General features: G+C 46.6%; 3 protein-coding genes across 4 annotated transcripts; all 3 read left to right on the forward strand.

Annotated features, from left to right (window-relative positions):
* The first annotated feature begins 19,735 nt into the window (after positions 1 to 19,735).
* Positions 19,736 to 40,838, forward strand: LOC142184842 (phosphatidylinositol-3,5-bisphosphate 3-phosphatase MTMR8-like). Of its 2 annotated transcripts, none has more exons than XM_075259946.1 (14): positions 19,736 to 19,826; positions 21,550 to 21,672; positions 22,651 to 22,813; positions 23,039 to 23,196; positions 24,897 to 25,025; positions 26,673 to 26,807; positions 27,460 to 27,592; positions 29,033 to 29,142; positions 30,914 to 31,039; positions 32,600 to 32,649; positions 34,353 to 34,553; positions 34,784 to 34,909; positions 35,703 to 35,829; positions 39,869 to 40,838. In XM_075259946.1, the coding sequence occupies exons 1-14, from the start codon at positions 19,764 to 19,766 to the stop codon at positions 40,154 to 40,156; spliced, it is 1,932 nt and encodes a 643-aa protein (XP_075116047.1). In that variant the 5' UTR covers positions 19,736 to 19,763; the 3' UTR covers positions 40,157 to 40,838. The 2 variants fall into 2 exon arrangements, with proteins under 2 accessions (XP_075116047.1, XP_075116048.1); XM_075259947.1 differs by having other exon boundaries at positions 39,872 to 40,838.
* A 7,065-nt stretch (positions 40,839 to 47,903) lies between these two features.
* On the forward strand, positions 47,904 to 52,819 carry LOC142185396 (ankyrin repeat and SOCS box protein 12-like). The gene is made up of 3 exons (XM_075260821.1): positions 47,904 to 48,022; positions 49,214 to 50,061; positions 52,335 to 52,819. Exons 2-3 carry the CDS (start codon positions 49,245 to 49,247, stop codon positions 52,466 to 52,468), a joined length of 951 nt encoding a protein of 316 aa, XP_075116922.1. The 5' UTR covers positions 47,904 to 48,022; positions 49,214 to 49,244; the 3' UTR covers positions 52,469 to 52,819.
* Positions 52,820 to 52,921: 102 nt separating this feature from the next.
* On the forward strand, positions 52,922 to 60,507 carry LOC142185397 (ankyrin repeat and SOCS box protein 12-like). Its single transcript, XM_075260822.1, has 2 exons — positions 52,922 to 57,374; positions 59,048 to 60,507. Exons 1-2 carry the CDS (start codon positions 56,762 to 56,764, stop codon positions 59,221 to 59,223), a joined length of 789 nt encoding a protein of 262 aa, XP_075116923.1. The 5' UTR covers positions 52,922 to 56,761; the 3' UTR covers positions 59,224 to 60,507.
* Positions 60,508 to 69,729: the final 9,222 nt, after the last annotated feature.

Genomic DNA, 69,729 nt, shown 5'->3' on the forward strand with positions numbered 1-69,729 from the left:
TATAGATGATCTATGCTAAGGACAGTAAATAGGCAGTAAAGGCTAGCACCAGCTACACACACACTGCATATTCAGAAGCCAACAAAAAAGAAATGCATCACAAACAAGAAAATCTCCAAAAATATATAAACCAAGAGCAATTTTTCCAAAAAAACAACAAAAACAACATAGAGCTCACAATGTTTTTTTTTCCCCCTATCAGTATGTCTTTTTGGAATATGGGATGGAAATCCATGCAAACACGGGGAGAACATACAAACTCCTTGCAGATGGATTTTTGCCCTTGGCGGGATTTGAACACCAGGACTCCAGCGCTGCAAGGCTGCAGTGCTAACCACTGAGCCACCGTGTGGCCCCTATGAGGAGTTTTTTTAGGCTTTTTTTGTAAAAAAAACGCTAGCTGTTTTTCCGTCTCCCATTGACTTGTATTGATTTCCTGAGGCAAAATCCCCCTGAAGAATGGACATGTTCATTCTTTTTACTGCTAGCGGATTTTTTCTGCTAATGGAAAATCTGCTAGCAAAAGAAAAAAAAAAAAAAGATTATATAGGACTGTATGGTGAGGCATTTTTTGGTCAGGATTTTGAGGCAGATTCCTGACCAAAAAACTCAGTGTGAATGCACACTAAGGGTAAGTTCACACAAGGTTTTTTGGATTGGAACCTGAGACGACCTCCGCGACTGAAAGCCAGTACACTGCATACAGCCGCGCACTCCGCTCCAGATTAGGCCCAATGAATGAGCCTAGTCCGGAGGAGGGAGTGTCCTCAGGCTGAATCACGAGGCGACTCGGCCTGAAGAATGAGCACCTCGCTTCTTTTTTCCGGGAGCCGTTTCTTCCCGCTCCCAGAAAAAAAAGCTGACCAGCTCCCATTCATTTCAATGGAAGCCATCTTTTTGGTCAGGGTTTTGGGGTGGATACGGCCTCAAAACCCTGACCAAAAAACTCTGTGTGAACTTACCCTAAAAGGCCTCATGTAAGCCACCCTGGAACAAGTGAATATCGGCCCTGGTTTTTTGCATAAAGTCCTGTCCCTGTATGGCGATGCCTCGGCACAGGTTCGTGCTAATGGCTTATTGTCCGTTCCTTCCCTGTGCGCAATGGTACGAGACAGGGTTGCCCTTTATCCCCTTTGCTCTATGCCCTTGTTATGGAGCATCTGGCGGTTGCTCTTCGGTCTCGCGCGGGTATATCGGGCCTCTCGGTGGGTCAGTCCCAGGTTCGTTTAGCTCTCTACGCTGACGACCTACTATTGTATGTTGCCCAGCCGCATGATTCTTTCCCTGCGATCCTTGAGGAATTCCAGCGCTATAGCAAAGCCTCTAATTTCAAGGTTAACCTCTCCAAAAGCGAGGCCCTAAATATTTCCCTTGCACAGTCGGAGGTCCTCCGGTTGGCCGCCAGTTTCCCCTTTAAGTGGCAACCCAGCTCTATTAAATATCTGGGTGTCCAGATCCCTACCAATCCTGCTGACCTGGTTAACTTGAACTACCTTCCCCTGCTCGAGAGAACAGTTGTAGACTTGCGGGCGTATGGGTCACTTGGATTATCTTGGTTTGGTCGTATCAATGCTTTAAAGATGGACGTCGTGCCCAGGTTTCTTTACCTCTTTCAGGCCCTTCCGGTCCCCGTACCCAGGCGATTTTTTAAAACCCTCCAATCAATGTTCAGTAAATTTGTCTGGGGCTCCTCTCGTAGTAGGATTAAATTCCGAACCCTTACTCGCCGTAAGATTTGTGGGGGGCGGGGCTTCCTGACCCGTTTTTGTATTATCGCTCGGCGGTGTTGCTACGACTTTTCGATTGGCGTTTTCGGGCCTCGGGTAAACAATGGGTTTCCATTGAGGCTGCGCTTCTCTCTGCCCATCTCGCCTCTCTTCCATGGATCCCCCCTCATTTTCGACCGGCCCTGCCACGCGCCTCACTTCTTTCTTCTCACTTTCTGTCTACCTGGGATTCTGTCCGCTCTTCTCTTTCCCTGGCCGCGGTCCCGGGCCGTCTGACTCCCCTATTTCGGAATGACATGTTTCCTCCCGGTCGGTCTGCCCGCCGATTTCTTTGTTGGTCTGTTAGCGACGATGTCAGATTGGGGTCTATTGTAGGTTCCCCCTCCTTGCCCTCTCTTAGTTTACTACAGGCATCTTTTCCGGACCTTACTCTTTCCTGGCTTGAATATAACCAGCTCGCTGCGTTTCTTCACCGGTTTTCTCTACAACCCATTCTCTCCGCTGCCCCGACTGCCTTGGAGACAGAGTTTCTTCGCCCCGTGGCGCCATCCCGTGTCCTCTCCTTGTTATACGATATCCTTCTTCAGGCCTCTGCCCCGGGACTCCCTCCTTTTACTAGGGCCTGGGACTCTGACCTGTGCTCTCGTTTATCTGCTGCTGACTGGGAACGCTCCTTTTTGTTGACTCACAAACTGCCTATGCCCTGTAATGCGCAGGAGAAAAATTATAAGATCTTGTCTCGCTGGTACCGTTGCCCGACCCTTTTGCACCGTATCTTTTCCTCTGTGTCGGCTGACTGTTGGCGCTGTGGATCCGCGGCGGGTTCTCTCCTTCATATTTGGTGGGACTGCGCGAAGATTCAGGAGTTTTGGTCGTCTGTTTTCTCTCTGTACACTAAGGTCAGTGGTCGTGCTGTATCCCCCTCCCCCCAATTGGCCCTCCTCTCCGTTATTCCTGGAAAGATTTCTAAAGTAAAGGGTGACTTGTTACGCCACTTTCTTACAGCTGCTAGAACAGTCATTCCACGCCATTGGTGCAGCACTGTGGTTCCCTCCATGTCAGAGTGGCTTCATGAACTCCTACTAATTAGGAGGATGGAAGCTTTGGTCGCGGAAGACCTTGTTGACTCCTCTAAATTTGAGACCCTCTGGCGGCCGTGGATCATATTTCAGGATTCGGCTGAGTTCTCTTCTCTTTTTCCTTAAACTCTTTTCAGCTTGTCCCTTTTGGGGGTCTTTCTTTCTTTCACTCTTTTTCTTTGTTTTATGTCGTTTGTCTTTTTACGTCCATGTCTCTTGATGTTGTCTGTCTTCCCTTTTGTATCCTGTCTATGTGGCGTATTGTCCTACCTCGGCCCTTGTGTCTTGTTGGTCCCGCTATTGGGGCCGTGTTGAGTCTGTGGATGCGCCTCTTGTGTTGCCTGGGGTTGTTTGCTCTTGGTGCATGTCCGTCCTATTTGACCCACTTCAGGTGCTGTTCTGTTGTTTCCAGAATATTGGACGTGCCCGTAGTTGGCTTTCTTTTGATGTTATTGTAATACCCTGTATTTTTCTTTGTTTGATCGTTTGTCCCTTGTTATTTTTCTCTTTCTTTTGAAAATTCAATAAAAATTCAGTTTACACATAAAAGGCCTCATGTACAGGAACGGTTCCCAAAAAATATCAATCTTAGCTTAATTAAATGATGTCCTTGGATGCAGAAGGAATGGAGGCACAAAACCTATACTGCCATAACACTTCCAACACATGCTTACAGTACATGGGAAGACGTGTGAGAGGCAATAAGGTGTAAGATACTAGCAGTACAATAACGTCTCCCTCTACCCACCATGGACTCCCTCTTCGCAGCATTTTGTATATTTTTTTTCTACAATATGTGGATGGTATTAACTGGAATCCCATCTACTTTGCAAATACTGTAATACGCATAAAGGGCAATCGCCCTGAATTTGATATTGCTGTAGCTCTGCTGATTTTGGAAGGTAGTGCGGTAAAAACAAAACATAAAATGGTCACATTGGTCAATTGGGCAAAAGTATACCGTTGTTTAGCATTGCATGAGACGTGTGCACAGAATATAGAACAGAATAGTCACAGACAATGCTTTAATTGGAAATCCCGTTTTTCACAAATGAGGCGTATAATGAGGATTTCTCTATAACAATGCATCTATTGTACTGGTTTAAGGGGAACTATAGGAAGCCTGTACTTACACCTTAAAGCCCCTAAGGGTAATTGTGTGTGGGATTGGCATGGGCTGCAAGGCTTCATGTTTCTTGAAGAAGTTTCATTGTGTATAAGAGGCACCCTGTGGTGTGGTAACCAGGGGCAACGGGCAATGTAGTGTTGTCACGTTTGGGCAGAGTGGGGTCCCGGTGTATCCCTGATTATCCACAACCCTTTCCACTCTTCCATTCACCCAGGTGCGATGTGCAGGATAACAGTCAACCACACAGGGTTAGGGTGAACAGGTTAACTTTACTGAAGAAACCGACAGTCTTACAGCGCTTTGCAGCAGCAGGTTCACAGTGCAATGTGACAGAGTCCAGTACAGGCACTGAAGAGTTAAGTGAAGCACCAATCACCAATCCTTATGTCCCTTAGCAGTAGTTGGGAGGACGGTTGCTATTAGCAATGTGAAGGTGTTCCAAGACAGTAGGAAGGTAGATGATAGGACAGGCCGGCCCTTGGGGGAGACAACGGTAACTGCGGCTTCGTAACTTGGCTCGTTACGGATAAAGACTCACGTTTGGTGATGTCGGGGTGCAGTGGCTCGGGGACCGATGAAAGGCCACTAGCAAGGCAGGAGGGTCCTTGAAGTAGTTGCCCCTCCTGGCAAACAGTATGCACAATACTTTAGGGAGGTAGGAGACCTTGAAGAGTTTCCGCAGCTCGCGGGGCTCTGTCCGGAGAGGTAGAAGGTGCAGGAGTTGATTTCAGGGGTGCAGGCACTTCAGCCCAGCTGTACCGGCGGGCTATATCTTCCAGACCCGGATTTCAGCTTGTCAGGAGTCTCGGCTGAGACCTGCAGTCTCACTGCAACTTCAGAGAAAACAAGTGTGTATAGACCTCAGGCTTGAGGCCTACACAGGAGCTAAGAGCTGGTGGCAGGTGTCTGCCTTCCCTAGACTCTAGGTCTAGACTGCAGGCCTGAGAGGAAGGAAGCTCCTCCCAGGGAGAGGACTGGATAGGGATTGGTGCTCACAACTCACATGTTTAGCAGACACAGGAAACTTAAAGTGACAGTACATAACAATACATTTATAATGCAGAGTACATCAGAACCTATATAAAAGAGAGATACATCTGCCTAAATACTGACAGGGGTGCCACAGAGGTGCTGGGGAGCAGTGCCCAGGAGTAAGCTACTGGCCACAGGCGCACAAGGGCCCTAACTCACTATCAGTGGCCGCTCTGGGTCACTGCACACCCCCGGGCTTTGACAAAAGCCGGCCTCGGCGCAGGGCTCGAGGGCGACTGGTGGACAGTCTAGTCCCCAAACTAGAAGGCAGGGGTTCTGGGTCACCTCGGCTCAGGATTTACTGCAACCATCAGGCCCCTAGGGGTCCTGCAGGCTAGGCCTAAGAGAACCTGAGGAGGGAAGAAGTTAGGCACTCCAATACATGTAAACAGTTGTAGTGCAAACAAGGTATACATCTTTAAATATCAAAAATATACATATTGGCATAGATGTGTAAACAGTAGAAAAATACATAAAAGCATAAAAATCAAAGTGCTAATCCAAGGGGGCTCATAGTCTTTAGAGCCCGTGTAAAAGGGGGCAAGGTAAGTAAATTTATAACGTTCATGGCAGAGCCAGGCACACAGCTTAAACGTTGCATAACAAAGAAACAGTCCATAACAAGTGCAAGTCTTTGCAGGCTCAGATGCATTAGAGTCCATGCAGGAGATAAAGAATTTAATCCTTGTAGCGGGCAGGAGGCACACCTCTTGTGCTTCTCTCAGACCTCCTGAGAGCAATCTCCGCAGCAGGGGGAAGTCCGTGAGGTTCTGCAGCAGGCAGAAGTGGCTGTGTAGCCGGCAAGGTTGGTGCAGCCGGAGGCATGGCTGCAGGCTGTAGAGCAGATGGGTAGTACCCTGTCAGGAGAAAAGGGGTTTCCTGACACAGTTCACTGATGGGAATGATAGTTCTGAAGGCGGTAGAAGGAGGATGAGGAGGAGGTACCTCTGGAGCAGGAAGAGGGTACCTGATAGGAGCTTCACTCGGTGGCAGCACCGGTGCAATGTACAGTTCTTCCCTGTGACAGGGCTTTAGCCGGTTTCGGTGAACGACTTGGGGAGCTCTTCCTTCTTTAAAGATCTCACATACATCAGGGTAAGGCACAGCTGTGAGGATATATGGTTCTGGTTCCCACAGAGGTTCTAGCTTGTGGCTACGGTGCTCCTTCTTCAGCCAGACCTTGTCTCCAATCTGGAGGGGAACAGCATACGCTCGCTGGTTGAAATCTTCCTCCTGACGTCGGCGAGCTTCTTCCATTCGGAGATTAACAATTTCTTGTGCCTCTGTTATTCTCCTCTGATGTTCCGTAACCCAGTCATCCCTTGGCAGGGGATTTGTAGAGTCGGGTATCTGTATCCCAAGAGCTCGGTCTTTTGGGAGTTGTCCTTGTCGCCCGAACATCAGGTAGAAGGGTGTGAAGCCAGTGGAACAGTGGATGGTGTTGTTATAGATTTCCACCAGCTCAGCAAGGAGATTAGGCCACTCTTGTTGTTTCGCCACTGAGGCAGTGCGCAGCATGTTGATGAACACCTGGTTAACCTTTTCGCACAGCCCATTGCCTTGGGGATGGTAGGCAGTTGTCCGCAACTTCTTGCACTCATGGTACTGGCATAACTCCTGGAACAGCTGGGATTCGAAGGCAGAACCACGATCTGTCAGGACTTTCTCCGGGCAGCCATAGTGCTTCACGTACTCATGGTAGAAGACAGCAGCTGTTGTGCGGGCGGTAAGGTCTTTGACAGGGACAACTGCAGTCCATTTGGAGAAGTGGTCTACCATTGTGAGAGCGTAGGAGTAGCCAGACCTAGTAGGGGCCAATTTTACATGGTCCAGGGCAACAAGTTCATTAGGCCTTTGAGTCTGGATGGGGTGAAGTGGTGCACGCTGGTCTCTTCTTCCTGCCTTGGTCAAGTTGCAGGCGGTGCACTCCTGGCACCACTTCTCGATGTCGAATCTCATCCCAATCCAATAGAATCGGCGGCGGATTGTAGCTTCGGTCTTATAGACCCCGAAGTGACCAGACTGGTCATGGTAGGCATCCAGCACCATGTTGGCGTCTCTCCTGGGGATAATAATTTGATGAAGTCGTTGGTTGGATACTGGATCTAGGGTGTTTCGGAGGATCAGCCCCTTTTGGAGGAAGAGACGCTTTCTTTGCCGCCACAAACGAAGGAGTTCGAGGTCTGGACAAGATTGACGTAGGCGGACAGGAGTTCTTCCGGTGAGTAGGTAGTCGTGTATCTCACCTAGGCTGCGGCTCTCTTGCTGCAACAGCAGCCACTTGGAAGGTTCCTGTAGAGGATCAATTGAGTTAGATGGTGACGTTTCTGCTTCTACAGCAGCGGTAATGACGTTTTGCTGGGCAAATCTGTTATAGAAAGGCGGCATCTCGACTTCTTCCCATTCATCTGGGACAGCAGACTCTTCTCCATTTTGGAGTCATGACAGGGCATCTGCGTTTGTGTTCGTCTTTCCGCTTCTATATTTTATAGTGAAGGAGTAGTTCGCCAGCCTAGAGGCCCATCTTTGTTCAAGTGCACCCAGCCGTGCGGTGTTCAGGTGCGCCAGGGGATTGTTGTCAGTGTAGACTACGAAGGACGATGCAGCAAGATAGTCCTTGAATTTTTCAGTGATAGCCCACACAAGAGCCAGGAGTTCGAGCTTGAAGGAGCTATAATTGTTATCGTTTTTCTCAGCTCCTCGGAGACTTCGACTGGCATAGCCGATCACCCTTTCACGGTTGTCTTGCACCTGAGACAGCACAGCACCAAGTCCTTGGAAACTAGCATCAGTATACAGCCGGAAGGGTTGACTGTAGTCCGGGTAAGCTAGGATAGGAGGCTGGGTGAGCAAGGCCTTCAGCGCCTGGAAGGCGGTTTCTTGTCTCTGGGACCACTCTACTGGCAGCTTTCTGTTGTAACTTTCTTTTGGGCACCCCCGAAGCAGTTCTGTCAGAGGCTCAGCAATCTGTGCGAAGTGGGGGATGAAGCGGCGATAATAGCCAGCGAAACCCAGAAAACTTCTGACTTCTTTGACAGTAGAGGGTGTCTTCCAATCCGTGACAGCGGAGACTTTGTCCGGGTCAGGTGATACGCCTTCTGCGCTGACGATATGGCCTAGGTAATTGACACGAGGTTTCAGGAGGTGACACTTGGAGGGTTTGATCTTGAGACCGTGCTCTGTGAGCACGTGGAACACTTCAGCAAGGTGGTGTAGATGGTCTTTGTAAGACTTGGAATAGATGATGACGTCATCCAAGTAGAGCAACACATGTTGGAAGTTCACATGCCCTAAGCATCTCTCCATCAGTCTCTGGAAGGTGGCTGGTGCGTTGCAAAGCCCGAATGGCATGCTATTAAACTCATACAGGCCCATGGGAGTAGTAAAGGCAGTCTTTTCGCGGTCCTCCGGAGCCATGGGGACCTGCCAGTAGCCACTTGTCAAGTCCAGAGTGGAAAAGTAAGCAGCAGAGCCCAGTGCAGTCAAGGATTCCTCTATACGTGGCAGAGGGTACGCATCTTTGTGGGTCACAGCATTCAATTTTCTATAGTCCACACAAAATCGGATAGTCCCATCCTTCTTTTTGACTAGCACAAGAGGAGCGGCCCAGGGGCTCTGACTTTCTCGGATGACATTGGCCTCTTTCATTTCCCGCAACAGCTGCTTGACAGGTTGGTACATTGCAGGAGGAACAGGCCGGTGCCTCTCTTTGATGGGAGGATGATCGCCAGTGATGATGCGATGCTGAATTAAGGAGGTCTTTCCATAATCAGAGGGGTGTTTGCTGAAAGCGTGGTGATGACGTTTGGCCAGGTTGATGACACCATTGATGTATTCTGGAGGTGTGTTAGCGTCCCCCACATTAAGCTCCATCCACCAGGGTGAAGGGCTGGTCCTATCTGTGTAAGGTGTGGTGGTAGCAGCCCGTTGTTTTGCCGTAGCTGTGTCAGCAAGGATATCTGCAGGGCACAGCTGGTGCAATTGGCCAACCGGTGTGAATTTGTAAAGGCTCACAGGTGTGTCACTCATGTTGATGAGGCGTACTGGAATCTTACCGTTGGTGACAGTCACAAGACTGCGTGCAGCTTTAACCAGAGGTTGAGTCTCCAGCTGGATGGGTTCCAGAAGAGCCTGATAATCTTCGTTCTTTACACCAGGGCGTGCGTGGCACCAGACGATCGTCTCAGAGTTGGCAGACAGAGTCACAGGGTGAGTGTCCCGGATCCGGACACGGCAGATCTCTCCGTTGCGGTTAGCGAACCGTTGATGTGCCACCAGCACCTTGACATGGTGTTGTATGGCTTTCCTGTGGGAAGAAGCAGCAGTGGAGAGAGACACGTGCAAGGCACTGATTATTTCATCAAGACAGTTCTTAAGGACATTCATGCCTAGCACTAAAGCAGCGGAGCCCTCTTCTTCTACCCCTGTGACAATGACACCTTGTTGAGGGAGACGGCAGTCGCCAATCTGGATGGTGGGTTCCCAATAACCCACTTGAGGAATAGACTGACCGTTACTTGCTAAGAGATCAAATCCTTGGCTGCCAATGTCTTTGGATAGGTCTCTGAGGTCCCAGTGTTGAACATAAGCAAACTTCTTTAGGGTAGTGACTTGAGAGCCAGTGTCTATAAGGGCCTCGAATGGGACTCCATTGATTCGGACAGTGATGTACGGACAGGGCGCAATGAATTTGGGCGCCTTGGAGGGACCTCTGTATATTCCTCCCGAGGGTTGGTCCTCTGCCTCGGGGGCATCCCGTTTAACTGAAAGCATTGGTTGCGATGGTGGCCAAATTTCTTACAATAAGAGCAAACAGTTCTATTAGCAGGTGGTGGCCTGTCAGGTGGAGGACGCCTGGGACGTGGATAGTACTGTTGTGGCTCAGGTGAGGAAGAGCGGGACAGGGAAGGCTCCCTAGAGGGAGGCACGGCTTGCACTGTCAGTCCCTCTAATTTTTTAACAGCACTTTCAACTATTCTGTCCATGCAATCTTTCAGACAGGCCACCAGATCAGGTGTAGAAACTTGGGCAGCCTGAGTAACAGCAGGAACAGCTGGAGCGGCAGGTAACAGAGGTGTAGGTGCGACAACCGGTCCACTTTCTAAGTTGGAAGGGTGAGAGTACAGGAGGGGGCTGTAAGGTGACTCGGTCCCTAAGACTTGGATGGCTAGCGACTTGAAATCTGCAAATGAAACGTCCTGATTCTGCACCGCTAGCATGCGGAGTTGGCTTTGCACTAGCCGGGAGTCTACGCCTTCAATAAATCTGTCCTTGAGCATCTTATCAGCTTCAACCGCACTAATGGAATCAATTTGCTGTACAGCCCGGAAAGCAGTTTGCAGGGCTAAGGCATAGTCTCTCAACGTCTCACCTGGTTGTTGTCTTCTATTGAAGAATCCCAGTCTCACCTCTGTAGAAGATTTTGGTTCAAATTCCCGCTTGAGCCGGGTGAAGATCTTTTCAACAGAGTCTTTATCAGCTGTGGGCCAGGAGCGAGCTTCTTGGAAGGCGACTCCTTCCAGCTGGCCCAGCAGTACGTTCACCTGCTGCAGTGGGGATAAATGTAACAAGTGAAAAGCCCGGAATATTTGTTCCTTAAAGTCTGTTAAAGTGTGGGGGTCCCCCCGATAACTGGGTAGGTGCGGAGCCCCCAGAAGAATGTTCACTCCGGTAGCTGCAGCAGCTGGTCCATCATCAGGAATAACATTTAATTGAGCATTGTCCGTGTCAGACATGATAGTAGGATAGTGTGGTACTGTCTCTTTAAATTTTTCTCGTGCTTGCGGCGCTGCGCCGGGTGGTCAATCAATTCACGCTTTCTCTCTCTCGCCAGCGCTGTTGGCTTACTCACTGCGCGGCTGGGCGTGACGTTACTCCTTTCCCAGGAGTGCACTGTGGCGAGCTGAGATGGAGGCACGCCTCCCAACACTAGAGGGGAAGCCCAGGGCTTCAGCAAGAGGGCGGCCGGAGCGGAGGCCACAAGAGGAGGAGTCGGCAGAAAGCAAGTACACAGTCTGTGGAGGGGGCGGCGACACTCCGGGGCTTTTGGCGCCAATCCAGGGGGCGGTTCTGGCGCAGCCTGAGGATTTTGGCGCCCGCGGCAATACAGTCCACAGACACGCCGGCCACACAGCAATGGCGGCGGTTTTAAAAGCACAGTACCCCTTTATACACAACAGTTCGTTACTCACTCTGAGATGGCTGGTAGTCCACAGGAGGGGTAGCGATGATGGAGTATAATGTCTAGCAATAAATTGGGGCCCAATTTTCACAAAGTTCAAATCCTGTTCGTGACGCCAGAAAAAGGGGTCTTGTGGTAACCAGGGGCAACGGGCAATGTAGTGTTGTCACGTTTGGGCAGAGTGGGGTCCCGGTGTATCCCTGATTATCCACAACCCTTTCCACTCTTCCATTCACCCAGGTGCGATGTGCAGGATAACAGTCAACCACACAGGGTTAGGGTGAACAGGTTAACTTTACTGAAGAAACCGACAGTCTTACAGCGCTTTGCAGCAGCAGGTTCACAGTGCAATGTGACAAAGTCCAGTCCAGGCACTGAAGAGTTAAGTGAAGCACCAATCACCAATCCTTATGTCCCTTAGCAGCAGTTGGGAGGACGGTTGCTATTAGCAATGTGAAGGTGTACAAATACAGTAGGAGAGTAGATGATAGGACAGGCCAGCCCTTGGGGGAGACAACGAGAACTGCGGCTTCGTAACTTGGCTCGTTACGGATAAAGACTCACGTTTGGTGATGTCGGGGTGCAGTGGCTCGGGGACCGATGAAAGGCCACTAGCAAGGCAGGAGGGTCCTTGAAGTAGTTGCCCCTCCTGGCAAACAGTATGCACAATACTTTAGGGAGGTAGGAGACCTTGAAGAGTTTCCGCAGCTCGCGGGGCTCTGTCCGGAGAGGTAGAAGGTGCAGGAGTTGATTTCAGGGGTGCAGGCACTTCAGCCCAGCTGTACCGGCGGGCTATATCTTCCAGACCCGGATTTCAGCTTGTCAGGAGTCTCGGCTGAGACCTGCAGTCTCACTGCAACTTCAGAGAAAACAAGTGTGTATAGACCTCAGGCTTGAGGCCTACACAGGAGCTAAGAGCTGGTGGCAGGGATGTCTGCCTTCCCTAGACTCTAGGTCTAGACTGCAGGCCTGAGAGGAAGGAAGCTCCTCCCAGGGAGAGGACTGGATAGGGATTGGTGCTCACAACTCACATGTTTAGCAGACACAGGAAACTTAAAGTGACAGTACATAACAATACATTTATAATGCAGAGTACATCAGAACCTATATAAAAGAGAGATACATCTGCCTAAATACTGACAGGGGTGCCACAGAGGTGCTGGGGAGCAGTGCCCAGGAGTAAGCTACTGGCCACAGGCGCACAAGGGCCCTAACTCACTATCAGTGGCCGCTCTGGGTCACTGCAGTGGCACTATATATAGAATAGGGTTGGCCTATATATAGAATAGTTATGTAGTTAGTGTGTTGAATAACCCACCAAGTCCATCACATTACACTAATTTACTTGATCCAGAGGAAGCGGACACCATTGTGTTAACGGTAGAGACAAAATTAGAAAAAATCTGACAAATACTTGGTAAACACACGGACCCCATTATAATGTATGGGTTCCGGGTGCTTTCATTGCTCACCACTTTTTAATGCGTTCAGTATTCCGTTCAGGGGGTCCCCAAACGGATTCCCCAAATGCAGATGTGAGCCAGGCCTAACAAGAAAAAAAATACAGAAATGGATCTGTTTTATTTAAATGGGGTTTACCATGAACATAACGATATTTATGTTTGTAGGCAATTTTGAAATTTTTTTAAAATTTTGCAGAGTTTTATAGTTTTTTTTCCAACCATCTTAGTGATCACAGTCTGTTGTCTTGATCGGTTGCCAATGGATAGGACCAAGAATGACACCTGGCGATGATTTCCTTATTGCGGCCTTATATGCATGCAATGTCTCTCTCTGATAATAACCTTTCCACAATATGGAAACTGTAGCTGGGTTTCTGACAAGTCTCAGACCATAGAGAGTCCCGGCTTTCATAGTTGGCCATTCGTTTGCATCCATCTTCGTGCCTATTACATTTTCTTCTGATAGTTCCCGCGACTATTGGCCATGTTGGTGTTGTCTGTATATTTGGTTTGTCACTGCTAGGAAAATACATGTAATACCAGTGAGGCTCTGCACTGCCACCTCTTGGCAATATGTGGTAATGCAGCTGTGTTTAAGGTAATGCAATGATTTTCTTTTTTTCCATTACTCAATCTCTCAAGGGTCAGGGGATAATCGTACACATCAGGGAGAGCGTGTGCCTACATAGGCGTACGGAGACTTACAAGTCATTCCTGCTCCGCTAGGGATTCTGGGTAAAAAATATGCAAATCTATTCTCCAGGATGTAATTAGGAGAACAGTGCACTCTGTATGCCGCCCTCTAGAGGGCAGCATCCTTAACATCATGCATGACTCAGGATACAGCAGGAGCTGTCAATCACTGCGCCTAAAAAATCTGTCAAAATTTACTAAGAAATTCTGTTTCAAATCATAAACCCATATGTCAAGGAGCTTATCTTCTATCTGTATACCATATGCTGCTATCAGATATCATAGAATATACATGGCTACAATATACATGGATCATAATACTAATACAAACACTATTGTAAATCTGTTAATATCTGCTCTTATTAGCAATTGTGCATAATGTTATATCTTACAAACAATATGGTACCCATGACCTCTCCATATACATCTATTTTTATATGGTGTTTTTTCTCTGTACATTTGACAGAATATAAATCACTGCATGTTACAGTCCGGTATTGTATGTACAGACCTGCAATTGTACCATGTACAAAAATCCACTATGACTATGCACCGTAAATAAGTATGGAAGGTTACAACACTGGCTTTCAAAGTCATATTAGGAACTTGACAAGCTGCAGAAAAGTGTTATCTAAAAACCTCATTTACTAAGATGTAACATGAGCGCACTGCAGTTATTCTACAGCAAAAAAAACAAGAAAAATACAGGAAAAACACACATAAAAGTGTCAACCCATCCCCCAACCTGAAGACTGTTCCCTCCTAGTCAAACAAGTGGTGGAACAGGTGGCAGCAAGTGAAGGAGAACCTCGGCATGTTCTTGGTGAATGAGCAGATATGACGAGCATCATCTTGGATTTCTTGAAGGTTTTCGAAGGGGCTCTATCAACAAAATTATGCTGTATGAGCCCCACATATGCGTGAATAGCCTTTAAAAAGGCTTTTCAGGCACCGGTAAAGTTATAATAAAGAGGACCCTTCATGGTTTGGGCACAGGCAGTTCTATATACTGCTGAATTCAGCGCACTGTCAGCTTTCCTGATCTGTGCCCCGGGTGAAGAGCTATCAGTGCTGGTACCGTAGCTCTTTACAGTCAGGAGGGCGTTCCTGACAGTCTGTCAGATACGTACTTATCTACAAGCAGCGCCTATCGCGCTGTGCTGTGTGAGCGGGGAGGAACGCCCCCTCCCCTCCTGATAACACTCATCTATGGACGAGCACTGTAAGCAGAGGGAGGGGGCGTTCCTCCCCGCTCACACTGTACAGCGTGATAGGAGCTGCTGTGGAGAAGGACGTATCTGACTATCAGGAACGCCCTTCTGACTGTAAAGAGCTACGGTACCGGGACTGATAGCTCTTCACCTGGGGCACAGATCGGGAAAGCAGACAGTGCGCTGAATTCAGAAGTACATGGAACTGCCTGTGCCCCGGACCATGAAAGGTCCTCTTTAAACTATCCTCCCGTTTTAAAATAAAACCCTAAACCAGAATATGTTCAACTTACCCAACGTGCACGGGGGGTGGGCATTCAGGGTCCGACGTCATCTTCAGCCACGCCTCCTCTTCCAGCGATGCACCCGCGCTATTTTTTATCAGTTCGCGAGTTAGACGGGACCCGAGAACATCGCTGGAAGAGGAGACGTGGCTGAAGATGACGTCGGACCCTGAATGCCCACCCCCCGTGCACGTTGGGTAAGTTGAACATATTCTGTTTTAGGGTTTTACTTTAAAATGGGGGAGAGGGGGGTAGTTTAATATAACTTTGCCGGTGCCTGAATGGCCTTTTTAAAGACTATTCACACATATGTGGGGCTCATACAGCAGGATTTTGCTGATAGAGCCCCTTTAAACATTAGGGACATTAGCAACATTCAACTCCACGACCCCAGCCCGCCGGTAATACCACCGATCATACTCATTTAATATTTTTACATGTATATTTTAACATATTTTTAATTTAGAATGTGTTAGTTCTAAAGCCTTATTCACACGACAGCCAACTTCAACTCCCTCATAAATGGGCGACAGTCAAAATCAGCCAGAACCATTAAGGGGCTAGTTGACACAGGGCTAGGGATCGCATATTTTGGTCCTGATTTTCCCGCGTCATAATAGGACCAAAAGTCCTAGTCCAGAGGGTGGTGTTGCAAGGTGAACGCCATGGTTGACTCAGCCGCGGAATTCGCCTGAAGAAAGGGCTTCTTTTTCTGTAAGCAGGAACAAACTGCTTGTGGAAAAAAGGACGCATAGACCTCTATTGTGAGGGGGCGGATTTTAAGGTGGATTCGGTGTCAAAATCCGCCCCCTCTTGCCCTGTGTGAACGAGCCCTTAAGCTACTGATTGCATTCATATAAAAGTAAATATGTAACAACTGTGTATCTAGTTATACAGTATTAATACAATAATAATATAATACATCAATGGGTTACGAAGCCTCCCATTGATTTCAATGTGTAGTGCGCGTGAGCCGGCACCCATTGAAGTCAATGGGATCTCTTTTGAAGTGCCTTACTCTGACATGTGTTTACGTGTCAGAATGAGCGGCGCGTTACTCCATGGGATCGGAGCCTTAGTGTTCAGCTGTCTAAGATATTTGGACATATTAAGCACTTGGAAGATTCTATATCAGGATTGTTTTAGCCCATATATTTTCTGTATGTCTTTTACAAATGATAAAGAAGTGACTAGAATAACTGCATACTGACTGACCTTACAGGAAACATGAGCGGTGCAGGAAACTGCTTATCTTTATCTTACGCCATACGGAACAGGAAATTCAGTTTTTACCAATAAAATTTTGGAATATGTTCATTTGTCTTTTGCTCATAAACTGTTTATTCTATAATTCACCATGAACTTATATTTTTCCACCAAATTGTGTAAATTCACAAATGGACAAGAGAACATGAAGACCTTTACAGAATGGTGTACAAGTGACACTTATAACAAATTTTGACACAAGTGACACAAGTCACAAACAGGAGTTCCTAGGGCAGAAAAACTAATAAGCATGGATTACAATTCTAAAACAATTTGAAACAAAAAATTGGTCTACACCGCTTTACACCGCAATTTCCATGTGTTATAGACACTGTCTAATAGTTTGTGCGCAACCTATGACATGTGGGAGGGGCTTACTGAAAAGTGGGATGGCTTAATATGCGAAACTGTGAGCCAGAAATTGTGCCAAAATAATCAATTCCCCAAATTTGTAGGTGGAAACGAAGCCAACTAATAAGTGCTGTAAATTATGCCCTGTTCACATTAGCGTTTGGATTCTGTCCGGGGGAGGCCGCATGGGGACCCTCTCTCCCCCCTGAACGGAATACCAAATGCAAGTGCAGGGCGTTGTGCTGTAAAAGCACACGGACCCCATAGACTATAACGGGGTCCGTGTGCTTACCACCAGATCTCCACAGGGATCACGCGGACAGGAAAGTAGTTCACAATCTACTTTCCTCTCTGCATGATTCGTGCGGGCAGTGTGCGGCAAGTACATGGACCCCATTATAGTCTATGGGGTCCGTGTGCTTTAACTCCACACTGCTAGCAAATGCGTTCTGTAGTCCGTTCGGGGGGTTTCCATGCGGACTCTCCCTGGATGGAATACAAAAGCAGATGTGAACTAACCTTTAGACTAGACAGTATAAAAGTGCACCAGATTTCAGACAGCACCATGGACTTTGGAAAATCTGGTGCATGTAGTCTAACTTTGCACAGCCTAAGGTCGGTTGCAAACTGTGCAGCGACTGGCCAGACATGAATGAAAAGCATGGGCCGAACACTGGGATGTCCCCGATGTGCAACCCGTACACAGCCTGTGCTTCTATGGCTCCTTTCAAAATAGGACAGGAATACGACCTGTCCTATCTGATGCGGCTCGGACTATCATCCCCGTACAGGGGACCCTGAAATTAACGGTCGTGTGTACGGCCCATAGGAAACAATGGGTCAGTGTGCTATCTGGGAAATACACAGAACACGGCCACAGTTGTCTGTAACAGGTCTACAAGATAGCCAGTATGGGGCAGAGATTTCTGGTGTACAAAGCATAAGAAGTTGCAATATTTACAACCAGCTTCACCACTTCCCCGAACAGCGGATGTGACGAGATTTACCCTGCAGCCCACAGACCAGTAGAAGTGGCGCCTTAACATAAATGAAGATCCTCAGAAATCTGTCTCTATTAGTTTGTCATCCTGTGTCTAAGTTTCTGTAGTGTCCAGAGAAGAAGGCGAGTACAGGTGCAGCACATAAAATAAGTCACCAGTATTTGTAGTGGATTTGTGTGTGGTTTTGCCACGTGTCACATTACTGCCCCACAGCTGCCATATAAAACCCCAGCCTGAATATACAACCCCAGCATGGAGCCTTGTGACATTATTGGGGCATACAACTGCAGAAGAAAAGGAGAACTACATGGCGTGAGGCTCAGTCTAAGGATTATTAACTCCTTCTCTGCAGCTGTCAAACATTTGGCACCTTTGTGGTGTTGAGACTGAATGCAGAGGCATCGTAACCTGCCATAAACACAGACTGACGCCCAGTAACTGTGGCAATACCTTTCTTTACTTCTGCATACAGTTGTTGCGTGCTCATTCTCTTTTTGCTACTGGTCAGGTGATGAATTAGGACTCATGCACACATGGCCATTTTCCTGCACCAGGGTCCCTACAGTTTCATGCCATATACTTCTAGGCGACAACAACTCCATAATGTAGCATCCAATGGAGCACAAAGCACAGTTTCCCAGACAGTTCATGACAATCCCTGCTTGAGACCTATGTGCAGTCATGTTGAGGAAAAAACCTGCATGAAGACCCCCTAGTGTAGGGGTTGGGAACGTACGGCTCTCCAGCTGTTTGCAAAAACTACAACTCCCAGCATGCATACTTGCCCTGCTGTTCTTGGAACTCCCATGGAAGTGAATGGAGCATGATGGGAGTTGCAATTTCACAGCAGCTGGAGAGCCAAAGGTTCCCTACCCCTGCCCTAATGAATCCCTGGAACAGCAGAGACTAGCAAAGATAAGATAAAATAAGATAAGATAATCCTTTAATAGTCCCACCATGGGGAAGTATAACCTTAGTGGTTGGGTATTCCCTAATCTGACATTTTCAGAAGACCTTCTGGAAGGTTACAAGCTTAAAGGGCTGTTCTTGGCCCCAAATATGTTTATGTTGTTACAAAATCTGCAACAAAAAAAGCACAATGGACGGCCTGAACCTAAAAGGATTTCCCAGGACTTATTAACTGATGACCAGAAAGGGTCAGACATCTGGGACTCTCATGTATCAGCTGTTTGAAACGGCAGCACTTCTGCTTCACAGGCTGTGTAGTTATGTTCATTAGTCAGGGTTGGTTGACATCTGCGTTTGTATTCCGTCCGGGGGAGTCCGCATGAGGACCCCCCCCCCCCCCCCCGAATACTGAACACAACTGCAAGCGGTGTGCAGTGAAAGCAAGAATTATAGTCTATGGGGTCTGTGTGCTTGCCACCAGATCTCTGCAGGGATCATGTGGCCAGGAAAGTAGTTCACAATCTACTTTCCTCTCTGCATGATTAGTGCTGGCAGCGTGCGGCAAGCACACAGACCCCATCATAGTGTATGGGGTCCGTGTGCTTTTACTGGCACATCGCTTGTAGTTGTGTTCGGTATTCCGTTCGTTCCGTCTTCATGCGGATTCCCCCGGAAGGAATACCAAGATGGAGGGGTCACGCTGCCCATGGATTGGAGGGCATTTGCACCTTTTTTTGCCCCTTTTTAAAAAGGCGCACGCCATAGATACAGTGAGCTAAGGATCGCCAATCAGGCTACGTTCTTTTCTCAATAACAAGCAAAAGCAGTGAGGGCAACATAAGAATCTGAGGAAAAAGCCACAACTGATTCCTAAATGAAGCGCGGGGCAGAAAGGACCATGTAAAGGTGCGAGGCGCTTAATAATTGTGTCCCAGTACGTTTTCCACAGCGCTTTTAGCTGCGTTTCGCTCCGTGGCGCCTCGGCCTACATCGGTAATATGACCGCCATTATTCCCTGCAGAACATATATATATACTATGTGGATTGGAGTACAGGCCGTATCTTTGTTGGATTTCCTCTTCTGAAATGCAAGGTACAAACCCTGAGGTCAAATTTAGTGCAGAACATGAAGGGTTAACAACTAATCCCCCTCAGCCCCATGGACGGGTTTGTATGGCAGGAATAGTACTATGTACGTAACACGTGACACCGAGGCCACTCTATAGCGCCCCCCTACGTTTACAGGCACCCCATGGCATCGCCCCTGCCAGTGACTACCCCAGTAACCCGGCCACAGTCTCCATAGTAACGCGATTGTGTACAGGAAGTTCCCTGCCTTGCGAGCTGTCGCGAGTGTTGCTGTGGGCGGTGACGTCAGGTCAGCTGACTTAGAGGGGGCGGCAGGAAGATGGCGGGCGGGGTGCGAGCGGGAGGAGCATGGCAGTGCAGGAGGTGAGGAGCTCGGGGCAGGCGACCATGGAGCACATCTCCACCCCAAAGGTGAGGGGCGCTTGTGGCGGTCAGGTCACGTGTGCGGCCTGTCTGTCAGCAGACTAATAAAGTTGTGTAGTGTGCCGGCTCTATGGCAGGTGGGTAGTGGTGATGCCATTCTGTGCCATGGTCGGCTCTGCCATCATAGCAGGCACTTCTAGTAATGACTGACTGGTGGTGGAGGATGAGAGTTGTTGTGTCCTGTGCTGCCATGTTGTATGTAGAAGAGACCCTGCACAAGATGTCACTGAATCTGCAACCTGCGGACCACAAGATTCTACTTTCATAGGTCTAATATGTACGACTCCATCCTATAGATACATATGGGGACATGGTGCAGGTGACGGCGCTGACACATTGCGCCAGAACTCTCCAAACCTCAGCAGTGTCTCATACTGTATATTTATCACATTGCAGAAAGTTATTAAAGGGGTTTCCAGGGTTAGATAAAAACAATGCCGGTGAATCTTAGGATATGGGGGAAAAATGGCCGTGCAACATTAAGATTTGCAAACTTCACAACTAATGACAGTGAATGTGGTTGCTCAGGAACCCTGCGGGTGACACTGTGCATGTGGCCGCTCAGGAACCCTGCGGGTGACACTGTGCATGTGGTCGCTCAGGAACCCTGCGGGTGACATTGTGCATGTGGTCGCTCAGGAACCCTGCGGGTGACACTGTGCATGTGGTCGCTCAGGAACCCTGCGGGTGAGACCGTGCATGTGGCCGCTCAGGAACCCTGCGGGTGACACTGTGCATGTGGCCGCTCAGGAACCCTGCGGGTGACACTGTGCATGTGGTCGCTCAGGAACCCTGCGGGTGACATTGTGCATGTGGTCGCTCAGGAACCCTGCGGGTGACACTGTGCATGTGGTCGCTCAGGAACCCTGCGGGTGAGACCGTGCATGTGGCCGCTCAGGAACCCTGCGGGTGGCACTGTGCATGTGGTCGCTCAGGAACCCTGCGGGTGACACTGTGCATGTGGTCGCTCAGGAACCCTGCGGGTGGCACTGTGCATGTGGCCGCTCAGGAACCCTGCGGGTGACACTGTGCATGTGGCCGCTCAGGAACCCTGCGGGTGAGACCGTGCATGTGGCCGCTCAGGAACCCTGCGGGTGACACTGTGCATGTGGTCGCTCAGGAACCCTGCGGGTGAGACCATGCATGTGGCCGCTCAGGAACCCTGCGGGTGGCACTGTGCATGTGGTCGCTCAGGAACCCTGCGGGTGAGACCGTGCACACTATTGTTAGGTGTGATATTGTAGTATTTTGCACGACTAGTACTAGTGAAAAACTGTAATCGCTGTGCAGGTCGTGTTCACTTTACAACTTCTCCTCTATCCTCAGACGTCCTGTGGTCTGTCCACCAGTTGTATATTTGTGGGGTCTGATCAATTAGCATGGGGTTATTTTTGGACCCCCTTCTGAATAGGCTCACTTTCAGGACTGCCGAAAAGGAGCCGAGTGCAGCGCTTGGTTATCTGCAGTAGTCCCATAGAGTTAAATGGACAGGGGCATAAGTCTCAAAACTCCTTTTAATTTTTGGTGCTGGATTCAGAGCATTGGGTTCAGAAGTCCTTTATATAATAGGGATTTGTCAGCCTGGTCTAAAATTCACGTTTGTAGAAGTTGTAGAGAATAGACTGAGTATACAATGTGTCGGTGCGGGATGTGGTGCTGTATTGTACGTGTGTATCTGGCGCTTTTACTTACTGTCTTCCTTTTACCTTAGGTGGAGAATGTGAAGCTATTAGACAGATATACAAACAAGAGGCCTGCCAATGGGACCTTATACCTGACTGCCACCCACCTTATATATGTTGATGCTGTTGCTGGCGTACGCAAGGAAACCTGGGTATGTATATATAGACTACAAGGGGTCTGAAATGAGAGTGGCTTAAATGTAGATGCTCAAAACGCGCTGATCTCTATAGACCTCAATGTCACCAGGGAATGAGTTAATCCAAATCCCATACACTTTTATGGCTAGTTGTCACCTGGTTATGTGTTCAGCTGACGGCTATCCTCCAGATTACCTGGTACACATATAGTGGTATATCCACGTGTGGACCCGCACCATTTTCCAAAACGAGGGTTTGTCAACCCCCAGTCCTGCCGGCAGCAAAAGTTCCGCCCACAATGTACAAGAGTCTGCAATTACTAACGCGTCTCAATAAATTAGAATATCAAAAAGTTTGTATGATGGCAGCCTTCAGCTCGTCTGCATTGTTGGGTCTGGGGTCTCTCATCTTCCTCTAGACAGAGGGCTACGCTGACTTTGGTCTTGATAAAACCCAGCAGACCCACAGCAGCAGAGGACATGGCTCCCCAAACCATCACTGATGGTGGAAACTTCACACTAGACCTCCAGCAGCTTGGATTGTGTTCAGCGGCCTCTCCAGACTCTGGGACCATACAAATGAAATGCAAAATTTACTTTCATCTGAAAACACCTTCACTGAGCAACAGTCCATAACCTTTTGATGATCTTCTAATCTGAGTTGCACTAGTCTGCCCCGCTCCTGCACGTACACAATGGAGTTGTAGATCTCTTATGCAATATGTACAGCACTGCTTTCCATAGCTCACTGGTCTTATTACTGACTAGCTGCTATATTATAGGGAGTGCGATCACCAGTAGTTATGTTAGATGTACACTTTGTGGATTTCCATAAACCTGCTAGTATCACGTCAGCGCTATTTTATCTCACTGATCTACGGGACCCCATAGAGAAATCTAGATGTGAGCCTCCGATCGGTCAGCCCTCCCTTTGCTTTTATAATGATGAATTCCAACTGGTTTTAATTTGCTGTGTTACGTTTTATCCCTCAGATTGCTCACCACCACATCTCCTCCATTGAGAAACAGGGCCTCAGCACGACGGGTTGTCCACTTATTATTCACTGCAAAAACTTTCGAGTGGTTCATTTTGTCATCCCAAGGGAGCGGGATTGTCACGAAGTATACACTTCACTGCTCAAGCTTTCGCAGCCAGGTACGTTACCGAAATATTCCTAAAATGCTTAGTCCTGTCCTAGGCTTCTACTGTATGACACTTGATGAGCGGTATTTAGATGTGTCACCCCTTTGGCTTCCCTGGTATCTAACCCAAAATGGCTAATAAAGGAGACCCCTGTACTAGGCACTCCGTGATACTTTGTCACTAATGAAAAAAGTCTTTTAAGGCTGGAATTGTATTTGATTATCTCTCTATTAACAGTAAAATATGAAGACTTGTACGCCTTCTCCTACAACCCAAAGCCTGATCAAGAGGAGCGCCTTATGGAATGGAAGTTAATTGACCTGGAAATGGAATATATTCGTATGGGGATGCCCAATAAGTACTGGGTGTTGAGTGACATCAACAAAGACTTCAAGGTCTGTATTCGTGGCTAATGTATCTGCCTTTTAAGACCTAATGTAACCTGCATTAAAGTATGTCTCCTCACAGAGAGGGGCAACTTAAAGGGGTTGTCCCATTACATACACAGGATTGGGGGACCCCTAGCAATACACCAGTGTGCTTGTGTGACCAGCGCTCCAGTCACGTCTTCGGAGCTGCCAGAGATTGCAGTGCGGGCTGCCCTATCCAAGTGAATGAAGCGCCGAACACAATGATCCTGACCTTACACCTTGAAATAAAAGGGAGTGCAGGCAGCTGTAAATAGAGGCAGTGTCTACGAGAGGACGGCGAGTTTTAGGAAAATGAATACAACAGCATTCAGGGACATTTGGGTACTTTTATGTTTTTTTTTTTTTTTTTTTTTTTTTTTTAATTAAGTTTGGATAACCCTTTTAAAGAGGACATACAACATTTGGGAAAAACAATTTAAGGCTGTGGCCCCACGTTGTAGAAATGCAGATTTTTCTGTTGCAAACTGTGTTTCTGCAACGTGAGGCTTTAACCTAAAGGGCTTTTCTGGGACTAAGGCCGGGTTCACATCTGCGCCCCGGTCTCCGCTTTTAGGCGTTCGTTTTCTGCTGACAGGAGACGGAAACCCGGCAGACAGTGTCCGCCCGTGAGCATTTTGTGGTCTCTGGCGCTAAAGGTGTTTGTTTTTTTTTTTTTTTTTCAGGGCACAAAGTCCTGCATGTCCGACTTTGTGTCCGGTTTAAAAAAAAACAAAAAAAAACAACAAAAAATGTGTTTCGCCGCGGAGACCAGATGATGCTCATGGGTGGACACTTTGCAAACCCATTCAAATGAATGGCTTTGAAAAGTGAATGCTGGTTTCCGTCTCCTGTCCAGTTCCTCAGAAAACAAAAGCGGAGACTGTGGTGCAGGTGTGAACCCAGCCTAACGCCCCGCTCAACTTTTTTTTTTTTCCCTATCCGTACGTCTTTTGTAGAATGGGAGGAAATCCACGCAAACACGGGGAGAACATACAAACTCCTTGCAGATGTTGTTCCTGGTGGGATTCAAACCCAGGACTCCAGCGCTGCAATGCTAACCACTGAGCCACCGTGTTGCCCCATCGACTCAACGTTTTCTCAGCCAAGTGATATCATGTCCATTGGTTACATGGTCACATAGCAGCTCACTCTTGTTTTCATGAATTTGGCTGAGCTGCAGTATCACACATAACCAATGTACAATTTAAGTAAATGCGGTACTTGGTGCTGTGGGTGCGGGCCTGGAGCATTGTGCCAAAAGCAACGAAAACAAAGTCTGGTCGATATGCTGTGCGATGAATATCTGTAAGAACCACTATGCCTGCCATACCATGGTGATGCGGTCGGGGGACCTGCAAGGGATTCACCTGTTCACATGTGGACCAGTCCAAACTTGCACTTTCTCTTTTGTTCCATTGCCAACTCATCGTTTTATAACTTTTTTTTTTACATAGCCAGACATCTGCATTACTTTTGCACTCAGTATAACTTGATAATCCATTTCAAGATGATTCCTTCCAGGGCTTTACTTGCTTTCTGGTTCTTGTCCCTATTTTTGTCTCTTTCAGTGTAATAACTTACTAAACAGAAGACGGCCGTCCATTACATGTGATAAATACTTAGCTGAACTCGACATAAAACTGTTCTTCTCCCTCTAATATCTAGCAATGTGTTTGCTTCCGCAGGTGTGCACTACCTACCCAACATGCCTGGCCATTCCTAAAGAAGCCTCCGAATCGACCATTATAGGAAGCTCAAAGTTCAGGAGCAGGGAGCGGTTTCCAGTGCTATCGTACTATTACAAAGACAACAATGTGAGTCACATGCGCTGACACCCTGTTATCTATGGGGCTGCTCACAGAAGGAAGCTTCGATTTCCTGAATGAGATAAAACGGGAAGCTGATAGGGTTAACCTCACTGTCACATGCTAATGTGTCCAGATAAATAGTAGATGCTCAGTAAATGCCCTCAGTCCTAGGTTATGTGGTCTCTCCAGGGACGCCTTCTCCTTATTTACTTGAGCTGGTATACTGAATGATAAGATATCTTGCTGCAGCAGTTTAAGGAATTGCAGAAGTTCAGGTTAATTCTGCTACACTTGTCCATCTCGGATACCTGGGATTCTGCCATCACAGTGCCCGTCACATCTGAACACACAATAGGCACATAATTCTGTCACTAGTTTATGGTGCTATAGGGGGTGTCTTTGCTAGTGGCCCCTGAGGTTTCCCCCAAATGGCCCTCCGTCACATAAAATATATCTCTATTCTACGGCACAAGTTAGGTAGGGTCCCCATTATAGATTTAGCATTGGGCTTAGGAGCTACAAGTTACGCCTGGAAAGGACAACATATATTTTGTTGAAATGTTTCCTTTAAAGGGATCCTATCATTGGATACCCTTTTTGTTTCTCCCTAACTCGTAGGAATAGCCTTAAGAAATGCTATTCTTCTCCTACCTTTAGATGTCTTCTCCGCGCCGCTGTTCGGTAGAAATCTGGGTTTTCTCTGGTATGCAAATGAGCTCTCTTGCAGCACTGGGGGTGGTCCTCTGGTGCTCAAACAGCACTGGGGGCATCCCAAATGCTGCAAGAGAAATCTCCAGGGCCGCCTCCATCTTCTTTTGGAATGCCCTCTCTCTGTGTCGTCTTCTGTCCTGAGGTTCAATCTTCTAGGCATGCGCAGTCGGCTCTTGTGGTCGCTTACACAGCTGGTGTAAGCAGCCATTTTTCTTGTGGGCAAGCGCAGTCGGCTCTGCCCGAGGCCCGATGGCAGAGCCGACTGCGCATGCCTAGAAGTTTGAAGCCAGTGCCAGAAGAAGACTCAGGGAGAGGGCGTTCCAGAAGAAGATGGAGGCGGCTCTGGAGCGTTCTCTCGCAGCATTGGGGACGCCTCCAGTGCTGTCTGAGAGCTGAGGACTGCCTCCAGTGCTGCAAGAGAACTCATTTGTATACTGAAGAAAACCAGGATTTCTACCAATGGCGGCACGGAGAAGACTTCTAAAGGTAGGAGAAGAATAGCCTTTCTTAAGGCAATTCCTACGTGTTAGAACAAAAGTGAATCCAATGATAGGATCCCTTTAAAGCTGTTTTGCAGCTACCACAACATATTCTGTTTATTTTAGTCGTGTGATCACTTAAAATGTATAGTCTTGAAGGAGTCTTAGAGTACAAACAATCCTATGATCTGCGGCTCCAACATCCGTGTAGCGAGGCTCTTACATTCTCACAAATCAGCGGACCATAACCTGTGACTATTACCACTGTCTGATCAAAGCTCACGGGCTCATTTTGTGTATGTACGAGGTTTAACCATTTAATAACCTGGCATGTAAACTAAACCTACTGGACCATCGGCTATAAAAAGGCAAAAAATATGCAAATATGGCTGCTTTTCTGAGTCTTTATTAATGTGTTTTTTTTTTTTTTTTTAATTTTTTTATTTTTTTTAATATTTTCCAGGCTGCGATTTGTAGATGTAGTCAGCCACTGTCCGGGTTTAGTACTCGCTCTTTGGAGGATGAGAAGATGCTGGAGATCATCAGCAAGGCCAATCCAGCCAGTCCCTTCATGTATGTTGTAGACACGAGGCCCAAGGTATCCAATGCTGAGACTGGATCATGGTTGGGGGTGTACACTGTTATTTTCTGGGGTGGGCATGCTTAGGACACGCGTGTGTGTGTGTGTATAAGGTAACACTTATGTAAGATATTGTACAGTAACGTTTTTTTTTTTTACATATCCAGTTCCTTCTGCTAAAAGGGAAGTGATTTGATGCGATGTAACAGTGGCAAGAAAAAAATTTTTTTTCACTAGGAAATAAAATCTTATCGCACCACATAGCAATAGAGTAGGATCGCTCCAGCTGCTGCTGACTTCTGCCTACAGAAATCTGTTGTATTCTCTCTGCTCGTACTTGCTGCTTTTTTGTATTATATATGTGCAGTGAAGATATTTTGGGAGATGTCTTGTGGTCACTTTACTTGGCACTGATAGAGACTGATGTCAGAAGCCGGCATTAAGCACTGTGATGTCACCTATGTCCAGAGTTAAAGGGATCTTGTCCTTTTTTTGCAGTAGTGATCACTTAAAGTTGTTGACAGACTGTAGATATGCCGTGGTTAGTAGCACATGGTCTATTGTAAAGTGTAACTCCCCTTTAAAACAAAAAAAAAAAAATCCCAAATCTATGAATTCTGGTATTTGTGTATTCTTGCTGTAATATTCTCTGCTCTATTTTTCCCAACAGTTAAATGCTATGGCGAACCGAGCTGCAGGAAAGGGCTATGAAAATGAAGACAACTACCCCAACATCCACTTCCAGTTTATCGGCATTGAGAACATCCATGTTATGCGAGGAAGTTTGCAAAAGCTGTTAGAAGGTAATGTAGATTGTAGATACAGTGAGCACCGCTATACTGCTCAGACTAATAAATATGGCTCAGGGCGGGTTCACGTCTGCACCCCTGCGTGCTTTAGGCAATCCAGCTGGGTTTCCATCTTCTGCCACAAGAAACTAGACAGGAGATGGAAACCTGGCAGTCAGTTTTTGAACCCATTCAAGTGAAAGAGTTTGAAAAGTGAGTGTATTGTACCCGTTTGCGGCAAAACCTGGTTTTTTTTTGTTTTTTTTACCGGACACAAAGTCCTGCATGTCCATCTTTGTGTCTGGTTAAAAAACAAACAAACTGGTTTATCGTGGTCAGGTACAAAACTCTCACGGGCGCTCACTTTTCACACCCATTCACTTGAATGGGTTTGAAAACCGACTGCCAGGTTTCCGTCCCCTGTCCAGTTTCTTGGGCAGAAGATGGAAACCCAGCTGGGTTGCCTAAAGCGCATGGGGATGAACTGTAATACCTTACCCAACCTGTGGACAGGGGTGGCAGTGAAAGAAGCGGACATGGTTTTTCCAATAACTTTAAGCAAGGACATTTGGGATCATCCTCGCAGGCTCCTATTGGGACCTGTTGCCTAACCTTTGCAGTCTGCAGGCACTTAAAGAACTTGTCTCAACATAAAGTTGCAGGTGGCCATAAATATTTCAGGCATTTGGACTCCACAGGGAATGTGGTAGCCCGGCCAGTAGTCAGGTCAGACTACATAACTGTGGTTTGCCATATCGATATGTTTGTTTTTTTTTTGTTTTGTTTTTAAATTTTCTTTTAGCATCCTGTTGAGTATGGAACAGTGGCCCACCACATTCAGGGACCCCTATTGTACCAGCAGTTGGCTCCCCAATGATATAACCTATTTCCTAGCCTGTAGACAGTGGACACGTATCATTAGTGGGAAAGACTCCGTAAAAAAGGAACTTTCATGTCTTCTAATATTGTATGTGTTATATATTGCTGCAAAGCTCACAGTGCGCTGAATTCGGAGCACTGTCTGTTTTGCACGCATCTGTCCCGGTTGCAGCGAAATATTTCTTTGCTTCAGTGACATCGGGACCAAAACGATCAGATGTGCCGGCCTCACAGCTCGGGTATCGTTGCCCCATGGTTGACGGTACAATTCTCTAGTCTTGTTTTGTCGCGGGGGAGATGTTGTTCCTCATTTCCCATCATTGACACTGAACTGTGAGGACGGCCCCTCTGATAGTGCAGTGATATTGGTACTGAAACTAACAGCTCTGATATCTCTGCAGCCGGGGCAGATCCTGGCAAAACTGAACTCTGCACGCTGTCGGCTTTACAGCCGTATATGATAGTAGAGAACGCGGAAGATCCTCATTAATAATAGAGGAAGAATACAATGGCGCTCCTGTTATATATGTTGGTTACAGAAGTTTCTGGTATTTATCTTTATTCTTTGCACTTTAGCTTGTGAACAGAAGAACGCGTCCATGAGTAGTTTTCTTACGATCCTGGAAAACTCTGGCTGGCTGCGGCACGTAAAGGCAGTAATGGATGCCTCCGTGTTCCTAGCAAAGGTAAGAGAGGTCGCACGTTGTCCTATGTGTTACCTTTACCTAAAATAACAGTATAGGGCGACCTAAAACTCTCAGGCTCCTGTTCACACTATTTCTGTCTCCTCATGTATTAGTAGAAACCTAATTACAGCAAACACAAAACTAATTTCTCTGCCTTCACTTCTGCTTCTAAGAATGATTACCGGAGTCTGATTGGTTTCTATGGGAACACCACCGTGTATTAGTCATTCGCAATCCCCCCCCCCATTCCGTGTCTCTCTGGTCCCATTTAGAACCATATTGATTTATTATAATGTTTCTATTCTGAAAAAGTACAGGGAATACATCGCTAGAAAATAACATCCTATTTTATTTCTTCTGTTTTTATGCTCCGCTTATTGTTAAAGAATTTTTGGTGCAGGTTTTTTTTTTTTCTATGTTACTTATATTTTAAAAAAATCCTAAAAAGCCTGCAGTTCTGACTCTGACCACTATGCCAAATTATAGGCTGAGACTTACTGGTTTGTGTAGGGGAATTCTTTGCAGCAGTTACAGTAAACTGATGATCACAGCTACCATGTTTATATAGACAAGACTCTGTATCCTCCAATCACAACAGTCACAATAGGTGATTACCATGTACCTGTGACCTCTCAAGAGGTTGCAGAGCATGCCTAGATAACTTTTTTTTTTTTTTTGAAACCCTCATAACTCAAGTCTATGAGGGATCTCTAAAAATGGGTGCCATGCACGAAGGGTGTTTAAAAAATAAAATAAAATAAAAAATAAAAATATGTGTATGTATATATATATATATATATATATATATATATATATATATATATCTCCTTCCTATCCTACTAATCCTCCTGTACCTTACCTACTAGTATTATAAATATGAAAGTTTGGAATGTTCCTCAATCACGCAAAAACGGCTGAACGGATTTGGCTGAAATTTGCCACATACATAGATTGGAACCCCATTTAAAGCATAGGCTACTTTTTATCCCGGTAAATTACGTAACTTCACGACTGCTATGAACAAATTTAGTTTTAGTACACTAAAAGACCCGTGATGACATCATCACAGGTCCTTGAGCCGTTCTCTGATAGGATCACGCTATTGGGTGGGCGGAGCTACATACTATTTTGTGGGTGGAACTATACAGGAGGAAACTGAACAGCATGAAAGCTGCAGGAAAGGGAGTCTCATGGAAGATCAGCAGAGTATAGAACATGCAGGATGTGTGTGGGCAAGAGGAGTATATCGGGTGTACAATTGCTGTGAGTACAATGGGGAATGTGTGCTGTTCAGCCTCTGATGGGGGAGGAGGTAGAACTGTGGCAAATTTCAGCAACATTCGTTCAGCCATTTCTAACGCAGAAGCAGCTCACACACTTACATAACCAAACCCATGTAATCAAAATCTGCATGTAGCAGAGCTTAGGCAGCGCTGTTGCACAGCTCAGTAGGCTCTCCATATGCAAAGATGTACATACAGCTGGGTATCCTGCACATATGCAGCGATGTAGCAGAGCCGAGACGCGGGAGCACGCGGATCATCGACAACAACAATTGGCTAAATATAAGCGGATCATCGACAACAACCCAGACGAAGTAGCGGACAGATGCTAGTGTCTGTCTGTCTGTCTATCTAATCTCCTAATGCTTTGCAGAGGATTCGGCCTCAGTATCAGCCATCATATTAAGAAGACTCTTACCATTAAAATCCAAAATAAAGGAATTGCACTTGTATGTTAATGATTTATTTTTCTACCTTGCTCTCGGCAGGCGGTTAGAGATGACAATACCAGTGTCCTGGTCCACTGTTCAGATGGCTGGGATCGTACGGCACAAGTCTGCTCGCTGGCTAGTATTCTTCTAGATCCATTTTACAGGACTGTTAAGGGATTTATGGTAAGCCTTCGGAACATTTTATGCTTGCTTTAGAAAAATAGTCAAAGGGCTTCTCCTGGATTTAGATATTGAAGACCTTCCTTGAGGATCAGGTCGGTGAGATTCTGACACCCTCCCAGATCAGCAGACCTTGGACATATAAAATCAGTCTGATCCGGCATCATATCCTATGGGGTAATGAGGGAGCGTGAACAGAGGAGGGTTTGTTTTAGGGACTCTAACTACGGAAGGATTTACAGATTACCGTATTTTTCGGACTATAAGACGCACTTTTTTTTCCCCCAAATTTGGGGGGAGAAGAAGGGTGCGTCTTATAGTCCGAATGTGGCGCCTGGCATCCGCTGTAATAGAGAGGCGGAAGCCGGCAAGTGATAGACGCCGGCACAGGTGCCGGGGCCTGCGACATTGCTGCGCTCCTCTGCCCTGCATGAAGCCAGCAGCGGCGATGCTATTCCGCTCCTCCGTCTCCCCGCCGCTTGCAATCAAGTGACCGCAGGTTCAAGCCCCCGGGGGGGAATAAAATAGTAAAAAAAAAAAAAAAAAAAGCTTTAAAAATATAAATAAAAGTTCTAAATCACCTCCTGTCCCTAGAATATATATATAAAAGTAGAAAATCATATATCATAAACCACCGTTTTTTTTTTCAATAAAAGGTGATCTAAGAAATAGATATTCCCCAAAATGGTATAACTAAAAAGTACTTCTGGTCCCGCAAAAAAAACACACTATGCATCCCCGTACAGCTGCAGGGTCACCTGTCAATGTGGCCTTGCAGCTGTTGCAAAACTACAACTCCCATATATTAAATATTTTACCATTTTTTGCTTCAAAATTTTTTTCCCCTATTTTCTTCCTCTAAAACCTAGGTGCGTCTTATAGTCCAGTACATCTTATAGTCCGAAAAATACGGTAAAAGTTATGGAGCGACAAATGGGATTGTTACCAGGTTTGAGGCCCTAATTCCTAGCAAAATTGGGAGACGTTCCCTCTTTCAATCTACTCTTCTTCACAATTATTTTTCAGGACTAAGAACCTGTAGGTCAGAGATGGGGAACGTACGGCTCTCCAGCTGTTGCAAAACTACAACTCCCAGCATGCATACTTGCTCTGCTGGTCTTTGAACTCCCATGGAAGTGATTGGAGCCAGTGATTGGGAGTTGTAGTGTCACAGCAGATGGAGAGCCGGAGGTTCCCTCCCCCTGCTGTAGGTAGATGAGAATTGTAAGATGACCAGAGACCTGAGAATTCAGATAAAACTAGTAATACAAGGACAGTTCTATTAGCTGATACAACTACACACACAACTATGTACACACTTACGACACAAAAACCTTATCAAAGTCAATAAAAGTCCTCAGCCAAAAAAGACAGCTTGTATTTGTTACAGCAGAGAAGAACGATCCAATAAATGGGTAAAAGTCAACAAAAGCAGCCATGTTCTGGCACTTACTGCCGGCTTTCGTTACCGTCACCTATCCAGTGTATGTGGGTCATTAGACTTGTTGATTTATGTTGTTTCAGGATTCAGAAACTGTAACATAATAATCATTCTCTCCATAGGTACTGATAGAAAAGGATTGGATTTCCCTAGGACACAAGTTTTCTCAAAGGTGAGTATTGCATCACGACCAGGATCCGCACTCCTGCCATGTCTAGTTCAGTAAATGTTCAAATAACGAAGTTGGCGTACCTTGTCTTTATTGTAAAATGAGGACCGGAAGATGGGACGCTAAGAAAACGCATCAGTCAGGTAGACGGTGGTAGACTTGTCCAAGTGATTGGAAAAACTTACACAGTGTAGTTTGGATAGGACTGGACAAATGCCGTATATACTCGAGTATAAGCCGAGCCAAATATAAGCCGAGGCCCCTAATTTTACTACAAAAAACTGGGAAAACTTATTATAAGCCGAGGGGGGGAAATGCAGCAGCTACTGGAAAATTTCAAAAATTAAAATGGTTGGAGTTTTTGGGTGCAGTAGTTGATAGGAAAGGGGAGGGGGTGTTTTGGTGTCTGTCTGCCCCTTCCCTGAGCTTGAGGACTGCTTTTTCTTCCCCTACTTAGAATTCAACCTGGCTGACTATAGGGGATCTGCAGTGCTCCTATTAACCCCTTCCTGACGGAACAGGAGCACTGCAGATCCCCCATATTCAGTAGACCGGGCACTTTCAGACACAGGGATACCTAATGTGTATGTGTGTTACAGTAATTTTCTACTTTTATATGTATTCTAAGGAAAGGAGGGATTTACAACTTTTTTTTATTTTTATTTTTTTACACTCGAGTATAAGCCGAGGGGGCCCTTTTCAGTACAAAAACTGTGCTGAAAAACTCGCCTTCTACTAGAGTATATACGGTAATCGAAAAATAATTGAAATCATAAGTCAGTTCAATTAGTCATTGTGGACTCGTTCACATCAAATATTTCAATTTTTGCATTCACGGCATCCTGTCTGACTGTCAATGGGTAAAGGATATGTCACTAAGGGCAAGTTCACGTCTGCGTCCGCTTTAGCCAATCCGGCGGGTTTCTGTATTCTGCCCCGAGAAACTGGACAGAGGACGGAAACCTGGCACTCAGTTTTCAATCCCATTGACTTGAATGGGTTTGCAAAGTGACCGCCGGTGAGAGTTTTCTGCCTCTCCACGGCAAACCCTTTTTTTTTTTTTTTTTTTTTTTTTTTTTTTACAAAAAGTCCTGCATATCCGACTTTGTGTTTCGGTTAAAAAAAAAAAAAAAAAAAACAGTTTTGCTGCGGACAGGCAGAAGACTCTCACCGGCGGTCACTTTGCAAACCCATTCAAGTCAATGGGATTGAAAACTGAGTGCCAGGTTTCCATCCTCTGTCCAGTTTCTCGGGGCCTGAAGACGGAAACCCGCCGGATTGGCTAAAGCGGACACCGAGCGCAGATGTGAACCCGCCCTGACGGTACACTATCCAATCAGAATTGCTTATATGTGAATATCTGAAACCAAAATTTAGTGGCCTATAAAAAGGTCAATGCGCATGTAAAAAGGGGAGTGTCCTAAAGTAATGGTTCATTAAAGGGGTTTTTCCATGAGCATAAATGTTAAAATTTTTGATTTGGATCCGACTGATAAAAAGCTACCTGATGCCATAAGTATACAGCTGGCATAGATCTGAATCCTTTAGCTGTATATTTATTGTTTTCGGTATATATCCGAATAAAGGGCACAAAGCTGACATGAGCCCGTCCGAATCCTGTGAGCGAGAGGTATTGAAGAGGATCTGTCAGCACATGTGACACAGGCTAGATCTGCCGCTTACACTTCCTCCGTTTTCTCCTCCAGATGTCATCACTTAGAGTTCGACCCAAAAGAAGTGTCTCCTGTGTTCACGCAATTTTTGGAATGTGTGTGGCATCTTATGGAACAGTTTCCCTGCGCCTTTGAGTTCAGCGAAAAATATCTACTGGAAATCCATGACCATGTCTACTCCTGCCAGTTTGGAAACTTTATTGGGAATTCCCAAAAGGAACGGCAAGAACTTAAGTGAGTAACCGAAAAATATCAACATGCGAGTGTCTGCTAGTTGTAAAATGCTTTATAGTTTGGGGTTTTTTGCAAATTTTTTGGGTTTGACTAGACTCCTGACCTTGTTGCCTATATTTTTGCACATAGTATTTTTTTTACATCTACTCTGTCCAGGGTTTTGGCATTGACCTAGTTCAGTGCTCTCTTCTCTTCTCCATCGTGATGTGACGGTTTCTTCTTTCCCACAGAATTTATGAAAGTACACATTCATTGTGGCCATTTCTTCTGCAACGGAAGCGGGAGTTTGTGAACCCCTTGTATGTGCCAAATGGATATAATGCCCTCCAGCCAAACACCTTCCCATTCTGCTTCAAGTAAGTAAAACAACATGGGGACTCCTTTTGCCTTTTTAGGCCGGGGCCCCACAGGACGTAAATGCCACGATTTGCCTGCAGCGGGAAAAATTGCGACATTTACAGTGCGAGTAAAGGGGATGGGGTTCGTGCGTATCCCTTCCCCACTTTGCGGGGAAAAAAGCAGTGCGGTCACGCTGCGATTTGCAAATCGCAGCATGTCAATTATATCTACAGAAACGCCGGCAGCTTTCCCGTAGATATAATGGGAAGAGAAAGTCCACGGAGGTAAACTGAACTTTCTCTTCAAAGCTTTGTGGAAAGAAATGCAATGCGATCACGCAGCGCTTTCACTGCATTTACATCCCGTGGGGCCTTAGCCTTAAAGAGGGCTTTTATGTCCTCGGGCACATGCAGTTTTATATACCGCTAGAAAGCTGACAGTGCGCTCAATTTGGTACCGTTATGTGCGCTGGGGCTGGAGATACTGGTGCTGTTACCGATATCTCTTCACTGTCAGAAGGGCGTTCCTGACAGTCCACAGCTGGACTATGAGGAACACCCATCCTGACAGTACTCATCCCTGTCCATCCATGATGCTAAGCTGTGAGAAATGCCCCCTCCTCAAATGCTGAAAAAATAACTATGTTGCTGTGGTTTGCCCACCAATACACCTACTGAACGTCCTGATACTCTCTCGCTGTCCTGAGCGGTTTGATGCCATATTTTAACATGAATTGATGGTTTCCATTCTTGAATTCCACGTAAGCGGTCCCCCCCCAATCATTTGTACTTATTTTCTATGTATTTTTAGATTCTGGTGTGGAATGTACAACCGATTCGACAAGGGAATGCAACCGAGGCAGTCCGTCCTGGATTACCTTCTTGAATGTATGAACAGGAAGGAAACTTTACAAACCAGTGAGACGTCTATGGAAGATGTAAGTTGATGTTTCTGGCTTTGTGTATCCCACACCAAATTCTTTCAAAAAAATTATTTAAAAAACACATATCGTACACAAGAAATCTACGCACGTGGACATACCTAACATCCCCAGTGTGCAGTAAAGCATTATTTATCCTATACAATGAATGCTGTAAAAAATAAATGCACAAAATGACGTATTTGAGTCTCCTCACTTTCCCCCAAAAAATAGCAACACATGATCAAAAAGTCATACGTTCCAAACATTTGTACCACTAAAAAGTAAAACTCCCCCCTATATATGAAGAGGCTTTACTGATCTCCATGAGCGAAACAGTAACAATGATTTCTAGGTGTCAGACTATCGTGAGCCCTGGAAATTTTCTCATTTGTAAAATGTTTTATTGGTTTAAAGGTTTGGTGTAGGCCTCATCTCCTTGACCCTCACCATATATACTCCTTCCAATCTTCTCTTCATGTCTGGAGGGGGTTAGCAAGTGGTTAAGAAAATCATTACTTCTGCCCAGCCCCCCCCCCCCCCCCCCCCCTTATGACTTATTACATAACATTATTCTGTTTCCGGGGGGCGTGGCCTAGCTATGGCAGCGTGAAGACGTGGTCCTCCAGAGCTCCCGGACTCCAGCGGCAATTTCCCCGGATTACTCGGGTCACAGAGCCTACCTGCTCCCCGCTCCAGTATGGTGCGACGTGCGAGCCGCAAGTCCACCGTCTCGGCCCGGATCGATCCTCCCCTGGCACGATTCCTCCTGTCTGCGGCCTCCTCAGCCCCCATGCCTGGCGGCTCCAAAATGGCGCCGGCGCGCGCTCCTGCCGGAACTTCGGAGGCAGCGATGCTGCAGAAGCTGTCCCCTCCGCTCCAGATCCTGGACCCAGCCGACTCTCTGCGTCCTCCGGCACCGGCTCTTCTCCCTCCCGACGTGGGGACTCCCCGGCACACTACTGCTCAGGTACCCGGCCTTCAGTATGGTGGTGGAGCGGACCTCGTGGCGTCCCCGCTCCCCCCCTCTTCTTCCGGCAGCTCCCCTCCTGGCCCTCCCCAGGCTGTTTCTACCTGCTCTATACCACCTTATGGAGGACTTACACAGGACTCAGCCCCCCCTCACTCCCAGGACTTGGGTGGGGTGCCCCCCCTGCTGATACCTTTGGTCCCTTCCTCCCAAGGACTTGTATCTGATGCCCCCCCAGCCCCCACTGCTGTGTCCTCTTCTCTGGTTCCCATTACATCCTATGGGACACCGGGGGCCCTATCCCACGTGGCTCCTTCCTCATCTGTCTCCCCAGGGCTGCAGTGGTCTCTACCTGCCAGAGGCGACCCCTTTCAGCCCACGCCTCAGGTTGATCCTGACATGGATTTCTCTGCTACTCCCACTACCCTGCGGACCCCCACGGTTCCTGTTTTTTCTGATTCTTCCTCCTGTACCTCACCATCCCGGAGTCGGTCCAAACGCCCTAAGTTGTCAGATATTATGAAATTGCTCCGTACTATGCCTACTAAAATGGACATGGAGGCAATGGTCCGCAGGGTTGAGGAAAGACAGGATCAAATTCTCTCCGGCTTCAAGGCGGACTTGCATTCTTTGTCGTCTCAAGTCTCATCCCATCAACTCCGCACGGATTCCCTTGATCAGCGTCTACTTGTGGTGGAGCAAACCCTAACTACCCAACGGTCGCTTAACCGTCACCTACTGCTGCAGGTCGATGATCAGGAAAATAGGGGACGCCGGAACAACATTAAACTGAGGGGTATCCCTGATGGTGTCCCTACTAAAGAACTCCGCTCCATCGCTATCTCCGTCTTCAACACTGTTCTGTCTAAGCCGACGGACACTGACATCCATATTGACAGGATCCACCGTGTCTTGGGGCCAGGGAGGGCCTCCTCCTCCGATTCCAGAGATGTTCTTTGCCGTATCCACTATTACAGAGAAAAGGAAGACATTCTCCAAGCTGCGTGGCGTCATGGCCCGGTTCCGTTCCTGGATGGTTCAATTACTCTTCTCCCGGACGTTTCTCGCCGCACGCTGGCTATGCGGCGCCTCCTAAAGCCCGTTCTTCGCCTCATCCTGGATTCTGGCGCCACTTATCGCTGGGGTCACCCATTTCATTTGCAAATACGCCGCAATGGCGCCACCTTTACCCTCCACTCTCCGGATCAGGTGGAGGCCCTGGCCCATTTCCTGGATGTCCCGGACCTATCCCTACCGGACTGGTTGGAATTTCCTCTCCCTGCCCCTCCGTCTGTCACCGGGCCCTCCTCCCAGCCGTTGCCACGCCAGGGGTTCCGAGCTGTAGACTCCCCTTTGGTTCCTCCCGAAGGATCGGTGCCTCCTACGGTCACTTGAACTTTCCTGGGCCGGTCGGTCCTGCTGGTCGCTAATCCGCTTTCCTTCTGAAACGTATTGTTCCACTGTTTGAATTTGTTTCATGCTTTATTTTCTCTCTTTTGCATAGAGCTAAGTTTTGTACCCCGCGTGTGGGCGGTTCTGGACTTCGGTCTGCGCCGCCTGCCCGCGGTGAGTCTCGCCCCCCCTCCGTCTCCTGGGCGGGTTGGGGCGCCTCGCATCCTCTCTCTCTCTGCTCCTGGTGGTGGGGCTCCCCTATTTGGGGGCGCTGCCCCTGGGACCGCAGACAGTCACATTGTTATCGTTTTTGTTCTTTGTTTTTCTTTTGGATGCGGGGCGTTCCGGCTCCCTGGGATCTGGTGGTTTCCGAGTTTGAGAGAGATCACGGCCTTTGGGAAGTTAGCTCTAGGCTGTGACCCCTTCACTCTCTTTTTTTTTTTTTTTTTTTTCACTGTTTGTTAGGAGTTGCCGCTGTGGGAATGGGTAGCTCGGGTTTCTTCTTGATCTACCTCTCCCCCGGTTAGTTGTAATTGGCAGCTCTCTGAGCGCATACCGCGGTGTGCCTCTGAGACTTGCATTAGTGGGTTTGTCCCACTGTTTTGTGTTTTCCGTACCTGGATTAGCTGGGTTCGGCTTCTGTTGTAGTACATATTGTTTCGTCCTAGTCTGTCTTACTTGATTTTGCTTTTGCTCCTCCCCCTCCTATTTGTCTTTGCCCTCCCACTCCTGCTCCTCGTCTTTCTCGGTCCCTCCCCCTCTTTCCCTTCCCTGACCTTCCCTCTCCCCTCCCTTTCTTCTTGTTTTTCCTCACCTTCCTCTCCCCCCTCGTCCCCCCGGGGTGGGTCCCAGGCCCCGGAACATGGATTCCCTGACCTTCTCCTCCATTAATGCTAACGGGCTTAATACACCTGAAAAACGGTCCTCTCTCTTGCGTTTGCTGTGGAGCAAGAGGTCCACGGTGGCGTTTATACAGGAAACGCACTTCCGGGAAGGATCTGTCCCCTCTCTCTCTTCTCCTCGTTTTCCGGACGTCTATCATGGTTGCTTCTCTGAGTCCAAGTCCAGGGGAGTCAGCATTCTGATCGGTCGCTCCGCGGCCTGGAAATTCCGGGCTGCTATGTCGGACGACTCTGGTAGGTTCTTGTTTGTTAAGGGGGAATTGGCTGGCTGTATCCCGGCCCTCTGGAAGTCTCCTAACCCCCCGTCTCTGCGACACTGGATCCGTAGGGTAGAGGACATTCAATCTATGGAGGACCTCACGGCGTCTCTTCGAGACAAACATGAGTCCTTTCTGAGGGCTTGGACCCCGTGGATCTTGTTTCAGGGATCCCAACTTTATAGAGACACCTTGGGACGGGATTGAGACCTGGTCCTGGGCTTGGGCCCCCCCCCCCCCTTCCTCCTGCTCCCTTCCTCTCCCTTTTGTCCCTTTCCCTTCCTTCTTTCTTTCACGCCCCCCCTCTCCTTCTGTTTGCTCCGCCTCCCCCTTCCCTTGGTCTTGTTTGTTCGCCCATTGATTGTTGTGGCGGCCCGCCTCCGCATTTCTTGTCTTGTTCGGTTCCTGGGTCCCAGGGGCCCTTTGTTGTTATGACAATCGTTTGCCTGTTTTTTACAGTTTGATCGGTTTCTACTGTATCTGTGTTTATAAATAAAGAATTTATAAAAAAAACCCATTATTCTGTTTCCAACCAGAAGCTGCTCAAACTCGACACCCCCACTGAAGATGCGTGCACCTTGACCAAACAATTTGAAGATGTCGCAGTAATGGAGGAACTGTCTGAGGAGCCGATTCCAGAAGGGGGGGAGGAATGTCCTGCTCCTTCCAGGGGTTCTGGGGCAGACACTGAAGTGTGTTTAGAAGGCGAAACTAAAGAAGAACCGCATGAGACCGATAGCCATTACATCCTCCACGGGGACCCGAGTGACAGTAAGGACCTACCTTCTACTGACAGTGTCATTGCACCACAACAGCTATTATAAGGGATAGGGAGAACAAAAAGTACGAGTAAAGGGAAAACTATAAAGACTAAAGCTCAGACACAAGGAGCCTTCATGATCATGCAGGTGCCATATACCAGACTGACGGACAGGCTGATGGTCATTGGAGATTTGGCTGATCTGCCCATACTTCATTTGCCCATAGAGGTATGGCTACAGGACGCTAAATCTTTGGAATTACAGGTAGGTCATTTGGATACCAGAGCAGTAAAGGAGAAGATCATATTCTGTATAAATCACACGAATGATCTTCTCGGCCATGTCCTGCTTATCCACTGCCAGATGGGTCATCGATCCTCATGAGGTTGGTATGAAGCGTGCCAACGCCATTATGTATTTGGTCTCAGCTTTATACTATAAAGCTTACATTTGCAGTATTTATTCAGGAGTTGGATAGAAACCAATGCATCAGACTTAAAGGAGCGCTCTAACAATACCTCTAATCTCCTCCCGTGTTCCCGGTAACACTCACCTAACTGCACTTTTACCTGGAACCCGCAAGAACTTCCTGTTTTTGTTTTTTTTTAATCCAAATAGCACTTATGGAAATGTAAAGGTCAAAGCGTTACCAATCACTGTTTGTAAAATGCAAAAGGTATTAACTCGGGCAATAAAGGACCAAAGCTGTTAAAAACGGAATATGCAAAAAGCAAAGTCTTGTTCCCATCTGTCGTGCCCACGTGGTCTGCGCAGCAGCGGTTTCTGATTTTTGGAATATGTTTACAGTCACTATTGCATATTTACATTGATTTCTTTAGTGTTTTTGGTATGTCATCAGTATTAGGTGGCGATCCAACCCCAGAACCCACCAGCTGAGGACTAGTCACGGATCGCTCGGTACACTATTTAGTGGCTGAGCTGCAGTAACCAAGATCCGCTACTACACTGTATACAGAGCTGCCGCTTTCCAACTCTGTCCTCTGCTAGTTCTGTCTGCCATGTCTCCCGGTTTTGGCTAGTTGGTAGGTTGCCGGATATTGGATTCCCACTGATCTGACACTGATGACTTAGCTAAGGCTTCCTGCTCAGGTTCGATTGTGTAGCCCGAGGAGACTTTGATTTTTAATGGAAGGCATTTGGGTGACACTTGGATAAGATTCGAGTGCCTTCCGTCCTGCATTAATATCAATGGGCAGATCCTTTCCGATCCATTTTTACTTGTTTTTGATAGGAAATGCTCTATAATGGTCAGAACAGAGCATTGCGATCCCCTTAGGATGGCCGACTCTGTCCTGTGTACAAAGCGTTAGCATAGATGATCAATCTCTAAGTCATGGGAAACCCCTTTAACGGTATTTTTTTGGTAACCAAACACTGGATAGGGGAATAACTAAAGCCCGGTTCAAATCTTCGTTCAGGCCATTCTGTTCCCCTGCCGCATGAAATATGCAGAGAGTAAAGTCCTGCAAGCAGCGCTTTTCTCTCTGCTTTTTTTTGAGCGGAAACCACATGGACCCCATCCTAGTCTATGGGGTCTGCAGGTTGTAACAGCTTTTTATGTGGATAGGTTTCCATTTGAGGGGGGGACCCCATGAGGACTTCCCAAACGCACATGCGAACAGGGCCTAAGCTGGGCCTTCTACCAGTCGGACCCCAGCATTCATGAGAATACGTCCCGGTGTCCCGTGTGAATGAAATGGTAGTGCTCATAAACAACGGCCTATACATTCACCTCTATGGGATAGTAGGAGCCTTGTACACGGCATCCTGTGAATGGAGTGGTCCCCATTCACACAAGGGGACCCTGTTTTGTTGTTTAGACCCCCAGCGACCAGTTATCCCCGAACTTTCAAAAGGGAAAGGGCAAGACGTAAATTATTTTCTTATTCCTGTTCTAGATCATGACTGAATGTCGTCTATATGAATATTTTATGGGAAATCTCTGATGCACATTGTAGAATATGTGGACGGGTTATGTATACATTGTAAATATGTTCCTGTATACTGTGAATCCTCATGGTTACCTCTCCTATTAAGAATACCTGAAGCTTCATGTACGTAGGGGTCTGAGCAAGAAGAAGGAATCGAAATCACCTCCGTCCTATAACTCCGACTTTTATCGTGTGCATGATGCCGATGCCATGGATGCCTAAGGTTTTATTGCATGCGTAACCCTGCCGTCCAGAAACGCTGGGATATTTCCATGGTAATCCAAGGGAAATTGTAGAGAAATCATCTTTAGAATTCCCATTGTACTAGTAAATCTAGCTACAGCAATTGTCATTATTGCCCAGACCTCGCATTGTTGTACCTTTCTTATACATTGTACAAATTTCATGCTAAAACATTTGTTCTAGTCCTAAATGAAAGGGTTACAATGGCTGACTGTGTTCTGTTTTATAGGACAAAAGAAATGGTGAGAATTTCACTTTCCTTTCATCTCCCGAATGGGTTGTCCAGGCTAAAAAATAAAGGAGGGGGTGGAATAGTTACATATGGGGTTAATAGACACTGCCAAAACACCAGCAGTCCGCTGCTCGGGAATTCTCACTGGTTGTATTGCCACAAATATCTGCAACCTTTCTATTCCTCCGGATGTGAAGACTACAACTCCCAGCATGCTCTGCCTTGTTGTGTGGGATCTCGGGGTATGTTGGTAGTTGTAGTTGGTCACAAGGGTTACAACGCACAGAAGTAGAACAATCGCACTTGATCCTGTCCTCTATGTAATGCTTATTGGTGCAAGCGATGTCTTAAAGATGGGACTGTAATTTTTTTTATATGTGACATTATAGCGGCCTTTAATATATGGAAAGCATGTAATGCATTTTAGGGGGTGTCAAGTTTGGGTCTCACACTGTAATGTCAATTGTAACAAAAAGCTGTGTCACGTTTGACAGCACTGAATGTCTATATGCAAAATCTATAATGTAAAGGCAATTTGTTATGTAAGGGGTGAAATATGACTGAATATACTGTATGTCTTACACGTGGTATAAAGGAAGGGCTTCTCTGGGATGTAGGAACTGGTGATCATATGGGCTGCACTGGTGAAGGCTTTGTGGGCCTCGGTATACAAGGGATATAAGGGAATTCTCTGTCACAGACAATCTGGTCATCTTTTTGGGGCATTCAGTAGATTTGTGTATGTAACTGTATCTATACGGGTCTGTATAAATAGGTCTTACTATACTCAATAGGTTCATGGCAAAATTAAAGGGATTCTATCATTAAAATCACGTTTTTTTTTCTTCTTGATAACGCATAGGAATAGCCTTAGGAAAGACTATTCTTCTCCTACCTTTAGATATCTTCTCCGCGCTGCTGTTCGGTAGAAATCCCGGTTTTCTTTGGTATGCAAATTACTTCTCTCGCAGCACTGGGGGTGTCCCCGATGCTGCGATAGAATTCTCCAGCGCCGCCTCCATCTTCTTCTGGAACACCCTCTCTTTGTCTTCTTCCGTCCTGGGTTTCAATCTTCTAGGCCTCGGGCAGAGCCGACTGCGCATACCCACGGCCATGAGAAAATGGCTGCTTATACCAGCTTACTGTGTAAACGGCCACAAGAAAAAGTCCACTTACAGAGTTTACTGTGTCAGCGGCCATTTTCTTCTGGCTCGGGCATGCGCAGTTGACTCTGTGTAAGGCCTAGAAGATTGAAGCCCAGAATGGAAGAAGACATAAGGAGAGGCTGTTCTAGAAGAAGATGGAGGCGGCGCTGGAGAGTTCTCTCACATCAGCGGGGACGCCCCCAGTGCTGCGAGAGAACTCATTTGCATACTGAAGAAAACTCGGATTTCTACAGTGCGGAGAAGACTTCTAAAGGTAGGAGAAGAACAGCCTTAAGGCTATTCCTAAGTGTTAGTCAGAAAAAAAGGAAATCCAATGATAGGATCCCTTTAATGACCTTATCTGCAGGTTAATTATGTTCAACTTGAGGAGAATCCCTTTAAGGGTGATCATGGCCTTGTATAAATACATATAATCTGAAATATTCTTCTGTACTTCCAAGATGATCTACAGAATGAGACGTCCTAGAAGTATAGGACCAGTGTAACGTCTTGGTGCATGTCGTGCCCGTCCCATCTAGTAGATTAGAGGTGTCCAAGTCCTAACTTGAAGCTCGATGAATGTTTTTTTGCTTCTTTGACTTCTATCCCTGAACGTCGCCAATGCTGTAAATGCCTTGTACTGAGTCTCTGTCACTTGCACTCTTCCCACATTACCATTGTCTCTTTCTTAACCAAATTAAATAATTTTCTGCACTTTTAGGAATAAACTTGTCATGATTTCTTTTGCTGTTATTCACCCAGTTATGTGGTTTCTCAGTCTGTTGTTAATGTATGGCTGCAATCGCACAGGCACGTTCATAGCTCTTGGTGCTGCACTAGAAAAACGGAAGAAGCGCTGCATCCGGTTATTTCTGTAACGTCAACCGCTCCAGACGTCTGTGCAATATTTCAGTGGACGGTGCTATACAGAGACGTGATGGGGACCCCATTGTGGTTATGTAGCTATAGTCAGTCACACACACTCATACCCATGAAGAGCCGCCGGCATCCACCTCCTTTTCACTGCGGGCGCTGATGATGTCATCGCGTCCGCGTTGGGGCAGATGTCAAACTCTGCGGTCAGTGTAGGTCGCGGTTGCGCGATCCGCGGCCTATACTGACGGCTTTCAGCTGTATGTGCATTTGCACATACAACTAAAGGCAGCGATCACTCCTAAACGGGGAATCCTGTACCGGATTCCCCGTTGGTGAGCGATCTGGGCGGCTGCACGCGTGCCATAGATTCGCCATCACTGCTATAGGGGGTACAGAGGTGGCAATCACTTCTGGGCCCTGGAGTCTCAGGAGGCCTATGTACAGATTACATCAGTATTATAGCAGGCACATGATAACTGAGGACCCCGTTTGTATATTTTGCATTTAGGGTCCAGGAGCTACAAGTAATGCTCAGACACGATGGCGCGATCTCCAGGCGTAGATGACTGTCGCACTATTACACATTCTCTTCGGCTATGCCAAGCACTCTAGGTATTCATCTCTAATATGTTGCACCTGCTTTACTACTTATGAAATGTATTTATTCTTGTATTTAAAAAAAATCCAAAGCATGTATAGGACTAGTGAGGTGACAGCTGCCACGAAATGCTACAGTCAAGCTGCTTTAGCTCTTGGCACATGTAAGGTCTAGGAGCCGTGTAACATTAGTTTAGTTTTTCAGGGCCATGTCTGCAGTGAAGGAATAATTTCTGTACATGGAAACAATGCAGCAGACTAAGGCCCAGTTCACATCTGCGTTTGGGGCCGCCATACAGAAACCTATAAGTATTAAAAAGTGGTTAGCTAAGAAACCACACGGGCCTCATAGACTATAATGGGGTCCGGTCTGATGGTTGGTCTATAAGAGAGGGGTGAATCATGGCGAGCAGTCTGTAAGGGATTCCTTCATGTACTCAGACTGCTCCCCGTGTATCACTGCTCTCTTACAGGTTGCTCTCTATGGTCCTGGGCAGGATTCGACCCCGGGACCCCCAACCACTGAGCCATCCTGCTACCTGACTAATCCCTTGTGCTGCCCTCATCTATACAGTTATGGTAAATTATTGTCATGGGTTTAAAGTGAAGTTGAAAGTCTGATGGTTGGATGGGAGTCTTATGGGATCTGATCATCATTGTCAGTATGGACGAGTAGCAGATCATCAATGTACAGGGCCTGAGCTAGAGCTCTAATGTGGACCGGTAACATGACCTTTACAAAGCAGACCCCTGGATTTAATGACCCATCACATGGACACTCTCCATCCCCATCAGCAATGACTTTTAATTGAATATATATAGCATAATTATTATTAATACATCTTATTTAGAGCGCCAACATGTTCAGCAGCACTTTACCAATGGTAGGGTTCAATTATAGACATAAAAATACGTTGCAGGGGAAGCGGTCATTGCCAGGTAGCCATGCAAACACATGGATCACATTCAACCTCCTTGAGGGTGTGCTGAGCAGGTTTTAGACCCAGGACACCAGCGCTGCAAGGTGGTAGTGCTAACCACTGAGCCACCATGGTGCCCTAGTGATCCAAGGGGGGCAATGGCCAGAAATGAACACCCCCGAACACTTGGCCTGTGCAAAATGTGCGCATAAGATTCTTAGTAAGATTCCTAAGTAAAAACCATTGATACCTTACAACAATCTGTAATGAAATTACAATAAAATACAATGTCTTTATATATGTGTGTCGGAGTAAAATTGTTTGGTAACAATGACAAGTGCCGATACCCGAGGCTAGCTGAGAAGATAACAGCTGGCCCCACTTTGGCTATCAGATCTCCTTTCAAATTGACATTTAGAAGTCACGGACCAAACCGAGCTGTAGCTGACAAGGCTCACACTAAGCCAGAGCAACGCAGATAGGCTAGGTTTAGTGAATGCAACATCTTTTTCCCCATGAGAATTCATGCCTAGATTGCTGAGATATTTGGAAATCTGTAGCACTGAGGATGGATCTGTTACTCCAAACTGCTGTGCCCCACGCTGCTCTAATATGGCGGCATGAACGCAAGAACACCGGGCCAGACACGATGGCAGCATAGCTTACTGTCACTCAAAGAAGAGAGGGGACAAGGTTTGGAGCGACAGATCTGCCCCCAGTGCTCCTCCCTTCTCATTTACATATTGTAAACTAAATGAATATCTTTGCAATGGAGGCTGGTGGAAAAAGCCTTTACCTCCAGGTGAACCTCACCTATTTGTGTTGCTGGCTTAATTTGCTCCGCCCTGGTGACAGACTCCCTTTAAGATCGTCTCAAAATTTTGCATAGTTTGTTATTCCTTCAAGAAGTTTATGAATAAATTGACAAATGGGTGTCACCAGTTTTGGTACGCTCCGCCAAACTTCAATGCTGTCCGTTCATCACTGACGGTATGAGAACAAGTTCATTTGGCAAGGGGAAAGGCCGTGCCCATTTGTCAATTTATGGGCCTCCACTAAATATGGCACCTCCCTCCTGAAGCCAGTGATTGGTTGCAGTGAATATCTGTGCAAAGTGAGCCCTCTCCACTAGAGGTCAGCGCTGTAAATGGCAGCCGGTCAGAAGGGTAAGTCTCAAGATTATTTCATTTGGACAACCCTTTAAGGCTGAGGCCCCACTTTGTGCAAATGCAGTTTTTTTTTTTTTGCAGTTTTTACTGCGTTTCTTGAGTCAAAACCACATTGCCTGGGTATTGTAGATTTATCCAATTCAGATGAAGGTATTGTATTATTAGAAGACACTTAATATAATATCCTGTAACCTGTACTCAGATTGGACTGGCACATTTGTGCATTATATGAGGTCCAGCAGACGAAGATCTCGTTATTTACTTGCTGTTGGGATTGATAACTTTTCGGAGGGTATTTTACAAGGTACCCATTCATTCCGCCAATATGGCTCCTTTATACCAAGCCGAAAACGGAGTATACAACGGGCATAGATTTAGAGTGTGGGTCTTCTTCAGGATCCAATGTACCATAGTCCAATATCGTATACAGAGTCTCCGAACTGCGTCAGTGTGTTCTTATACATTAGTGTCATGTATTAGATCTGTATCCTTGATCAGTTTATAACAATGCGCGTCACCCTGCGCCTTGTCGGTCCCAGCACTAGAACAGATGAGCACCTGCCAAGCCCCTCTCTATATTTACCCACCAGTGAGGTCAGCTCGCCAAGAATGGACATGGCCAGCAGAGCCTCCCCGGGGGTATTTTTAGCTCAGTCCTTATCCATTTGTTGGACGTTTCACTCGCTCCCAGTTACAGCCCGGCACTTGCCGTCTTTATTGTTGTGTCCTTGGTAGGAGAGGTCGGAGGAAATGTCAAGTTCTCACCTGTACTGAGCCAGTGCGCGGGTCATAAAGGTAAGAGATCAATACCGCCAAGTGGTCGACCCCACCGGTCACATTGTCATCGGGGAGATCTGTGAGTGTCATGTATTTGTGTTTTCAATGGCGGAAATGTAATTGTATAGACTATGGTGTATAGACTGGCACTGGCTACTTATATCCTATTTATTTCTATATTTCTGGAATTTTGTATAGACTTTTCATAGCGGGGTCTTCAGATTTATATTTCTCTTGGAGAACGAATGGCAAAGACTCTAAGTCCAGGTTATTATATTAATATGAATCTATCGGTCTTTGTTATTACATAGTATTGAATGACCTTCTCTCTGTCAGTAGTGATAGACACTAATACATGATATTTATGGCAGAGCCTCATGGGACATCAGGATGCAAATTAGCTTATTTCGGCCATACCACACTGCTGGGGAGGAGGCTCTGGAATAGCTCATTTACATGCCTGTTCCCATGAAGCATTGCCTGTAGATAAGTCTCCATATATCGGTAGTTTTTCTCCCCGCCATCTTATACAGCCAGCACGCACCCTGTTCTGTAGGGACAAGAACCAATAGTTCTGTTATCAACAATTGTGAGGTCATCCGCTGATTCCTACATGGTAGAATGGCTACTAGGGGAATTGCGGCCTAACTACAAGCTTCTACCTGGGTCGTCACACAGCCAATTCTTAGTGACCTATCTTCGATTATTCAAGTCTTCAATCTTTGGGTCAAGTAGTCAATGAACGGACAAAGCCACATGGTAGTAGCCAAAGCCTTCTACTAGCCGTGGTTGCCTGGTGCATGGAACAACAATGGGGGACTTCCAATCTGTCTCCATGAGCCATCAGAGGTTATATGGAGTTGTATACTACTGCTGTTCGTCCCATATCGGCCGATGGATTTTGTCGTGGCTATACGATCCCTTTAACTCTTTGAGGAACCATCACCCATAATTACATTTCCCATTAAATAAGAATTTTGGAGCCTCTTTTCTTGGCCGTTTCTCTGTTATTAATCCTAGAAATTTCGGAATAAATTGACAAGTGGGCGTTACTGTTCCCCTTGTCAGAAGGGTGTGTTCATATTGAATGATAGGACAATGTAAGGGTATGCAGGGGCTTCCCCCCATATGGTAACACCTACTTGTCAATTTATTAATCCATGAATGGGAAACCAATATTCACCTTCCATTTTTGTTGTGTTTTTACAGCTTTGACGTCTCATACTGGTGCGCGCTGACCATGGTAATCTGTAGATGTCTGAAGATGAGCGTCATGGATATTACCAAGATGTTTTCCATTCTAAGGCCAAGAGAAGAAGATGAGGGGGCAGCAGAAGTGGGCCGTGAGCTACACTTGGCAGTGACAATGGATAACCCTGAATACTTAACAAGTCTCCTTTCAGAAGAGAAGTATAAGAACTTGGTTAACAGCCAAAGTGGCTGGGGTGTCCCAGTAACTCCGCTTCGCTTGGCGGCTTCCAAAGGCTCCTTAGAATGCTTGAAGATCCTCCTGGCGCATGGAGCAGAGGTGGACATCTTAGATGTGAAGGCCCAAACCCCATTATTCAGTGCGGTCAGTGCTGGCCATTTTGACTGTGTCAGAGAATTGCTCAGGGCTGGAGCCTGTCCTTCTGGAAGTATCTATAACAACTGTACTCCAGTACTGAATGCCGCCCGCGAAGGCAATGTCAGCATCTTACGAGAACTACTAGATTATGGCGCAGAACCAAATGTGAGATGTAAATTACCCGACTGGTCGACAAACATTGCAACAACTACAGGACCGCTCTACCTCTCTGCGGTCTACGGGCACTTGGAGTGTTTTAGGACCCTGCTTCTGTATGGGGCCGACCCAGATTACAACTGTACGGATGAGAAACTTATGAAAAGGATAAAACATCCTAAAACCGTATTAGACGTGTGCCTGAAACACGGGTGTAGGACGTCATTTGTGAAACTACTTGTTGACTTTGGAGCTAACGTCTATTTGCCTGACATCCACATTTCTAAGTCGTTCCCCAATCATGAAGCAATGGAAGTTCTGGCGAGAGAGAGAGGTAAATGTTGAAATTGAGACGAAGCGCTTCCTTAAGGGTAACCTACCCATAGAATTGGTTATTAGTATTAGGTTAGTGGGGTGTCCGGTGTCAAATCCCACCAATCTGATATTTACAACCCATCTGTGCTGCTCGTTCTGCGTTGGTATTCCATTTGGGAAGTTCACTGGGGACCCCCCGGACCGAGTGCATTAAAAAGGCAATGAGCAGTTAAAGCACATGGACCCATAAACCATAATGAGGTCCGTGTGTTTTCCGTGCGATGTCATGCAGAGTCAAAAGTACTTAAACTACTTTCCTCTCTGCGTGACTTGTGTGGACACTGCGCTGAAATACACGGACCCCATTATAGTCTATGGGGTTTGTGTGCTGTCATTGCTCACCGCTTTTTTAATGCGTTTGGTATTCTGTTCAGGTGGGTCCCCAAATGGAATACCGAACACAGATGTGACCCGGGCCTTACTGCTGGAACTATACAGTGGATGGAGTCATACTGGGTTACTACACCTCAGCGCACAATCTACAGATGGGCGAACCTCTTAAGATTCATTTGGTGTTTGGGTTCTGAAACTTGGGTTTCTGTTTCGTTTCGGTACGAACCTCACTTTAAGATGATTTAAAACATAGTGTAGTGTAATTTCTATCCTACTAACCGAAGTTGTGTCAACTTGAAAAGTGACATTATTATAGTCTGGGGTTGTTATGAGCTGATTCGCCCATCTCTAGTTCTCACCCCTTATGATTCACACCTGGTTTTAGCTTCATACATGAAATAATTTTGTGTGCGCCCTAAGAGATCCCTTAGATGGTGTGTCCTGGCCACATCTGTCCTGTGCTAGATGCTGAGACATAGCAATTCTCTTCCATTCAAAGCAACAGCAACTCTACAGGTGAATCTCAGCAATTGGCAGTAAGTGCTCGCACCCCGACAACTGGCGGTCACCTGCGCTTGTCATTGTACTTACTACAGCTATAGTGCGTCACGGTGCGGTTCTTTCCGCAGCGCTTTAGTGCTGTGATTACGGCCCGTGGGGCTTCCTGCGGCAAAAAAGCACTGTGAGTAAAAGCACTGCGGCAAAAACTGCGGCCGCCACACATCTCAGTTCTTCCTGCATCACTTTGCATAGAAAGTTTGCAGAGGTTTCCTATAGGGTTTTCCCACTAGAATCTCATTCTCTTTGCCATGACTATAAAACGCTGCAATTTTTCTGCGGGATTTACACCACGTGGGGTCCCGGTCTGAAATACATTATAATGCAGCGCATGTATGTCAGCTTTTTTTTGCAAACTTCATTAATGTGTAAAAGTTAACAGTTTGTTCTTGAGTTTGCACTCCCCATAGATATTAAAGGCAACTTCTTGGGTGGTTTTTCACCATAAACTGGCCCCGTCATGTGCAGGATCCGGTAATTCCCTTTCTTTTTGTTACAGAAAAATGAAGTTATAAGTGTTTGTCAGTATAAAAAGTCAATAGTAAATAATTCTAAGTATTCTGGATGAACGGAGAGCGGCTTTAGTCGTACTGTCTGCTTGCTAACCCGTCCTCCTGGTCACTATGGGCATCTTCCTTCCAGTCCCCGCTCTCCTTGATGTCATAGAGGAGGACAAAGCTTCTCTCCTCCGGCTGTGACTATTTAGGGTGATTTGCAAATGACTTTTTATGCTTTCAAGCATTTGGACCTTCACTTTTCTGTAACAGAAAGATGACCTAGGAGCATCAATGGAGAGGGAATGCCCTGATCCTGCAGATGATAGGGCCAATTTATGATGGAAAAACCACCTGACAGGTTCCCTTTAACCCCTTACTGACCTTCATAATCAGTGGCGTAACTCTCCCTGTCCATCAATCCTTATACTTGGGGGTCCGAAAAGACCCCTGAGTATAATGATAGCAGCCGTAGCGGCTGTCACCGGGCCCCTAATGTCCCAAGCCCTGTGGCAGCTGCCTCCGCTGCTATGGCGGTAGTTACGCCACTGTTCATAATACTATTACAGAGGATGTCAGCACTTTGAAGGAAGCAACTTATCCCCGATCTTATTTCTCACATCAGCAACTTTTTCTATCCTGCTGTTCCGACTGGAGATAAAAACACCCCAATTCTAAAACCTACAATTATTGGGGATGAGTATTCCTAAGAAGACTTTTTTTCCCTAAAATTGTTCTGATTGAGCCATGTAACAGTCCCTAGAAGTAACACTAACACTAGGGATACTTACAGTAACTTGTTATGATATATGCGGGTAATTTATTCATTTCTGTTGTCACTTTCCAGTTCATCCAAAGTCTCTGATGTCCCATTGTCGCCTGACTATTCTGAAGTTGGTAAGACAAGTAGGAAAGATGCAACACCTCCATCAGTTAGAGATCCCTCAGACAATGGTCAGATTTCTCCTGCACGAGACATAATCGGAGAATGAAGGAAACCTGGACTTCTGGAGACCGTCCTGCAGTTATAAAAGTCGGCATGACATAAAACTGTTCGGCTTTCTTCCTTTCCAGCTGCATTTACAAGGAGACGGCACATAACTGGGTTATAGGCTTTGACCCATTCAAGGGTGAACAAACATGGCGGCATCAGAGATCACATTTATTGTGTGTTTTAATGTCTCATTCACACAACTAAAAAAAAGACTACTAGGACTACAGCCGCTGTCCGCCCTGGGATTTCTGTCCTAAACCCCGGGGAAACTGGACAGGGGATGGCTTGCCAGCAGTCGGCATTAAAACTCATTCATTCGAATGGATTTTTAAAGGTTACCGCCAGTGTCCATATGTGGTCTCTCCGCCTGGAAACCATTTTTTTTGTTTGTGCACGGACACAGTCGTACATGCAGTCTTTGGGAGTCATGAACCTATTGAAAAGGCAGGCCACGTGGCTACTGTGAGGCCGATGGTGGCAAGGAGCCAGCATTGAATTGGTCTACCTGCTTGCCATGGCGCTGTAATAGCAGCTACCTACAACCACCACTAGGGGACATGATTGCATACAGATTACCCTCTTCTCATTTAGTACAATACTAGTCTTATAAATCCATATGCAGTAAGTTTATATTAGTGGTTGAGACTGTATGCAGCCAGAATTATACCATAAGACAGTCCTATCCTATACACATATATTATACAATCATTTTTTTATATGGTTAATACAGATGAGCGAATAGTATTCGAAACTATAGTTTCGAATACCTCGCTCCCATAGGAATGAATGGAAGCAACCGAACACCAAGGGGTTAAGCGTCGGCCACTAACATGCATTCCTATGGAGCAAGGTATTCGAATCTAGTATTTGAATCAACTCTAAGGGCTAGTTCACACGGGGGCAGGTGGGGTGGATTTTGGCACTGGGAGTGATGCGGGGAGACGCGTCACCCTCTGGTCAAAACCCACCTGCCGCATGAATCATTCGTGCTATGGGGTCCGTGTGCTTAACTGTCCAGCACTTGCAGTTGCACTGATATTCCGTTCGGGGGGGTCCTCCTGCAAACTCCTTTCGGACAGGAGGCAAGCGCTAATGTGAACTGGCCCATAGTCTATGGGGTCCGTGCGCTTTAACTGCACAGCGTTCCTCCTAAACACTCTCCTCCTGCTACTCGTGGACTTGGTGACTCTCCTTTAGTCGAATAGTGGTTTCCCCTGAAACGAGCATTTTTTCCCATAGACTATAATGGGATTCGATATTCGATTGAGCAGTCGAATATTGAGGCTCTACTCGAAACGAATATCTAATCTCGAATATTTCACTGTTCGCTCATCTCTATTAACAATACCATTAATAAACCAAAGTGCATTTGGCGAGCCGTCGGTGAAGAGTTATAAAATGAGACCCTATAATTTCTGTTTACTCCATAAAGTCAGTGCAATGCAACCAGTAACTTACTAGAAATGTCTTCCCCAGACATAGACTGGCCCACTGCTGAACTGCAAAGTCATTTAGGTACACAGACCCTATCTAGTGACATCTGGTACCAAAAAACATTGGGAAATGTCACGTTAAATTAAGAAAATCCTTACATGTCTGCTGGCCTATCTATTATGTACTGGACCAGAATATTCAGGGATCTGAGCTTGCTGAGTACACGGAGTACAGGATATATCTTATAGTAGTCACATACACTCATTGAGCAATAATAATGCACCAAGAAGGAGTTGTTGGAATCAAATGAAACTTTCTCAGTGCGAATGTAATGGTGATAAATGTCAATGATAAGAATATGAAGCAAAAGAAGAGGTTTATTGTGGAGAAGGCCCTAGTACAATGCTGGTCCTCCTCTAACCTGGATACAAGAAGGTATCTGTAGGTTGTTTGTGGTATCCTGTGGCACATAGACATTGCAGCTGAGTCTGTATATTCTACTAACTTTTAGGTTGCACAAGCTGATGTCCCAGTTGGTCCCAAAAATGCTGGATTGGCAATAAATCTGGAGGCTGGGCAGACCAAGCAATTGCAATCCGGAGGAGACATTCCTATTCCTGGGGAACCCTTGCTGTGTGTGAGCATTATCCTGCTGAAAATGCCATTAGGAGACCCTGCCATGTGAGGCCACATACATAGGATGTCCTGCCCGTATCACTGAGCTGTTAGTGTCCTATGCAGGGGTGTAACTTGAGAGGGTGCAGTCACACCCGGGCCCAGGAGCCTTAGGGGGGCCCATTAGCACTGGCATCAGTATTGAGATTGCAGCTTCCATCTGGCCCATAAGCCAAGGAGACCCACAGATTCCCCAACCACACTAAGGAGGATTAAACTCTTTAGCCCCCCATAACCATCGCTATCAAGAATTCACTATAGGGATGAGATAGGGGGCCGTAGATTAAAGATTGCACCGGGGCCCACAAGACTTTAGTTACACCACTGGTCCTTCATATTACTACTAGACGCTGCTCAGATCATAAACTGAACCTGGATTTGTCTCTAAACACAATATGGTTCCAGTCCACAGTAGTCCTGGTTTCTCTTTGATGACACAGCTGCAAACAAATGTTAATGACACTTAATGGCTGCCATGACACCAACATTTCATTCTGCTAAGCACCTGGAAATGGTCTGGTCGGGGGCGGGGGCCTGCAATGAAGGTGTCACCTGTGTCTAGACAGAACAAGGAACCTATGAGAGCTGCTCGTGCACATGAAGCGAGCACTCTAATAGGGAACTGTAAGGTACGGAGGGGTCGCCATAGCAAGTACGTGACAGCCATATTTACATACATGTATACGTGTTGTGGGATTTATATATATATTGTAGAATAAAAAGTGTGACGACATTTTTATGAGTTGGAAAAATCTTAGGAAAGAAAACACAAAATCTAAAATGGTTATGGGATAAAAATGAATAGAACTCACGAAAGTCATATGCCCCCCCATAATGGTACCAGTGGGATCCCAATGGGCCCTCAGATTATTTCTACTAATAGTACGGCAGATCTGCCCCCGTACTATGCTGCCCATATGTAACATAAATATTGTAATTATAGCCCTTATAGCCCCCCAAGAGGACTCCCCAAACAGAACACAGATGTGAACTGGGCCTCAGGGGGGTTCACACCTGCGCCTGGTCTCCACTTTCACGTTTCCGTCTTCTGCTGAGAGAAACTGGACGGGACCTGCAGGACTTTGTGTCCGGTTAAAAAAAACAGTTTCGCCACAGAGACCAGAAGAAGCTCACGGATGGACACTTTGCAAACCCATTCAAGTGAAAAAGTGAAAACTGACCGCCAGGGTTCCGTCTCCTGTCTGGTTTCTCTTGGCAGAAGATGGAAACCCAAAAGCAGAGACCGGGCGCAGGTGTGAATCCCAGGATAGTTGGAAAGCTCAGAGAAGGCCGGGCAGAGGGATTGACCTTTGCATTGGTCTTCTTCCTCCTGAGGTCAGAGGTGTGGTAAAATAAAAAAGTGATGCTCACCAACCCTCAGTTCTCAGTTTGGGCACCAAATCCCCTGTTTCTTCAGGAGCCAGCACTGGACAGCAAAAAAAAAAAAAGCTGCAAAACTACAATGCAATTTTTGCAGCGATGTTTGATGAGTTTTTGCTTCATTTTTCTCTTCTTGTTTTCTTCCCCTATTTCCCTATATATAGGAAAAATGCAGCTAAAATGAACATTCTGCCAATATTGAGAAGCCCAAGTGTCTTCCAAAATGCCTTTTTTTTTTTTAAAGCTCCTTTTTCCACCATGTAAGGATGAAATTAATGAAACCTCATTTACGTTACCGGTACGGTGAACGCAGTTCTGCATTGTTGCCGCACGGAGCCTTAGACCAAGTGTTTCAGGTTTGGCCTTTGTTAGTCATATTGTTTTATATTACTGAAATAAGATTTAGGATGGCTGCAGTCTCTTCACCTAGCCTTACCCCTTATAAGGCCTGCCGCACCTCCCGAAAGAAATAGAGCTATGTCATGACGTTCCTCCCGAGAACTTTGAGGACAACAGCTTTTCCTACACGTGCACGCCCTCTCACTTCAGCCCAACCCCTTATCCCTTGTTAGTCACGTGGCCATGATGTCACTTAAGATCTCTTCAGCTATAAAAATCAGGCTGACCAGAAATAAACTTATACAGGAAGTCGTTGGAGGGAGATTTTATTAACCTGTTATGATTCCAAGGAAGACGATGAAGGAGACAAGGCACTCCTCTGATGGGCACTCCGAGACGTAACGCGTCTTGTATGGGACACCTATAATATTTGGTCAGGACATGGACTCAAAATGTTTGATTTTTTCCGGGCTAGAAGGGAGAAAGTTCTACGTGGTAAAGTCCTGGATGCCATTAGGACAAACAAGGCAGAAGAACTGCACGTGCTATTGTCTAAGGATAAGGTCAAGAAACTTATCAGGAAAAGCGGTGGGAAAGTCTTATCTCCTGGACTCTATCAAGCTCTTACTAAGAGATGTTTTGAGTGTGTGGAGGAATTACTAAAAGCTGGAGTCTACCTCGGCATCGTCGATAACTGGAATCCCGTGTCAAGCGCAGTCCACATGAAGGAAGGCAGACTTCTCAAGTTGCTGTTGGATTATGGAGCAAATCCGGATTCTGGCCAGGGACTTCCTTTATACAGATCGGCCTGTGAAGCAGAACTCGGCATGTTTAGCATGTTACTGCTTTATGGGGCCGACCCAGATTACAACTGTTCACATCGTGAGTTCTTAAATGTTACCCCAGATGCTATAACAGTACTAGGGATGTGTCTTGCCAAAAACTACGAGGTCCCGTTTGTGAAACTTCTCATCCAGTTTGGAGCTAACATGTACTCACCTGATATACAGGATCTCCTAATCCACACGGACAATGAAGCAGCGACATGTCTGAGCAGAGAAAGGGGTACTGACATCTTATGTGAAGCTCTGAATGTCTTTCCTTCTTCATTGTCACTATTTTCAGCTTCTACTTTCTCATTCTATATAATTTCTAGGTTATTGCAGTTTGATCTCTCTTATGCTCTCCTTCATGTTTTCCTACCAATGTCTTCCTGAATAGTACATACAATCATGGATCAGGACATAATAAAAAACATCTGGGGTTTAGAAGGTCGTAAAATTAGGGAAATCCAACCTTAGATGAACAACAATATACAACAGATTCTGCCGTCTCAATATTTACTTAACAAAAATGAAGTCAAAATGGGAAAAACTAAGTACACCCTATGAACCAATAGCAGGCGCCACTAGACGGAATTGACATCCTTCCGATCATTCTTGAGAGATTTGGTGACATTTGCTTATGTATAGCACTCTTAAAGCAACAGCGAGTCGGGACTTTGACTGTGCCATTGCAACACCATAGACCATTGCAACACTCGAGAATACTTTGGTATATAGAGGAGTTTATGGTTGGCGCAATGGCTGCAAAACAAGCCTAAATCATCAGCACCTTCACCACACCGCTTGACAGTTGGTATATGAGGGGTTGGTAGTACGGTGATGGGTTTTTCTCAAATGTGGCACTGTGTATTATGACCAAACTCTGTCTCCCCTAGGGATAAGCAAATCAATTTGGTTAGAACCAGAATCTACTTGAATTTTCCAGGTTTTACCAAACCTTTTGGGGTTTGCCACCCATGAAACACTATTATACTCTGGGGTCTCAAGTGGAAGCCCAGGGGAGGTAGGTAAAAATAACAAAAGGTTATACTCAACCTGCCTTTCCTCACCTCTCCTGGGCATTCAGTGGGTTGATACTTCAGGTTCTGGTGACAGGACCTTTAACTCCACACCAGCAAACTGCCAAAACAATACGCTTCTTCTTTTCTTTTTTTTTTTTAATTTATATAATGTCCTGATATGTAAAACTATAGCATTCAAAGAGGATGTACTTTACTTTTGTCAAAGCACTAGATGACTATGGAATCTAAAGGGTTACCACTTGTAATCCAATTTATTTCAGATTATAGCTGTTGCATCATGATGTTTGCTATTTGTTACAGCTAACAGCCACTGCTGATGACTATGGCCGACTTCCCAAAATGGCGTCACTTCCATGACATATTAGTAGGCCATAGTACAGTATTGTTATGATATACTATTATGTCGCTGTGTGAGAAGGGATTAAAGGGGTATTCCAGTGGGGGGTTCCTGTAGTCAGACCTCACCAACCAGATAGTTTTGCCCTATCTTGTGGATAATTTGAAGTAACCAGAATTTACCTTCAAGAATATTGTACAGTTTATACTTCATGTCTTGAGACTTGGCTCACCTCTTGATACAGATACTGTAGAACCAACTAAATATATATCATATATCGATATATCAATACTTGTACGGCTGAGCCTAGGCATGGATTTACCTCTTCTTATTAGGGTATATCAATAGTTGGACACATGGTTTGTCTACATATTGTACAATACAGCAGTGGTGTGCAAGCTGCGTCCTATATGTATACTGACTCCACTGATATTCCACAACAGATTATTAATATTGGAGATGGTTGGAGTCTGGCGGGTAACACATCTGCTGAGACAAATCTCATCCTGTATTATGGTCTTCTCTCCTGTACAGTTCATCCAAGATCGCTGATGTCCCAGTGTCGTGTCACTATAAGAAGGCTGCTGAAACAAGTGGGGAAGCTTCGTCTCCTCGATCAACTACAAATCCCTACTAATCTAGTGAGATACTTACAGTACTGCCATGAGCTGGATTACCCAGAGAAACTGCCGAGATATTATGTTCAATGACCTAAAGGAGATATTAGAGTTGAGCTTTGGTTGGCTACAGTGGCGTAACTAGGAATGGCGGGGCCGTTCCTGACCGATACCGAAGACCTCAACCGAGCTTCCCCCCCACCACATTCTAGCATGCTCTTTTATGCCCCATAATAGCCCTGCACACAGTATTATGCCCCAGAGTATAATAATCGGAGACCGAGGGGGGATACAAACATAAAAAACACTGTCACTTACCTATCCCTACGCTGCAGTCCTCGGTGGTGTCGGCCATCTTTAATAACGTCCAGACTTCAAATGACCCGGGACGCAGGTCCCGGTCAAGTGACATCAGGGATGTCACACAACTAAGCCCCGATGGCTGTCTGGAGCGGGAAGAGGTAAGTAACAGTGTTTATTATGTTCCCTTACCTCTCCTGGGCCTTCGATCATTATACTCGGGGCTCTGAAAAGACCCTCCTGAGTATAACAATAGTGCTTGTGGGGCCCGTGGTGTCACTTACCGATCCCAGTCCCTGCCAGGATCAGTAAGTAAATAGGGCCTGTTACCAGTAGGAGTAACTCCAGCCGGCAATGGCCTATTAAGAAATAAAAATCCGCAGCGGTAGCAGCTGTCGCCGGCCCCTAATGTCCCGGGCCCTGTGGCAGCTGCTACCCATATTAGTAGTTACGCCCCTGCTTGGCCATATTTATGGTCTGGGTACTCCGAGAGGTTCTCTTAGTTTAGACATCTATGTCATATCCTCAGATCTTTCCCATTCAGTCTCTGCCTAAATGTTGGGGGCTAAGCTGGTCAGTTCCCAATTTTCCAATAGATGTGGGACCCCATGATATATCCTATAACTTCCCCATACAAGTCTATGGTGACCTTTACAGACATGAACCCTGACATGTTTCTAAACCACAGGATGGCATGCGACGTTACGTCTGTACAGTGACCTACATTTGTCATGGACTCCCATTCATCATATACTACACACAATATACGGTTTCCTTTTTTTCACATATATTTGCATGGCACAGCTGAGCCAGGTACACAGACCTATACTAGCCACATGTTTGCTAAAAGGCCACTCTTATGGCAAGTGCTAGGCTTATGAGATAGAAGTACCGTCTATGTTGCAATTATCAAACACACGAGCCAAACAAGGTGTGAAGTGAGCCGTAGATACAGCCCAGTATAGATTATCTTACGTATAAGATAGCATGCATGCTTCCACTCCACATATTGGTCAGTCGATGTATCTGCTGCTGGTATTGGTTGTATTTCCCATTGTTATTCTAAATAAATGTCTGTTTTCTCCTCCAAAGCCTCGTCCAGGATTTTTTTCTATATTTTATATTTTCCAGTCTTTCCTACAGTCTGTAATGGACAGAGTTACAATAAACGGGAAAAGAATATTTAAAGGGGTTGTCTAGGATATTTTAGTTCCGGGGCAGGTGCCCAGGGAAGGTGAAACCTTAAAGCCTTTTCCTTTAAATAATAATACAATTTAGCATGACATGTAAATTTGACGCCTGTAGGGGGTGAAATACCCGGGACACCTAGTGATGGATTATATAATTTCAAGATTCGGGGAGATTCTTTAAAATTTTATTCACCCCCTTCCCCTTGTAGGAAAGGAGAGCAGCAGGGCACCCCCTCCCTTGCATTGGCCTGCTCCCCCATGCCCTCCATGGTTTGTTCTACCCTGCTCGTAGTTCTTTATACTGCCTCTTCTCTTCCATGAGTGCCTTAATTCCATAAAAAGAATTTATCTATGGGGACTTGAATGCCTCAGATTATGTGCCATACCCTTTACCGCCCCCTACGGACATTTAAAAATCACAGCATTATTTGCATTGGGGTCCAAGAGCCATAAAGCAGGATCTGCTGTCCTCAGATTTATTTACTTGTAATAACCAAATCCACCACAAGGTGGCGACAGAACTCCAGCCCTATTAAAAGAATACGTCTTCGCACAATTACAACTGGCGTATTAATGCGAACGCAAACGCTGCAGTGTTGGCTATAAAATGGGTGCAGTAAAGCAAACTCATTGGTTGTAGTGAACACATTGAGAATAGTGGGGGCAACACTATGGACGTATTAATGACAAGGTATTTTCTGCCATGGGGGTGTCACAAAGGGCGAACATATTGGCTGGAGCGTTGGCAACAAAACTATTGGCGACACAATGGGTGACACAATGAGTGCAGAAATGCAAATGCAATGACTGTAGTAAGGGCAACACAATGGGCATATTAAAGCGAAAACATTGGCTGGGGTGTTGGCGTCACAATGGTCGCTTATTAAAGCAACACATTGGGAACGGTGGGGACGACACAACATATGCCGTAATAACATTGCATGGTGGGTATAAAACAAATCCTGTGAAATGTAAATAGTGATGGAGTCATGGCCCTCGCAAAAGCGCCACAGCACCTTCAAACAGGCGATCAGCAGGGGCCCCGGGTGTGACCCCCTGTTTATGTGCTGGGCTGCTCACTCACCATATTCTTGATAAGTGCTGTAGTTAGAGGTGGTCTGCGGTTACCTGAGTGTCAGACCCTCACCAATCGATGGCCTATTCTAAGGACAGACCATCAATGTTAGAAACCAGATAACCCCTTTAAGCTTATTAATACACTGGATTTCATGTTATGCTTTTGGACAATTTAATATGATTATTACATATTTGACACAATATTTTGATTGAAAAGTAAGTAGCATATATAAATAATCCACTATGTTGTATAAGATATTGGAAATGGCTACTAGCAGTAAGCAGTACAGCCAGTGGATGGCGGTATAGTACTATATGTGCGGCTGGATGCTGATGCAGTGCACCGGCTTTCAGTTGTGGCTACCCGGCTTTTGGTCCACCTCAGGTTCCGGTCCAAAATACTCCATCTGAACTTACCCTAAGAGGCGTCATGGTCCTTTCTAGTTTCCAGCCCTGGTACCTGGATATCCTAGTATTTTTATTTTGATGGTGCGTACGGGACACTATGAATATCTAGCAGAGGATTCTTCCCGTGGGTTCGATAAAACCAATAAGTGTCTCCTATTGCAAAGACTATTTACTAGGAATCCAAAGCCAATTACTGAGCCTATAGCTTAGGAAGGAGATGATGGTTATTGTGCTCAGTAATAAATGGTCAGTTTTACAGCATATGGCGGCATGTGCAAAGTGCAAGCGTCTGCCAATTGTGACCTATGAGCTGAACAGTTTCAGGAACAGTTTGGACTGTTGGTTAGTAATATACATTTGTACTTTAAACCCAATAATACCCCCCATACCTCTGTCATCAAAAATCAGTCTATACTATGGCTCAGGACTTTTACCAATAGCAGAAGCTCCTCTTACTCCCATCTCAAGGTTCCCATTCAGACTTGTAGATTAAGTGAACTGAAGTGTTTTACTGATTATACGGCTTTACCGATCTCACTGAATTTGTCAGATGAAACTAAATCGGTGTCCTCAGTGTTTACTGCTAGCTGCCTAGGTTACAGACCTCCTCTCTGGTTGGACTGGTGACTCCATCCTTGTTTCCGGTCATCTATATTCTATTCTCTCCCTTGCTCTCTACATATTACTTTCAGTTGCTGAGCCCTGATATGTGCTTCTATTATCTCTGTATGCAGTGCTTAAATTGGGATTTTTTTTTTTTACGGGGAACGCTCCCCCCCCCCCTCTAGCTGAAGACCCTAACTGACTGACCGACCAACCCCCCCCCCCCCAAATTCATGTGCACACCCAGTGCCTGGGGAGGATACGAAAAACACTGGCCGAAATCTTGCACTTCCCACAGATGTCAGCCATTTTCAATGATGTACAGAACGCTGGACGTCATGTGAGCCGGGGCTTGCATTGCAAACAAGCCCCGACACATATGATGTCTGGGACGTCACCAAGTAGGCCTGAAGCCTTCCGGAGCCAGGAGAAGTAAGTAACTGTGTTTTTTATGTTCCGCATATTCCACTTCAGACACATTTATGCCGGAATGCTTAAAGTCATTTTGCAATTATGCCAGAACTGAGTTCCGCAGCGTTCTGGTCCAATTTAACCACTGACTATATGTAAATCCAGAGATCACAGTTTACAACAAGCACTCACACCATGCTAGATTGAGAGGAAAACCAGGAAGTGAAGGGGAGAGGAGATGGGAGGGCAGGTGAAATCCTGAGATGGGAAAACTCCTTAAACAGACTGATCCTCCCCCGATTCTGATCCTTCCAGGCCAGAAGTGATCATGTCCTATTTGTCATCCTATGGCTGTAGCCAATCACTGGGGTGTGTCTGGTGATGCCAGTCACTCATGTGCCGCATGTCAAGGCCTGTAGTTTGCTAAAGCAGTGAAGTAATGATAAATAACAGGTCATTATTTCCACTCTGGCTTGGACTAAAAATGGCGGAGACCTGGCTACTGACACTAGAGCCAAAGGCAATGAAAGATTGTGAGATTTATTACAGGTATATATAATGAATATACTATTTCCTATCTCTGTGCTGTTCTAGAGGAACATTCGCTACTGTAACAACAGGAGGTGCAGCCAAACTGCTGAGATATGTCTATTTTACCTTATAGCTAGGAATCCATCGATGCTTCCCTAGGAGGGACTTACTTGTGGACTTTGTCTCTCTTGTGACTTTTTGTGGGTAAAATAAATCAAATGTATTGAGGTGACTGGTAAGGGAAAAGTAAGAAGCAACATAAGGTCAGCACTATCTGAGTCTTAGTACTTCTAAGGTGTGACTTCTATCACATGCAAACCCTTTACTCAAACAACTGATTAGGTTAGGTACATTATATCAGCACCATGCAGGCAGGACGGACACTGAGCACAGTAACATTATATCATGTTACCTACCTGAGCGGAATATTATCATTGGGAATAGCTGGCATCTTCAGACAATTATAGGGCCTTTTCTATTCATAACTTATCTTTTTTGTTGAGGTCCATCTCTTGGATCAGCAGATTTAAGGGTCGGAGACACTGTATAGCGGCCCACAATGGTCCTGCACTCCCTCATTTTGGCCACTGCTCAGTGGATGCAGTTGTGCGACATCCTAAAAATAAGCCATCAATATATAAGGCTTGGAAAACCACTTTCTTAAAGAAAACAAGGTTAATATTTACATATCATTATTCTTTCAAATAATGGCAGCCTGAAGAAGTCTTCATTTTAATGAGAGAATCTTTTCAGATTTCAGAAACTAGTTACTGGTGGTCGGCCACTTAAAGCCCCCGTCCAAGAGTTATTTTACCATGAGGGCCTCAGGTTCTGGACCAAAAGCCGGGTAGCCGCGACTGAAAGCCGGTGCACCGCATCCAGCCGTGCAGTCCGCTCCGGATTTGGCCCAACGAATGGGCCTAGTCCAGAGGAGGGAGTGTCTTCAGGCCGAATCGCGAGGAGACTTGGCCTGAAGAATGAGCATGCCACTTCTTTTTCTTCCGGCTCCCAGAACAAAACTCTTGAGCGGCTCCCATTAATTTCAATGGGAGCTGTCTTTTTGATCAGGATTTTGAGGCCGTATCCGCCTCAAAATCCTGACCAAAAAGACGGCACCCATTGAAATTAATGGGAGCCGCTCAGGAACTTACCCTAAGTCACTAGCTTGGTAATTTCACCTGCAGCATTTGCCTACATTCACACAACAGTAATAGTTAGATGTGTGACAGCCATTTATTTAATACCAGACGGCTGCATTAAAGGGTTGTTCCAGCCAAAATTTTTTTTTTTTTTTTAAATGTTTGTTAGTGCTATTAATGGGTTAATAAATGCACCCATACCTTTAGCCGTGTTTTGTAGAGATGAGCGAACACTGTTCGGATCAGCCGATCCGAACAGCACACTCCCATAGAAGTGAATGGAAGCACCTGGCACGCAGACTTTGCCGGCGACCGGCCGCTTAACCCCCCGCATGCCGGCTGCTTCCATTCATTTCTATGGGAGCGTGCTGTTCGGAACGGCTGTTCCGAACAGTGTTCGCTCATCTCTAGTGTTTTGAGTGATTTCTGGGTGTCTCTGGAAGTTCTTGGTAACTCCTTCATGTCTTTACATGCTTCAGCTTCCTGCTATGTAACGTCTTCACTAAACCCTCTCATTTTTCTGTGGCCAAACGGGAGAGGCCACAAGAAAATGGCCGATGGACATGCACAGTTGGCACTTTTGGATGAAGGATCTACGGTGATGCTGGAGAAGAGGCGGTCCAGAGAAGAAGATGGAAGCGTTGCTGGAGAGTTTTCGGACAGTACAGGGGACGCCCACAGTGTTGTCTGAAAACTTATTTACACATGGATGAAAGAAGATATTTCTCAGGAACGGCGGCGCGGATCAGAATAATAAAGGTAAGAGAATAATCGTCTTTCTTAAGGCTATTCCGACGTGTACTTAGTTAAAAAAGGGAGTTCTAATGATAGAATCCCTTTAAGCCACTTTTGGTTTCTGACTTTTTAACACTTTTGAGAAAGCCTCGCCACTTTGGGGGCAGGGTAGGCACTTGCACAGACCACACTCATCATCATTAACGCCACTATTTTGCTACAAGTTGGTGTAGATTTCAGCCGAAGTGCAAGGACTTCAGAGGATGGACCTAATTCATAATATTAAGAGCAATTTTCACTGGTGGGGAATGTCCCCCTTTGTGTTTTGATATGAGGACTCGTTTGTTCAGAATCCGCCCCCTCACAATAGAGGTCTATGTAGGACGCTAGATTCCTTTTTTCCGTGAGTGGTACGTTCCAATTCTCATTTACTTCTATGAGAATTGCAAAAACAATGTAAGTTTTTCATCCATTGTTTCGATAATCTCAGGCACCTGTGGCTACTGTAGAGATGGGTATTCCGATTTCAGACATGAAAGGCCCTAAGACCGGCCATATAAGTATCATAAGCCACAAAGACGTCTGTAATACTACAACTGCCCGGCCCACATCACAATTCACGATATTCTTCAGTGAAAGCCTAAGAACATAATTACAGTGCTCAGCAAGTGTGTAAAGGCGTTGACCAAAGCTAAACGCTCATTTTACCCTCAATGAATCATTCCTTTAGGTCCCGGCATACCAGAGTTCAAGTTCATCAAGAACATCAAGTCTAAGCACTTTCTGCAGAGTTTAACATTTCGGGTCTGTTTGGTTGGATTAGAACAGCTCATATAGCGCTGCGTCTACGATATTAGGACAGCGCTTACACAAAGTGCAAACCGAAAAGGACTATTAGGAGAGATAGTCACTTAAATTTTGCAAGTTTGGTTCCCCTGGCCGGCATGATAGTCATTTAGGATTGTATATAGCCCTTATCAATAGCAACCCATTTATTGTTACACAAGGGAGAGCGCTATTACTGTGCGGAGGGACTAAGGGATTGGGTTAGGCCAAAGGGGACGTAAGCAGGGATGGGGCCTATGAATGAAACATGGAGCGTTTGTAAGCAGGTGCTGTCCAGTGGGATGGTTGCAATATCCCACTCAATGTAACCCCTCTGTGGCCAATGTGCAGCTACCCTGGATGGGCTTCGGGGGGCAGCACCTGGCACAAGTCACTGCTGCACATCAGAAGATTGTTGTGTTGCCCTGTGACTCCACTGTAAGTGAATGGAGTCTTACTTACAGCTATGAGGATTTTTTTTGCGACTAGATGTCGAAGCCCCCTCGCCAGGGGTGGAAATACCCCTATAGCAGTCATAGCAGCTGCTATGGTGCCCACAATGTTAAGGGTCACACTGCTTTTTTGTAATACATTCATTTAACTGTCCCCATTCTTGCTTTGCCTTCAGCCTCCAGGGAACAATTGTCCCAACACAAAACAGTCAAATACTCGACATGGTGGCATTGTGCAGCATCGGGATACAACATGGAGCAAGGGGCTGAAGGCAAAGTGGAGGGGACGGTGAGCAGGAGCAGGGATGGGTGAGATCTACTGGGGTAATCCATTAGGTAGTGGCCTAAAGTCTCTCTAGGGGGGCTGTAAAGGGAACTCTTACTTTATGGGGGTCTGTAGTGGAAGCCCTTACTGTATGGGGGCCTATAAAGAGGGCAGTGCACTGCGGTGCGGGGGAGGGCAGTGTGCTATATGTGGGCTCAGTATTATACATGTGGGAGGGGCCAGTACAGGGGGTGTTATACTGTATGGAGGCCAGGTATGGGGGCATTATACTGTGTGGGGGCCAGGTATGGGGGCATTATACTGTGTGGGGGCCAGGTATGGGGGCATTATACTGTGTGGAGGCCAGGAATGGGGGCATTATACTGTGTGGAGGCCAAGAATGGGGGCATTATACCGTGTGGGGGCCAGGAATGGGGGCATTATACTGTGTGGGGGCCAGGAATGGGGGCATTATACCGTGTGGGGGCCAGGAATGGGGGCATTATACTGTGCGGGGGCCAGGTATGGGGGCATTATACCGTGTGGGGGCCAGGTATGGGGGCATTATACCGTGTGGGGGCCAGGTATGGGGGCATTATACTGTGCGGGGGCCAGGAATGGGGGCATTATACTGTATGGAGGCCAGGTATGGGGGCATTATACCGTGTGGAGGCCAGGTATGGGGGCATTATACCGTGTGGGGGCCAGGTATGGGGGCATTGTACCGTGTGGGGGCCAGGTATGGGGGCATTATACTGTATGGAGGCCAGGTATCGGGGCATTATACCGTGTGGAGGCCAGGTATGGGGGCATTATACTGTGCGGGGGCCAGGAATGGGGGCATTATACTGTGCGGGGGCCAGGAATGGGGGCATTATACCGTGTGGGGGCCAGGTATGGGGGCATTATACTGTGCGGGGGCCAGGAATGGGGGCATTATACTGTGTGGGGCCAGGAATGGGGGCATTATAATGTGTGGGGGCCAGGAATGGGGGCATTATACTGTGTGGGGGCCAGGAATGGGGGCATTATACTGTATGGAGGCCAGGTATGGGGGCATTATACCGTGTGGAGGCCAGGTATGGGGGCATTATACCGTGTGGGGGCCAGGTATGGGGGCATTATACTGTGCGGGGGCCAGGAATGGGGGCATTATACTGTATGGAGGCCAGGTATGGGGGCATTATACCGTGTGGAGGCCAGGTATGGGGGCATTATACTGTGCGGGGGCCAGGAATGGGGGCATTATACTGTATGGAGGCCAGGTATGGGGGCATTATACCGTGTGGAGGCCAGGTATGGGGGCATTATACTGTGCGGGGGCCAGGAATGGGGGCATTATACCGTGTGGGGGCCAGGTATGGGGGCATTATACTGTGCGGGGGCCAGGAATGGGGGCATTATACTGTGTGGGGCCAGGAATGGGGGCATTATACTGTATGGAGGCCAGGTATGGGGGCATTATACCGTGTGGAGGCCAGGAATGGGGGCATTATACCGTGCGGAGGCCAGGTATGGGGGCATTATACTGTGTGGGGGCCAGGAATGGGGGCATTATACTGTGTGGGGGCCAGGTATGGGGGCATTATACTGTGCGGGGGCCAGGAATGGGGGCATTATACTGTGTGGGGCCAGGAATGGGGGCATTATACTGTATGGAGGCCAGGTATGGGGGCATTATACTGTGCGGGGGCCAGGAATGGGGGCATTATACTGTGCGGAGGCCAGGTATGGGGGCATTATACCGTGTGGGGGCCATGGTATGGGGGCATTATACTGTGTGGAGGCCAGGAATGGGGGCATTATACTGTGTGGGGCCAGGAATGGGGGCATTATACTGTGCGGAGGCCAGGTATGGGGGCATTATACCGTGTGGGGGCCATGGTATGGGGGCATTATACTGTGTGGAGGCCAGGAATGGGGGCATTATACTGTGTGGGGCCAGGAATGGGGGCATTATACTGTATGGAGGCCAGGTATGGGGGCATTATACCGTGTGGAGGCCAGGTATGGGGGCATTATACTGTGCGGGGGCCAGGAATGGGGGCATTATACTGTGCGGAGGCCAGGTATGGGGGCATTATACCGTGTGGGGGCCATGGTATGGGGGCATTATACTGTGTGGAGGCCAGGAATGGGGGCATTATACTGTGCGGAGGCCAGGTATGGGGGCATTATACTGTGTGGAGGCCAGGTATGGGGGCATTATACTGTGTGGAGGCCAGGTATGGGGGCATTATACTGTGTGGAGGCCAGGTATGGGGGCATTATACCGTGTGGAGGCCAGGTATGGGGGCATTATACTGTGTGGAGGCCAGGTATGGGGGCATTATACCGTGTGGAGGCCAGGTATGGGGGCATTATACTGTGTGGAGGCCAGGTATGGGGGCATTATACTGTGTGGGGATGTGAAGGTTCACATGGAGGAATTTGCTGTGGATTTGTGGGCAGAATTCGCAGGAGGACACTGAAATAAGAAGCGTCCTCCTTCAGCATGTCCGTGGCTGATTCTGTGGCTGATTGAGCCTTGGCCCCCACGGCCTGTGACTTTGTCCCATTCAGGAGTGGGAGGCCACAATGTAATGCACAGCACCGCTATCCTGTCATGGCTAGACCGCGGCGAAAATACAGGCGGTGGAGAAACTAAGAAAAACGAAGAGAAG

This window comes from Leptodactylus fuscus, chromosome 11 (assembly GCF_031893055.1).
Source record: "Leptodactylus fuscus isolate aLepFus1 chromosome 11, aLepFus1.hap2, whole genome shotgun sequence".
NCBI lineage: Eukaryota > Metazoa > Chordata > Amphibia > Anura > Leptodactylidae > Leptodactylus > Leptodactylus fuscus.

Coding starts and splice junctions, on each gene's coding strand:
- LOC142185397 (XM_075260822.1), top strand. CDS start 56,762: ATGTTTGATTTTTTCCGGGCTAGAAGGGAGAAAGTTCTACGTGGTAAA. Junction 57,375..59,047: donor ATGTCTGAGCAGAGAAAGGG/GTACTGACATCT, acceptor TCTCCTGTACAG/TTCATCCAAGATCGCTGATG.
- LOC142185396 (XM_075260821.1), top strand. CDS start 49,245: ATGGTAATCTGTAGATGTCTGAAGATGAGCGTCATGGATATTACCAAG. Junction 50,062..52,334: donor AGTTCTGGCGAGAGAGAGAG/GTAAATGTTGAA, acceptor GTCACTTTCCAG/TTCATCCAAAGTCTCTGATG.
- LOC142184842 (XM_075259946.1), top strand. CDS start 19,764: ATGGCAGTGCAGGAGGTGAGGAGCTCGGGGCAGGCGACCATGGAGCAC. Junction 19,827..21,549: donor AGCACATCTCCACCCCAAAG/GTGAGGGGCGCT, acceptor CTTTTACCTTAG/GTGGAGAATGTGAAGCTATT. Junction 27,593..29,032: donor TTTGCAAAAGCTGTTAGAAG/GTAATGTAGATT, acceptor TTTGCACTTTAG/CTTGTGAACAGAAGAACGCG.